Source organism: Sceloporus undulatus, chromosome 1 (genome assembly GCF_019175285.1).
Source record: "Sceloporus undulatus isolate JIND9_A2432 ecotype Alabama chromosome 1, SceUnd_v1.1, whole genome shotgun sequence".
In the NCBI taxonomy this organism is placed as follows: domain Eukaryota; kingdom Metazoa; phylum Chordata; class Lepidosauria; order Squamata; family Phrynosomatidae; genus Sceloporus; species Sceloporus undulatus.
The window spans coordinates 213,209,702-213,281,790 of NC_056522.1; positions in this window are offsets into that span (position 1 = coordinate 213,209,702).

The following is a 72,089-nucleotide window of genomic DNA, read 5'->3' on the forward strand; positions in this document are numbered from 1 at the left end:
GCCAGGATAAAAAGGTCTTTATAACAAGAAATTCCAATAAAAAGTACATTTAACTGCAAGTCATTTCCAGGGTTCCAGTTTGGATCTTCTCCTACACAGCTGTATCTGGAAGCGGAATAGTTTAGAAAGTGAACCATGAGACTAAAACCAACTGAGGCCCATGATATACAGATAAAGAAGTATATTGCCCGTATCTGTATGTCTAAGCCATTTCAGGGCATGTTAATTGGCACTCTGCTTAACAGATACTGAAAATATCTAACTGCCCTTTCTACTGTGCTTGTGATTTTAGATTCCCCATCTTAAGTTGAGCCATTGAGAAATAGTGATAACAGGAATTTTAGTACCAGTATAGAGCTAGCATAATGTAGTGTTTTGAATGTTGGACTTGGGCTCTGGAGATTGGGTTTCAAACCCCACCTCAGCCATAGAAACCCATTGGGTGACCTTGGGCAAGTCATATTCTCTCACCCCCAGAAAACCCCATGATAGAGATGCCTTAGGGTCTCCATAAATCAGGAATAACTTGAAGTCACACAACAACATCATCTTGGTACTCTCCTCTGTATTGAATAAATGAAGATTTTGGTCTCTTGTTTTGGCTGACTCCAGTACAGTATCGGTAATTCAAATGGAACATTTACTTATATTCATGCTGTGTATCATATCTTTCTTGCTTATCTATCATCTATCTATCTATCTATCTGCCTATCTTATCCCAGAAGCACTTAGAAGTACAACTTATTATTCTAGTTTTCCATATTTTTAAATTCCACATAAGGTAGGTTTTGACCGCTTATGCTATGTTTCTGTTTTCAGAGCTTCACCATACACATCTGATGCTTTCACCTCCCTTCCCCCTCCTCAAAACTTTGTCACTGTAACCTATTCATAGTAGGTTTGTACAAGAAAACCCTGGCTAACTTTTTAAGTGTCCAGTTCAGCTGAAGTTCATGCCCCTTTGTTCCTTCCACTTAGCACAAGCTCAGATAGCCTCCAGCACTGCTCCATTCCATTCCCCGCAGGGCTGTGTACACCTTAATAGAGTTTCCTGTTAATCACCATCCCCTTCCAACAAAACACAAAATTGTCCCTTATGATCCTGGTTGTTCCTCTCTCTTGCAGCTGCTCTGCAGACTTTCTTTTTTGAAGAAGGTTACTAAAACCATTGCTAAGGGGCTTAGGTATTTGTTGTTGTATCCAGGAGCAGATAATCACTGTGCTACTCTTCCTGTTTAATCAGTCACTAATGTCACTGTTTCAGAACTTGTTGTTTTTCTCCCCTGCTGGACAACATTTTGATACCTCCAAAAGTCTCCCTTATGATATTACAGATACCTGACCTTGCCTCTTGATCTTTGTCCTATCGTGGTTTGAATTGAGATCACATATTTTAATCTGATGTTGTGTCACAGTGTGCCACCTTACTACAGAACAATTTGCACAAACCAGCTTTCACCCAGGCAGCATGCATTCCTAATCTCTCAATGAGGTATCATCCCAAAAATGTTTTTCCTCATGCAGGTGTGGGATGATGATGATGATGATGATGATGATGATGATGATGATAATAATATGAAATTTGAGTTTAGAAACCTTGGGGAGAGTTGCATTTATTTCAGTGGGGTTAGAATTTCACCCTCAGGCTCTTGGTGGGCCCTAAATCAGAATGACTTGTAGCACTTTTCACCTTTCCGTTGACTTCCACAATTCCATTTCACATCAGCAGAAAATAATAAAAAAAGCATCCCCCATGCTGCTCATTCCTTCAATCAGGTCATTAGAACACACATTAAGAAAAAAGAAGAGAAAAGAAACTACTGTAGACTAACTCCTCATGCTTACGGCGTAATTCTACCTGCCTTTGCTTTCCATTTTGCACCACCACAAGTGACCTCTGTCTAAAGTATCCAAGCCAGTTCTCTAGCCACCTTAGTGGCATTGTTGCTGACCTTTTTAGGTTAGATCAGAGTGTTTGGAGCTCTGCTGGTCTGCGAGAGAAGTGGGAAAACACCCCTCCCGCTTGTAGCCCTGTATCAAAAGCTGTGCCAAAGTTGCAATGAATTTTTGTCTACAAATTCTCCCATGGAAACTTTTTATTACTTCAACAAAAGAAAGTACTGGAAGAACTTTTCCCCCAATAGCAACATTGTTCAGGCATCCATTTTGAAATACATTTCTTTCCTTGCCTGTAAAATGGATCACTAAGTGCTGCTTATGCACTCATTCATTGATATAAAGTTTTCAGTGAATTTTGTTTAATTTGTCAAATTTAATGGTCTGGGTTGGTTTTTTTTCCATATTCATCATTCCCTCTTTCTGGGCTGTTTTTGACAATGCTGTTTAGTCTACTTGGACTTCTTTTATTTTGACTTTATGGGCAGTATCCTGCTTTCTCCCTCTTTCCCCTTTCCTACAATTGTCACATCTGGTGGCTCTTTCTCAGCTCTTGTCCCCCATTTCTCATGAATCACAGTATTCAAACTCTGCAATACAAAAATGGATGATACTTTTATTAGGCCAACCAGAAAGTACAAAATAAATGAATGAATGAATACTGTACTAGCTTTCAATAGTCACTAATGTCTTCATCAGAGTGTAATCAGTGTGCATTTCAGGGAGACTAGCACTCTTCTTTTCCTCTGTTCACTAATCACTCTGGCTCAAATCTTGAAGGTAGCATGTTTGAATCTACCCATTCTCCCTCACCATTCCCTACTTCTGGAATCATTTCTCTATGTTTAAATTCAATTTGTTAGTTGTGGCCCAGTTCTCCAATCTGTTAACGTCATTTTGAATTCTGATCTTTTCCTCTAGAATATCAGCTACTCTTCCCAATTTGGTGTCATCTGCAAATTTGATAAGCATGCCCTCTATTCCCTCATCCAAGTCATTGATAGAGATGTTGAATAGCACTGGGCTCAGGAAAGAGCCCTGTCGCACCCCACTAGACACTTCTCTCCAGGATGAAGAGGAGCCATTACAAACCCATTTAACAGTTGCATTGTCTAGTCCACATGTTACTAGCTTGTTTGCAAGAATGTCATGGGGGATCTTTTTGAAATCAAGATACATTATATCAGAGGTTCCTAAACTTTGGTCCTCCAGATACTTTGGACTTCACCTCTCAGAATTCCTGACTGTTGGCCAAACTGACAGAGGCTCCTGTCAGCTAAAGTTCAAAACAACAGGAGGAGTGTTTTGGAATCACTGCATTATGTGTTCAGCATTCCCTTCATCTACCAAGCTTATATCCCAAAAAATAAAATAAAAATAAAAATAAAAATAAAAAGGAAAGGAAAGGGAAGGGAAGGGAAGGGAAGGAAACAAAGGGGGGGGGGAGTCAGATTAGTCTGGCATGACCTGTTTTTGAGAAACCCATGTTGACATTTAAAGTTCGTGTCATTCCTTTCTAAATGCTTATGGACTGTCTGTATCATGAACTGCTCTAGAATACTTTCCTGGTATTGATGTCAGGCTGACTGGGTGGTATTTCTTTGGTTCTTCGTTCCTCCACCACCTTTTGAAGATGGGACAAGGTTTTCCCTCCTCTCCTCTGTTGGGACTCCTCCTGTTCTCTGGGAATTCTCAAATATTGCCAGTGGTTCTGAGATTATTTCTGTGAGTTCTTTTAATACTCTTGGATGAAGTTCATCTGGACCTGGAGACTTGAATTTATTTTAAATAGCCAGGCATTCCTGCACTACCTCTTTACCTATTTTGTGCAGCATTTTCCCTACTACATCATCTTCTCCCTTTCCCTCAGGTTTTATTCTTTTCAGAGAAAATCAGGGAAAATTAGGTGTTGAGTAATTCTGCCTTTTCCCTGTCACATTCACATTTCTCCATCTTCTCCATGCAGCAACCTTACCATTTCCTTGTTCTTCCTTTTACTATGGACATAACCAAAAACCTCTTTTTATTGTTTTTGACCTCACTAGCAAGCCTGAATTCATTCAATATTTTAGCCTTTTTTACTTTCTCCCTACAAGTGCTGGTTATTTGTTTGAATTCCTCTTTGGTGATTTCCTCCCCTTTTCCATTTCTTGTAAATGCCCCTTTTAAATCTTAGCTCATTTGCCAAAAACACTGAAATCATATGCTTTACTTTGCAAATATATTTTCCTGTGGCTTATCATTCTCATAGGCAGTCTTCCTGTAAGAAGAAATTCAGCAGAGTGATTTCAATGGCAAAAAAAAAAAGAGATATGCGATGAACAAGTTTTCTTGGTTTTTTCTTTCCTTTAAAAATTATTATTTCAAGTTAGGTTTTCTAAATGATTGTTGAATGTAAAGACCCATCACTTAAAGTGACATGCAGTGAATATATCCTTTCAACATTTTCTTCAACATCAATTTTTTATAAGTAGGGTTCGGAGCATTAAAAGTTGGACACAGAAACTCCAGTCAAATGACTGCACTGAGATTTTATTAATTTTTTTTTTTTTGGTGGAGCAGTCTTTCCTCTAAAATAAGACATTGATATTCAAACTATTCTTTGTTCATTTGACTAATGAGCCTTTTGTTAGCTTCATGTGCAAAAGAGGGTGGCTCTTCAACTGCTTATTAAAAAGGTCTGTCAGGCTGACTGACTTAGGCATTAATGATTGAAAGTCTTCTTTAAAGAGACATGGCTGTGAAGAAGTGACTAGACATCAAATCCTTATTCTGTTGCTAAAGCATCATCATTTTTTGAGGAAAAAATGTATTCAGTGGTGTGGAGATCGCTATGGTCCTTTGGAAATAAAACAAAACCCTAAGATCTGCAAAGCTCAATTTCTTCCTTCCTAGCTGTCTTAAATTTTTGTTTTCTAAATATTTTTCAAAAGAAGGACACAGTATAGGCTAGTGTAGAAATGTATTGGTAGGCATTGCGTAGTAAAATATACAATCCAAGCTTTTGCTAACCTTTGAAAATGGTCACAAACATAGAACTTTCTCTCCTTCATACAGGAATGCAGAGAAAATAAAATCATGCACTTTTATCAGTGATCACTAAATTGCCACAAAATACTTCTAGATTATTTTATACATGTACTCACTATACACAAAAGAAGGGTTCCATAATTGCATGACACAGCAAATCAGTGTGTTTTATTGGCTATAACTTAATTTAGTTCTGCTTATTAGGCTCTGTAATTGCCAAGGCAAGCTTTATGTAGGAATGTCTGATAAAATGATAACATGCATCAAATTGTTAAATCATTTGAATACATTTTTAATGGCACAAACAGTGATTTAGTATTGGAATGATTAGGAATTTATTTACTTCAGTTTGTGAAATATCTCAAGTTGTATGAATTTTGCTGAGAAAAGCATGAGACAATTCAGAATTATCAGATCTGGAAAGTTATAACTAAGAATAAGCCAGAAGAAATCATGCTCACTGTATACTCAGCTTGCCTAGACTTCTGAAATACACTGTGCATTGGGCTACCTTGGTACAAAAGTTGGAAACTTCATTTAGTTCAAAACATGTCAGCCGGATTGGTTACTGGTACATCTAGGAATGACCATATAACATTCTTGCATTAAGTGTAGTAACAGTCACCACTTTTGTTTCCAGTGGGAATGTTTTTACAAAGAGCAAAGGAGGAGGGAGAAATGGGCAATACTGGATGGCTAGCCCACTGACATGGCAGGTCCACTGTATATACAACATACAATTGTTATGTAACATGGGGTTACGTAATATGGGGTGAGACCACTACAACCCAATGTCCTCATCCTCCAGGATTCACCTGCTGCTCCAAAGAAAGACCTGGTGGCAGAGCTGAGATAGATTAACATCCCACACCAACTCATCTAGCCAGGTCTCTGTAATACAGACCAGGTTGGGATGCTCATCCAGAATCAAATCCTGAAAGGCATTTGTTTTTCCATTCACCAACCTGGCATTCAACAGCAGTTTTTTCAGCCTGGTCCAGAAGGGTAAGGCAACTGTGCTGGATAGCGGGCAGTGCCCAGTGGTTAGGGCCTTGGATCTGTGAAGAGCAGAGTCCCACTGGTAAAGCAGAGGTTCAAGGCAGCAGCAACAAATGGCAACCTCTTCCTCCCTACAGTCTCCATATGCTCTCTTTGCTCCCCCTCTCTCTCTTCAGTCCTGTATATCTGAGGCCCTTGCAAGAGTGCTGCTTTCAGTGACCCAGACAGGCAAGGCAGTTGTGCTAGATTATGGGCAGGGCCTTGGCTTCTATTGTGAGATCCACAATTTTTTCTTGATAGAGATCTTAACATTATGGGGTTTTGATTTAGAGGGCATCACCACTCTTGTCTTCAGCACCGACCTTTGAATTCTATGCTTTCTCCATTTGTTCCCATCTGCATTTTCTCTATATATGGGGAATGACTGACCAGATCTCCTAACACAGAAATATCACAGACAGGCTTGTTCTGTGCAACTTAACTGACCATGTTAAGAATGCATTGATCTTTGTCCATTTCACATTTTCCCACAATGGCATGAAGGTTCATCAGTTGCACCATAGCCATAATGTTTTCTACCACAACCCAATAAAAATGGCATTTCAGTTATTCAGCCATTTATTTAATTTATTTATGACTATTTATAAATAAACAAAAAGGCTATTTATAGATGATTTATAAACTGCTTACAGCTGAAGATTTCAAAGGCCACCTAATCAAAAGCCATACAAATAAAACAATGCATAATATGAATCTACAATTTCTGCACTATCCACATAATGCACAGTAGGCTCTAGTTCACTAGGCAAGCTTGAAAAAATAAGTAAGTCTTCAACATGCATCCACTTGTCTGAGCATATTATGATCTATAAAGCCCTATATGGCTTAGGTCCAGACTATCTGAAAGTCCACATTTCCCCAATAGCCTGCCCAAGTTGCATGATTTTCACTGGAGGGCTTTCTCTACATCCCACAACCCTCCCAGGCTTGCCTGGTAAGGCATGGAAAACAGCTTTCTCAGTGGCTTCACCTGGGCTTTGGAATTCCCAAGGGAGGCTTGATCTCTCCCTTGTCTGCTGTCTTTTTGCCAGCAGGCAAAGACTTTCTTATATAAACAGGCCTTCAGCTTTGGCTGATCAGGATGGGAGTGAACTGTAAGGTGCTGTTTTAGGTATATAAAGAATATTTATAAAGTATTTTAATTGTTTTCATTTTTAATGTTTTAATAGGAGTGTTTTAACTAAATATCTGGTTTAATGGTTTAAAAAAACCTTTTTATTCTGTTTCAATTTATATTGTAAGGGGTTTATCACACGGGAGGGAAGCACCCAGATTCCGCGGATAAACAAGGTATAAAGCCAGGAATATCCCACGAGACCAGCATCATTTTCAGATGATGTTGTAAGACTTGGGTATTAATGCAACATTAACCCATGCAGAAAGCTGTAATATCACACTGCTTTTTGACTTCTGGAAAATCTCAAAGTTAAAAAGTGGCACAATTTTGTGGCTTTCTGCATGGGTTAATGTCAAAATCGCCCGACATGTCTGAAAACAATCCCACTCTTGTGGGGTATTCTTAGGATTTAAAGCCTGTTTATCCACAAGATTTGGGTGCTTTGCCTCCCGTGTGATAAACTCCTAATTAACGTTAAGTCCAAAAGTGGGATAAAAAGCAAATAAATTTTTTAAAATAAAATAAATCAGGTATCAGTTTCATTCCTCCACCCCTCTCTGCTTGCTGTTATTGAATACCTTAATCATCAATAAGAAAGTGCTTTCATCTCAGAGCATTTGGAGACATTATCTGAAATGGCTGTTGTGTGTTAGCTGTTACTTTAACATGTTTACAGTGTGTTAACATTAATAGTTGGGTAAATTTGGCTGTGTTGCCTATACAGCAAAATACACTAACATCCCAAATCCACAAAACATTATTAGACCAACCAAACAATACACAAAATACACTGCCCAAGAGCAATGCTATGGACTTTGGGTGTAGTAAGGCCTCTGGCTCTCAGGAACACAGCCTGAACAAAAGACTTGTCCACAAATTTCTTAAGTTTTCAAAGGTTTTACTGGTTACAAACACAAATAACATGAAACTGATCTCTTCTCTCTCAATAGTCTTTCTTAAATACCTTGTTCTCTCTTTTTTGTGGGTTGTACCTTTTTTCTTCTGTGGACTTTATCTTTGTCAAAGGAAAATACTCTCTCCAGGTCTGACTTGGCTGAAATCTCACTACACAGAACTGAAACTAGCTGGAGAGGTAGAATAAGACCCTAGGACAGGGTTAGGCAACCTTTCTGAGCCGGGGGCCGGGTTGCTGTCCCTCAGACAACTGGGGGGCCGAACTCAAAATGGTGCCCTGAGCAGCGCGGAAGTTGTGGCGGGGACAGCAATCGGCGGCAGGACCGGGCTGGGGCCGGTCCCAAGGCCTCGCTGGGTCGGATCCGGCCTGCAGGCTGTAGGTTGCCGACCCCTGCCCTAGGATTTCCCACAATCCTTGTCTTTCTTAAAGCTATAGATCTCTATTTCCCCTCCTAAACTAATACATAGAAAAGCCTATTATAATCTCAACTAAATATATGTCTCAAGAGCATCAAAGATGCTCTGGAGGCATGACATACACCATGCAAGCTTTTGATGCTACACTGGCTTCTTCATCAGGCAAAAGTTTTAAAAATCATATGAGAGAAGGAGAGAAAAGGTGATGATGTTAGAGTCACAAGCCTACATTTTGTCAAGATGTTGTCTTTGTTATTGTCAGTTAAGATGGTCTGCCTTTTGTTCACATCAAAATAGACAAAGAATGAGGAAGAATATTGTGAGAAATGCTCTCCACTGAAGTCTTCCAGTATACTCTCACACTAGTCAGATTTCAGAAGGAAAGGAAAGTGGCCTTAGTTCAACAAGCAGACCAGCTTAACTGACAACAACAAAAACAACAGATTGTAAAAATCCATGAAGTCAGTGCAAGGGAAATAACAAACAGAGCTATAACTGAAATAGAAGCACACATAAAAATCTTGGGGCCAACCATGTAGGTTGCTCATAAGTATCATTCTGCTTTTTCTGTGGAACCAATCTGCAGTGGAATATCCACAGCAGCACTCATGCAATTTATGAATAGTGAAGCTGTGTCAAACAGAATATTATATCAGGAGGTGCTACATGAATATATTCGATATTTGGATTGAATAGTAAAAACACCCATCTAGTGAAGGGCTGAGTGGTGCTCCCCTGGACAACTAAGTACCTGCATATACTTAGTAGGTGTTGGCTACAAGTCAGTATTTGATCCTCAGCAGTATAGCATTGGCGCGTTACAGACCGCCCCTTTGGGGCGGCCTGTAGGCGCACCTTTCCCTGCCGGATTGGGGCCTCAGTGGCCAGAGCGGCAGCCGCTGAAGCCCCGATCCGCCGCTTTCCGGGTTGCGGGGAAGCGCCAAAAGGCCCCTTCCCCGCAGCCTGGAAAGGGGTGTCCTTGGGGCTTCAAGCCCCAAGGACACCCCACGGCGGCGGGGAGAAGAAGAAAGGGGCCGTTTGGCCCCTTTCTCCTTTGGTCCGCTGGGCGCAGCCGTCTGAAGGCTGCGCCCAGCGGACCAAACCAGGAAGGAGCTCCGAAACGGAGCTCCTTCCGGAGTCGTGGAAAGGGCGCCCTAGGCGCCCTGCCGCGACCTCAATACGTCACAACTGCGCCGCCTCGTTTTGAGGCGGCGCGGTCGTCACGTATCAATGGCGGCAGCTGTGTGGAGCGGCCGCCATCATTTTGTGCGCGCAGAAGCACCGCCCCGTCTTAACCCTAGTACGCACTCCGCGCGTACTTTTTAGCCCATCTGTAACGGGCCCTAGTTTCTTTTAATTGACAGGATACAGTATCCTATCTTGGCAACAGAGGCTTTCTGTGTGGGTTTTTCCCCCACACTCCATACCCCTTATGATTTTCTGCTTTTGATTGTGCTGTGGAGAGTTTCTCTAAACTGTATATGCACAAGTCCTTCCAAGCTTTTGTGTGCTTTAGATTTGAGATGTCAGTGCCTTTTACCCATTAGGCAGCAAGAAAGGGTAAATCAAAGATTGTACAGCTAACTGCTCCTAAGATGGAGGCTAAAAAGGTGCTGAGGCTTCACGGAGTCTGTCACACTCTTGTTCTGCACTGTGGCAGTACATTCATTTTTTTAATGAAGAGGCTCTGTGTGTGTGTGTGTGTTTGTGTATAATCGAAGCCTTCAGCATGACAGAGACAGCAATGAGGGGAGCTTCAAAAGAGTTCTTTTAAGAGCCCCAAAGAGCAAGGATTGGTATATCTGTTTTATCTCTAAGCATCAGAAAGACTTTAATTAAGCTCTCTCTGGGTTCACGCAAGTGCAAAAGAGCTTACACACCAGGTGGATTTTCTAAGCTCTCAAAACTCATTTCATAATGATGCTATTCCTTGAGAGTTGTCTTGAGTGGGATCCACTGAAAATATAACACTGCATAACATGTATCATACATTGTTCAAATTTATGATAAATGGCTTGTTTTGAGATGAAAATTATAAAAAAGAGGCACAGCTGTACAAAAAGAAGCCTCTTATTTCCATTGTATGTTGATTTATTCTGAATTTCCCTAGAAGTCTGCAAGAAATGCTTTAATCTCTGAGATCCTATTTCCATGACCACTTCTAGAATGGTTGTATCCTAGATATATTGTTTATTTCTTTCCAAAGGTGCCACGTGCTGAGATGGCATCAGCCTCTCATGAATGAACAGCTTTTTAAGGACCCACCTGTGACTCAGAGGAGCACATAAAAATCTTTCACACAGTACCTGCAGCCTGAAGCCAACATATGCAATATATACCAAACCAGAAGAGACTGTTAGAATAAAATATTTTTGCATCTTACTTTCTCCATTTAGGCCGAGAGTAGCACACAGTCATCCTGTCACACAATTTCATTCTCACAATTGCGAGAATTCAAGGCCCACCCCTGAGCCTCCAGTTTTCATGGGTTGTCTCCAGACAGGAGACAAGATAGTAAATTCTCCAGTTTTGATGGCCTCATCTCTAGGTGATAGGAGAAGATTGTGTGTTGATCTCCAGATCAGCAAGTAGAGCAGCCACTTCCAACAATTTTCAAGGCTTGATTTGTTGCTGCAATACACTCTCCAGAAAGTCTATATATTTACTTAGGCCCCATACAGACAGGCCAAAATAAAGCTGCTTCATGTGCCTTTGGAGGTTTGCTGTTTATATGATGCATGCGTACTAAGAGTCTGGAAGCTGTGCCAAAGTTGCACTCCAGGACCCAAAGCAGCTTTATTTTGGTCTGTCTGTATGGGGGCCTTAGTTAGCTGCGTGGGGTATTTTGTATACCCCTGCATGGCTGGGGGTTGGACTGGATAGCCCTTGTGTTCTCTTCAAATACTATGATTTGATTATTCTGTTTCCTTTCCAGTTTTTGTGGTGGCAGGGCTCAACTTCCCTTCGGCTCTTAATCCATCTTCAGGTTAGACACAAGTAGGATAGATTATAAATATTCCTTCTCTCATCTCACTATGTAGATGAGACACAATAATGTATTTATTTCATCATAACCTTTCTGTTTTAATTTCTAAACAGGAACACATGGGCTCTCTTTTTCTCTCTGTTTGAATAACAAGCTGTGAGCAACAGTAGTTGGTACTTAATTCATCATGCATAATGACATTACCAGAGATCATACTTAGAAAAAAAAATGGCGGGACACTCTCATGAGTATCATAGCTTAAGTGGAGTTTGAACCCAGGTTTATATGAAAGCAGGAAGGTGCATCATACTAGGGCAAAGGACTTGTTGGTCAAGTCCAGTGTTCTCTACTCTGATTAGCAGATTGATTCGCTGGGACTTCTGGAAAAGAGAGAACTTCCAATCATGTGGGAAGTTCTGTGCTTTAGAAAACACCTCTCAAATATGGACTACAACCTAGAGTAGATTCACAGCACCGCTGACACAGAAATCACCAGCCACTACTCAGTTCAGGGCCCCCAAAGCCTTCAGTATGCAAGGCATGAGCTCTGCCATGGAGCTAAACCTCACTTCCCTGATCAATCACTGTAACTCAGGGGTGGGGAAACTTGGGCCCTGGGGCCAAATATGGCTTTCTTAGGATTCCAGCCTGTTCCTTTGGCTTTCTCCAATTTACATACCCTTTCCCTACATGATATCACCATGTGGTAGTTGCCCAGATCTTGTACAGTCCCCCTGCCATCCTAAAATACTAAAATGCCTTTATATTGTGTTGTTGCTGCTGCTAATTTCTGCTTTATGACGACCCTATGGTGAACCTATTTTAGGATTTTCTCAGCTGGGTGTTGGGCTTGGAGCGAGGAGGAGGATGGAGGGGGCGGTAGTAGTAGTCATCAAGGCACTGTTGAGTTGACAAGGAAGAACTAGTCTGGGGCTCTGCTGTTCTTTTTCTTCCTCCTCCTCCTGTTTCCCCTGAGCGCTCAGCAGCACCTGAAGGCAGCCATCTGAGGCAGCCAGGTTGGAAGGCAAGGCAGGGCTGGCCAGGTGGTGCAGAGCTGACCCTCCAGTGTGCCCATAGGATACCCAGGTACACCAGAAGCCGAAGCAGAAGCAAGGCTGCTTGATAAGACACTCTCCTGCCTTCATCATCACATGGCAGGGAGACGGGAAGGAGCAAAGGGGGGGAATGTCTACCTCCAGAGGCTACAAAGGCCTACCTCATCTTAGTGAGTACTGTGGCAGCAGCTCCTGTGTATCCTCTAGGGATGGCTGTGTCACCTCCTCTCGGGGTGTCATCCAGTGTGGTCTGCACCCCCCACACCCTACTAGGGACACTACTGATGACTATTGTCAGTTCCTAGATAGCCCTTGATAGGGACTACATAGGTAAGATGCAGGTTCCCCGATCTCTACTTACTGGACAGCAGCCTATGAAATTGACAAGGGTCTCTTCTACTGTCAATCAAGAAGGAACTGGTTGATGGCCCTCCTTGCACAAGCAATTTCTGGTGTGGAGAACAATTGAATCTTGCTTCTGTCTGTTGCACCAGAGGCTGCACACAGGAGGGAGTGGAAATAGCAGTCAGTTGCTTCAGAATCAACAGGAGAACAGATCCCTATTGACTGCCGTGGATGCTACCTGCTAAGTGAGGATTGGGAGGGAGGTTGAGCCAGGATTCAGTGCAAAGCCATGGAAGTATGGTGCTTACGTATACATTTCTCTCATGTAGAATTCTGGTCTGTATCTGTATCAGCTATGTCTATTAGCTATGAAATGACAGCACATAAATGTGTCAAAAATAAACAAATTAAAATTGGGGGGAAATGGCTAACACTAAAGCCTTGAAGTTCCTGAAATAAAAATATCAAAAAGCTTCTGGAAAATGCCCAGGCTCAGGTTTTGATGGGCCACCAAAGGAAAAAGACTGCTGAGCTAACAAGCACCCCGGGAAGAGCGGCTTGCTTCCTTATACATTACGTTCATAAGGCAGGAGCCGTTTTGATTAAAATGCCCTATTTAATTTGAAGACGAGTGACTTGCTGAATTATATTTAAATGAGGATCTTTGAAATGGCAACCATGTAGGTAAACAGAAATGCACTTACGTTGTCTTCTTTTTAAAAACATGCTCATGCTAACGTTTCTTGAAATGCAAGATTACTGTGCCAATGATTCACTTCCATGGATATTGTTAATGTTTTCTTCTTAATGCTATCTCATTATATTTTAATGACATGGACTGTAGTATCTCACTTGTATCTTGAAGCTGGTGATAGCCCAAAGGTTTTATACAAATATATACACCTCTTGCTGATATACTTTGCCACTAGATATTGTACTTGAGTAGCAGCTTTGCAAATCCCTCCTCACAAAAGATTAAAAACACCCTCCTATTACATCTGGAGATTTCTTTTTGTTAGTCAAAGGCATGAATATATTTAAGGGGAAAATGTATATCATTTTTTTTTTTGCATGCCTTAAACCAGAAAGCTACCTTGATTCCTATTAAAAATTGGAATAGTTAATGTTGTCGCTTCTTCAGTGGCACTTTTTTTTGATGCTGTGGAGAAGAACAAAAAAGGGTTTCAGAGAACATATAAAACAAAAAACTATGTTTGAAGTATTATAATAAAACAACCTTCTTCTTTTAAAGCTAAGTCCCTTTTTTAATGAAGATCCTCTGGCAGCTCTTGAATGTATAACTAGTTTATATCATGGGATGAAGCTGTCTGTTCTGATGATTGACATGAGCCCACATTACAATGTGATTCTGAAAATTAGTCCATAGAGGTCCTTTTCAGGTACTTCTCAGAGTGAGAGCTGCCCTCCAACTACAGTGAAGCCTTTTTAACCCCACTCATTGGTATTCTAATCTGGAAGTGCTGTCCTGCTTTTTAAATAAATCAGGCATTCAGGCTAGTACCCCCCTTGACACATTACTTAGCCAAAGGATTCAAATGAGATTCAGGAAACATGCGGTAGAGCACAAAGGGATTGGAATATGCACAATTAATAATCACACAGTTAATTCATTTTTAATGCAGGGAGGTTTACTGGAAAAAAAATTCCACATTCAGATTTGTAACGCAAAGTAGTTGCTATCTGTTCTTTTTTGTTCTGCCAAAAACAATGTGATCTATTTCCATAAATATCTGTATTACCTAGTGTATTATGTGAAATATCCATATATATATATATATATATATATATATATATATGGTGTGCGTGTTGTCAAAGGTAGTCCACATACAGTGAAATAACATTATGGGTGTAACTTGTTATCTAACCATATAAAGGCAACTTATGTGAAACAAAGAAAAAGAAGAAAATAAACCATGTGTTCCAAATGTACATCCTATGTGGCCATCCACAGACTATATCTTTCCAATATGTGTATCATTATGAGAAAAAAAATCCTATTGTCTAAGTTCAGCCTTCAGGTTTTGTTGGCACTGAGAAGCTCTGACCACTATCTTGAGTATAGCATGACTAATTTCCTGTTGTCATTCACAGAATTGTTGAAAGCTACTTCTACCAGTTCATCTCCTTGTACTATCTTGTGTGCTAACTCTGTCAGCAGTGGTACTAGTGGACATGGGCTGAGGAAAATTAATGGAGGAGATTATAACATGCAGAAGCTCCAAGAAAGGGCCTTCTCAGTGACTGCCCCTAGACTTTGGAACTCCCACCCCAGGGAGACCAGAATGGAAAATGGAAGGGCAACTGTAGTTCTTGGGTATTTGAAATTCCCCAAGATTCAAGGTTAAAATACAAGTGACTGTGAATGGACAGAATGCAGCAACATTTTATACCACCGAGCTTCTATTTTAATTTTGCAAAATTCCACAGGCTAGTGTAAACAGTTTGGGCTAGTTTAAAACTTGGCCATTCATATCTATAACTTTGCTTTACTGGGGACAATATCATGATACTGCGGGCCCATTACTGTGTTGTGCTTTTATGGCAGTTGTGCCCTGTTTAAAATTCTTTTGACCTGAACTGGTCTGTCTCCTGGCTCTTCTTTTAATGGTTATGTGTGCCTTGAGCACCCTAGATGCCAGGCTTGAGTTCTGTGATTTTGACTTCTTTATTTTTGATAAGCAATAATTGTGTATTGGGTGACCACATGTGCAAGATTCCACATATATAGACTCTGCATCACAATATGGTTTTGAACTTGGATATAAAGATTATACTATTACAGACACTGGGCTGGGATAGGACAAATAGGGCCAAAAGGGGACAGGTAATGACTGAACTGTCCTGCGAATACGAAGGTGAAAGCCATGATAAGAGAAGATCAAAAGATATGAGATTCAGATAATTTCCTATATAATATGTTAATTTAGCTATTTTTTTAAAAAAACAAATCAACATTAACATACACTATGCATGTTCTGAACCTGAGGTATGTATGTGTATGCTTTCTTCTCCTTTCTTTCACACACCCCCTCCCGTTTTGTGCTGCCATATTATTTTATTAATTGGTTTACTCAAATTCCAGGTCCATTTACCCAGCTTGCCTCCATGCCTATTTCCACCATTAGATGACCTAGAAGCAATACTGGCCTGTCTTCCAACCCTTCCCTGCCAATTCACCACAAGAATCCACCCCACATGACAACACAATGACCAATATCTTTGACATTACAAAAAACAAAACAAAAGACCCTCCTCCAGTCCCAGATCTTGGGCTTGAAATCTGAGGGAATAGGATGCCCCTAATCTGGCAATCTAAATGGTGCCAGCCAATTGCTGTCAAAGCCTGTGGGTTATTTGAGTGCTGGCATGAAGATGTTTCAGTGGTGTCATCAAAGTCAAGTGCTTTCCAGACACTGCAGTTTCTTTAGAGGACTATGCCAGTGATTCTTGTCCTCTTTTCCCCCTCTCTGAACATGACCTAATTCAGTCTCGAACCAGTTCAACTCCATTCCCCACTCCTGCCAACAAGCACTCCTGATCCTGAGGCCAACAATCCCAACCTGCTTTTCATGGGCAAGGCCTAGGCGCAGCTTGATTCAACTGAACTCGATTTGACTCAACTTGACTACCTTTGGCCCTTTCCAGTAATTCTTGGACTCATCTTTCCTTTCCCTGTTCACCCCATCCATTTCTTAATATTCCTCCCGCCCTTCTGCCTCTTTCCTTCATTTCTTTACATCAGGAATTTGTGACAATCCTCATTCCCTCCTCCCTAGGAAGATCTCTTTGCCAGAAGATGTGTCACATCCTTTTGTTGTTCCATCTCAGCTCTTCAGTTTCACACTGTGCCATTTCCTATGCTGTAGGGGGAAAAAGAAGGGAGGAGAGAAATAAATAATAATTTAATTTCTTACACCCCCCCCCAAAAAAAAAACTATTATTCCCACCCTCCTCAGGAGGGTTGCACACCACAGTTTGAGAACCATTGTGTACAGGTCTCCTTCCTGGTACATATAGGTTTTGCATACGAGTTTAGGCAGCACTCATGTAGAAACAACTATTTTTCCACATATTTTTTTAGATGACAAAACCTACGAATGCAACCTTAACTGGTAATAAGGTTCAAGATAAAATGCAGATCTGGTAATAAGGTTCAAGATGAAATCCTATAATTTATAGTTTGGTTAGAGGTCCCAGAGCATTTCTCTGGCTGAGAATTCTAAATGTCCCTTCTTAAACTGCAAATCCCATGATTCCATAGGACAGAACCATGACAAATAAAGTGGAATCATGGCACCATAACTGTATAGTGTGGAAAGGGTCCTCAGACATAGGGATGCCATAAGTCAGGACCTCCAAACCGGGACAAATGTAGGACAAAAGTAGGGCAACATTTTCAAATGTAGGACACATTTTTTAAAAATGGAGGACACGCAAAAAATTTGAGTTTTTTAAAAAAATGTTAATATAAATGCCTGTTTTTTAGGCATGATCAAAATGGAGGACATTTTGGCATCATTCCTAGACAGATGGCAGAAATGTACTTTCCCTCGGGTTCAACTGTACTTCTCAGAAGTGTGTACTTGGTCAAGGGACTGTGGTTTTTCTTCACTGTGCATGAGTTTGTAAAAATCACAGCAAGTTACATTGGCTGTGCCTCAGAGGCTTGTTGATATCAATATCACCATCATCATCATCATCATCATCATCATCATCATCATCATCATCATCATCATCATCATCACTATAATTGTCCAAGAAAGGCAGACTTGTTAGCATTCAAAGCGCCATAAATACACAGAAAATGCACTTGCATATATTTAATAATAAAAAATAATGGGAAAAAAAACAAAGCAGAGATGTATATATGTAATAATAAAAATCAATGTAATAAAATAAAAAACAAGCAATAATAAAAATTAATGAAATTAAATAAAAACAAGCAATAATAAAAATAAATGAAATAAAATAAAAACAAGCAATAATAAAAATAGATGAAATAAAATAAAATAAAAACAAGCAATAAAAATAAATGAAATAAAATAAAAACAAGCAATAATAAAAATTAATAAAATAAAAAAAACAAAAATTAGTTTTTTTTATTTTTTAAAATTTATTAAAAAAAAACAAACCAAGGCAGACCTGAAATGGCCACTGACTCACCTTTCCACCTCCTCCTCCTCTTCATCCTGCTTCTCCCCCCTCCCCGGCGCAAGGGCTCCTTGGGAAGCCCCACGCGAGGGCGCGCAGGTGGAGGATGTGCGCGCGCTGCCGCTGGCCCATGCTGTGGCCGGGGCGGTGCGCACAAGGGAAGAGGAGCCCGTCCCCTTTGGCCAGCTGGCCAATGGCCGGCTGGCCCAAGAGGACGAACTCCTCCGTCATAGCCCCATGCGCGGGCGGGAAAGCCCCACTGTGGGTGGCGCGGCGGCGGCAGTGCTGTCGAGGAGGAGGAAGGCGGCGCTGCCCAGGAGCAGGAGGGCGGCGCTGCCCAAGAAGAGGAGGAGGAGGTGGGTTGGCGGCCAGCCGCATTAGCAGCCGCGGCAATGGCTGCATGAGCAAGGCCAGCCCGGAGGCGAGACAAAGGCCGGGGTTGGGGGGGAACCGGACCGGGGCAGGCAGGGGGGCCCCAAAAGTGGAATTGTCCTGGGGGCCGCCGGGATATGGCATCCCTACTCAGACAGTTGTGCATTTCTGCTGTGAGAACAATGTCCTTGCACCTGTAACTTCAGATGTTTCAGTGTGTAGCTTTAAATGATAGTTTTCATATAAATATCTATTTCTTCCTGCACGCGCGCACACAAACACACTTTTGCTAATGTGGAAAGGTAACAGGTTTTGCTTATAATGAGCAGTGCAGACAGAAAGAATCAAGCATATTTCATAGATTATAGTCCTGAAACTTTGTACTGACAACATTCAGTAATAGCAGAAGTGCTTTTCACAAACTGACCCTACCATTAGGGGTGGTGAGGCAGCCACCTCAGGCAGCAGATTTGGGGGTATCATGAAAAGAGAGCAAATTGCTAGTTATTAATTTTGTTATTACTGTATTTTTCCTGCTAGGGGTGGGGAGAGGTATATGTGAGATTTTCTGAAAATAGCATGGCTGGTTTTATCTATGATGCACCTTGACTTTTGGCATATATATGTTTATCATTTGCTGATTTGCAACAGGCAGCAGTCTTGGACCAGTTCTGACAGGTACTGTGTAAGGGAATATCAGGCATTGGCATAGTATTATCTCCTGTGCTCCTATTATGTAATTTCATCATACACTGGGACTAGAGCTTGGTCCTTTCTTTTATCAAGACATGTTTGAAGCCATCCATAACTGAGAGTAGTAGGATGATGCTCTGATTCCAATAGCATCACTGTACCACTGCTCAGCCATGGATGGTTTCAAACATGTGATTCATTATATTCACTCTTAGAGATTACAATCAGCCCTATGTATGATTTTTCATCCACCAATTCAAGAATCTATGGTCTGAAAATATATTTTTAAAATATAAATTCCAAAAAGCAAACCTTGATTTTGACATTTTATATAAGGAACACCATTTTACTTTGCCATTGTATTTAATGGGACTTGAACATCCATGGACAGGGTGTCCTGGAACCAAACTCCACTGGATACCAGGGGCCAAAATACTACACACAACTTTTAAACTGCATTTAAAGTGAGAAAATAGAGCCTTTGGCGATACATAGCACATAATGTCACCTCTGACCCATAGCTGCTGTGTCTCTGAAGTGTGGTTAGGGTGTCCCTTTTCATTGACGGGGAAACTTGACAATAAGCTCCTGATTGTACTGCAGTCCCAGTAGTCCCCAGGTGTGAAATGTTGCTGTTCCAAAATGGCAGTCCATGGGGGTTTGTGTCTCCTCCTTTCCCCCATCCTCCCTCCCCCTTGCTATTCCTAAGCAGCATAATTATCTTATTTTTTCTATTTCTTTTCTTTTTTAAACAAACAAATTGCATTAGCATAACTCTGAAATTGTGTTAAAAAGTAAAAATAAAATAAAACCCAAAACACACATTGAGTAGGTTGTAGGGAGGCAGTTTTAAATGGGAGTGTAGAAGACAGTGTGGTGGTAGAAACAGCCCTGGTCATGCTGTTATGGAGATGTGTTATAATGGCTGCTCTGAATCCAGTGTGTTTCCATTTTCATTCACTAATGAGATTGCATCAAGAACAGAGCTTGTGTGGTAGTGTCCTTAGTCATTTCTCAAGCTCTACCTTGTCTGTTTCCTCAGGACCTCAAAGCTGAGTCTGACATAAATACTTCCCATAGTAATGCTTGTGCAACAACTTTGTCAGCCTATTTCCAGGCTTTGTATGTTGACCTTTGCTAGACTAATGCTGCTTTCCTGAACCCTCTAGATGTCATTTTTCATTGGATGGCGAGCAACTTACCACCTCGGACCTGTTTTGGCAGGAAAAGCTCTTGATCTGTTTTGCCTGACAAGCATATGTGCGATCAAAAAGGTCCTTCTCCTCCCCTGTACTCATTTGCATCCATCCTATAAATCTGTGGGCAGGCCGGGGAGCTGATCTCATCAAGAGTAAATCCAGACCATCACTTTTCAGACAGTTATATGGAGAGCATAACCCTGGGTGTGTATTAGCCTCTCTTCTTTTGTGAGGCAAGGTTTAAATGCTACATCAACAGATTTAAGTAGACAGTTATAGAAATCAGCAAGGATAGTCTTAGGCAGGGCTACCCATAAATCTCCCTGTTTAAAAGTCTGAAGCTGTATGCCTGCTTTCTGTAGGAATAATCTATAAATGTGAGGAATGTTATTTTTAGTTTATTTATTTATTTTTAAAATAAATTTTATTAACTTTCTTTACAATACAATACACCCAATTCAATATAAATCAACTTGCATAACAAGTCATACACTCCCTACCCAGTCCCTTCTTTGCCCCTTTCTTCATTCTTTTCCACTGTTTCCCTTTCCCCTCACAATTATTTCTACCACTTATTTTGCCTCTTCTCTATCCTCTTCCATTGATTTCTCATTCTTTATTTTCTCTTCCTTGATATCATAGAATCATAGAATCATAGAGTTGGAAGAGACTGCATGGGCCATCCAGTCCAACCCCCTGCCATGCAGGAAATCCAGATCAAAGCATCCCCAGCACATGACAATCTAGCCTCTGCTTAAAGACCTCCAAGGAAGGAGACTCCACTACACTCTGAGGGAGTGTGTTCCACTGTCGAACAGCCCTTACTGTCAGGAAGTTCTTCCTAATGTTGAGGTGGAATCTCTTTTTCTGTAGCTTGCATCCATTGTTCCGGGTCCTCTTCTCTGGAGCAGCAGGAAACAAGCTTGCTCCCTCCTCAATATGACATCCTTTCAAATATTTAAACAGGGCTATCATATCACCTCTTAACCTTCTCTTCTCCAGGCTAAACATCCCCAGCTCCCTGAGTCGTTCCTCATAGGGCAAGGTTTCCAGACCTTTCACCATTTTAGTTGCCCTCCTCTGGACACGCTCCAGTTTCTCAATGTCCTTTTTGAATTGTGGTGCCCAGAACTGGACACAATATTCCAGGTGGGGCCTGACCAGAGCAGAATACAGTGGCACTATTACTTCTCTTGATCTAGACACTATACTTTTATTGATGCAGCCTAAAATTGCATTGGCCTTTTTAGCTGCTGCATCGCACTGTTGCCTCATGTTCAACTTGGACTCCCAGATCCCTTTCACATGTAGTTTCATATATATAGGAAAGTTATTTTTAATAACCTCTGGTTTCCCCATATGCCCCAATCCCAGATGCTACAAACTGCAAAGGTATCAATGGGACTAACAAGTGCAATTGGAGAAAATGCTCCAGAACCCTTAAGGGTTAGGGGCCTCATGTTGTTTCCAGCACCTAACACTTCCATATATACATAAACTTCTGCTGTGATGTGGTCTAGCAAGAAATGCTCCTTGGAAGAGCATGGTGTAGATCTCTCCTTCCTGACCTTCCCCAAAGATTTGTACCACTTACCCTGGCATCATTTTCCAGTTGCAGAGTGAGTAAAGAGATGGAATACAGGAAGAAAAATTAACTATACTAATTGGAAATCAATACTGGATTAAAATAAAAGGGATAATAAAATTATTAGATGAAATATAATTGAATATTTTAGATCAAAATGAATTGCTAGAAGAAATAATTTTAAAAAAATAGAAGGTGGAAAAGGATTAATAGGGAAAATTTATAAGATTATGTCAACAAGCCAATTTAGAATGGTAGAGGGATTGACAATGAACTGGGGAAAAGATTTATTGGTTGATACAGACAAAATTAAAATTTGGCTATAAGAAATTGTTATTATTAAAAATACAAATGTAAAAGAACAACAAATGAAAAGGATTGGAAAATGGTACAGGACACCACATCAATTAGCATTTATAAATGATATAGTTCAATCAAAATGTTTTCATGGATGTGGAGCTAAGGGAATTTACATACATATGTGATGGGAATGCCCATTTGTTCAAGAATTTTGGGCAAAGGTTAAGAAACAGATAAATATAATAATAGGGATAGAGATACAATTAAGCAAAGAAAATTGTTTAACTCTCAATTTAGGGGAATTAAGATTGAATAGTAATCAAAGATATGCAATAAAACAATTTCTAAAAGCTGCCCATGCAGTGATTGCTTTTGGATGGAAAAAGAAATCAAACTGGAATAAGTCTTATTTGTCTAAATATATAAATATAAATATAAATAAATATATGAACTCGAACTCCTAGTACAACAAAGCAAATATGATATAATAGGCATCACTGAAACCTGGTGGGATGAGTCTCATGATTGGAATGTGGAAATAGAGGGGTATAACCTTATTAAGAGAAATAGGCTAAACAGGAAAGGAGGAGGAATAGCACTATATGTCAGAGATATTTACACCAGTGAAGAGATCCTGGACATCAATAATGGAAGCCAGGTGGAGAGCATCTGGATAAGAATCAAAGGGGAGGGAAACAACAAGGATGTTATGGTGGGAGTCTACTACAGACTCCCAAGTCAGACTGAGGAATTGGATGATATCTTTCTAGAACAGATGACCACACAGTCAGAAAAGAGAGATGTAGTAATGATGGGGGACTTCAACTATCCTGATATTTGTTGGAAGTCAAACTCAGCAAAATCCTCAAGGCCTAGCAAATTCCTCACTTGCCTGGAAGACAATTTCATGGTCCAAAAGGTGGAAGAGGCAACAAGGGGGTCAGCTATTTTAGATCTGATCCTAACCAACAAGGATGACTTGGTTAATGGGGTGCAAGTGGTGGGATCATTAGGTGGAAGTGACCATGTTCTCCTGGAGTTTGTAATACAGTGGAAAGGAGAAGCCAGGCATAGTCAGACACACATTCTAGACTTTAGGAGAGCGAATTTCAGTAAACTTAGAGAAGTATTGAGGGCGATTCCATGGTCAGAAATACTAAAAGATAAAGGAGTTCAGGACGGATGGGAGTTTCTCAAAAGAGAGATACTGAAGGCACAATTTCAAACAGTTCCAGTGAGAAAGAAAAACGGGAGGTGTCTCAAGAAACCAGGATGGATGACTAAGGAACTTTCAACCAAGCTAAATTTGAAACGGAACATGTATAAGAAATGGAAAAAGGGGGAAATCACAAAAAAGGAATTCAAAGAAATAGCAGGCATGTGTAGGGGTAAAGTCAGAAAAGCTAAAGCACAGAATGAACTCAGGCTTGCTAGAGAGGTTAAGAACAATAAAAAGGGCTTTTTTGGATATGTCCGCAGCAAAAGGAAGAAGAAGGAAACGGTAGGGCCACTGCGTGGAGAAGATGGCAGAATGCTAACAAGACAGAGAAAAGGCAGAATTACTCAACACCTTCTTTGCCTCAGTCTTCTCAGAAAAGGCAAAGGGTGCTCAACCTGAGAATAATGTAGCAGAGGACAGAATAGGGGAATTTCAGCACAGAATAAGTAAAGAGATAGTAGAGGAACACCTTATTAATCTAAATGAATTTAAGTCTCCGGGACCAGATGAACTCCATCCAAGGGTATTAAAAGAACTAGCAAATGTAATATCGGAGCCATTGGCAATAATCTTTGAAAACTCCTGGAGAACAGGAGAGATCCCAGCAGACTGGCGGAGGGCAAACGTTGTCCCCATCTTCAAAAAGGGGAAAAAAGAGGATCCCAACAATTATTGTCCAGTTAGTCTGACATCAGTACTAGGAAAGATTCTGGAGCAGATCATTAAACAGAGAGTCTGTGAACATCTAGAAGGCAATGCCATAATCACAAAAAGTCAACATGGGTTTCAGAGAAACAAGTCATGCCAGACAAACCTAATCTCTTTCTTTGATAAAATTACCAGCTTGGTAGATGAAGGGAATGCTGTGGATATAGTATATCTTGATTTCAGTAAGGCCTTTGACAAGGTTTCCCATGACATTCTTGCAAACAAGCTGGTAAAATGTGGGCTAGACAAAGAAACTGTTAAATGGATCTGTAATTGGTTGACCGGCCGAACCCAAAGGGTGCTCAACAATGGCTCCTTTTCATCCTGGAGAGAAGTGACCACTGGGGTCCCACAGGGCTCTGTCCTGGGCCCAGTGCTATTCAACATCTTTATCAATGACCTGGATGACAGAATTGGGAGCATACTTATCAAATTTGCAGATGACACCAAATTAGGGGGAATAGCTAATACCCCAGAGGACAGGATCAAGATTCAAAATGACCTGAATAGACTAGAAAGCTGGGCCAAAGCTAACAAAATGAAATTCAACAGAGAAATGTAAGGTATTGCACTTAGGGCGGAAAAATAAAATGCACAGATATAGGATGGGTGACACCTGGCTGAATGAAACTACATGTGAAAGGGATCTGGGAGTCCAAGTAGACCACAAGTTGAACATGAGTCAACAGTGTGATGCGGCAGCTAAAAAGGCCAATGCTATTTTAGGCTGCATCAATAGAAGTATAGTGTCTAGATCAAGAGAAGTAATAGTGCCACTGTATTCTGCTCTGGTCAGGCCCCACCTAGAATATTGTGTCCAGTTCTGGGCACCACAATTCAGAAAGGACATTGAGAAACGAGCGTGTCCAAAGGAGGGCGACAAAAATGGTGAAGGGTCTGGAAACCATGCCCTATGAGGAACGACTTCGGGAGTTGGGGATGTTTAGCCTGGAGAAAAGAAGGTTAAGAGGTGATATGATAGCCCTGTTTAAATATTTGAAAGGATGTCATATTGAAGAGGGAGCAAACTTGTTTTCTGCTGCTCCAGAGAACAGGACCCGGAACAATGGATGCAAGCTACAGGAAAAGAGATTCCACCTGAACATTAGGAGGAACTTCCTGACAGTAAGGGCTGTTCGACAGTGGAATGCACTCCCTCGGAGGGTGATAGAGTCTCCTTCCTTGGAGGTCTTTAAACAGAGGCTGGATGGCCATCTGTCAGGGATGCTTTGAATTGGATTTCCTGCATGGCAGGGGGTTGGACTGGATGGCCCTAGTGGTCTCTTCCAACTCTACAATTCTATGATTCTATGATTCTATAAAAGAATACATATTATTTGTTTTCCTTAGGGAAAGAAGACTTAAATATATTGGGGAAAACAATAAAGAATCATGGAAAGATAAATGGGAAATTGTGATTAAGAAAGTGGAAGGTAAAATGGGGTATGAAATGTGGATTGTACAATTTGCATTATGTATTGTGTAATAAAAATAATAAAAAATAATAGTTCAAGTGTACTTTGGGGCCACTGCCTCTGACATTCTGGCCACAGTAACACTGCCTTGGACAGATGAAGGGATTTTCTCTAGGCTCTGGCTTCAAGGAGAGCCCTAAGGGTGTCCTGGTTTTGGAAATGCTCCAAACCCTAACCACCTAAATCCGGCCCTGTTGGCTAGCCAGTATGTAGCTGGTGGGTTTTCTTTCTTTACTCTCTGCAAGATGAGTTGATGTTGCATGTTCTGTCCTCCAAAGAAATCTAGGTGGTCTCTCTTGTGGTCTCATGCTTTGTTAGCATGCTCTTATAATTGAACAGTTCCTAGATCCTGGGAGAAGAATTCTCTCCAGTTGCATATGCATCTCCATATTTTCTTGATTATGAAGTTGTTAGGGCTTTAATCCCTAAGTATTCACATCCCTTTTGCACTCTTGTGCCTTTGGTTAAGTAGAGACAGTAACTATCGGTCCCTTGATGACTAAAATGCCAAACCACACATGACACCCTCTCTGCACTCCCTATTAAAATTTTACAGGTCAAAAATCCAAATTACCCACTTAATAAAAATTGTTCTTCATCCTAACTGACAAGAGAGAACAGGTCAATCTTTGGAATAATGGCGCAGTAATTAGAACCTTTGTAGTTGATAATGTGTGACTGTTAATCAATGTTTGGCTAATTAATCAATATTTTAATCATTAGACCTTTTAAATTTGTTTTAATGAGCATTTCCTCTAATTCCCTTGATTCTGTTGCTTCCAGGGCTTTTGTTATTGCTATTAAATTGCAAAGGAAGCATGTGTATGTGCAAATCATATAGTAGCTCTAAAGATTTGTAGTATATTTATAAGATGCATGAACATAAATCAATGCAGAAGGAGATTCCTGTTCTCCAATTGTAATACTGTTCTTGTATCGTACTTTCCTTTAATTGCTGGAGTGACAGGTGATTTTGTGTATGTCGGGGATGGAGGCTGTCGAACTTTTAAAGCTCCCTCTTGACCTCTAGAGAGTTTGCAGTGTTCTGTCCTCCATGCCAAGAGAAAAATAAGAAGCAGAAGCACATCCAGGATTCTGTCCAAGGTCTAAAGTCTTGGAAAGGTTTTTGCAATGGATACTTGACTTCACCAGTCATATCTGAAAAATCAGTACTGGTGAAAGGTACACTGGAGTTCATCTAATACAACCCCTGCTTCATGGTAGACCACTTATTTATAAATAATAAAAGAGGATGGTGTATGTCTGCCTTTCAGTGTGTAATGTAGGAAAGGATTGTGCACCTTGCGGTTATTTTGATTTTAAAATAGATTAATTAAAATCATTTAATTAAAATCTATCTGTAGACTGCAATAATATCTTCAGTTACTAGGTGCCAGACTTTTCTAATCTTCCTTAGCTATACAGGGCTTCTGAATTGTTCAAATAATTAAAAGAGAATGAGAGTGTGTGAGAGCAAAACTGAAAGAGCAAAGGAAGAAGAAAAGCACAGGTGAGTAAAGTGAATTAGGTTGTTTCTTTCTCATCTTTGTGAAATGGAGTTCTTCTAAACACATTAATGTAAAATGAAATGATTCTATTACAGCCTGCACAAACCTGGAACCCTTTAGATGTGTCAGCCTGCAAATCAGTTGTTCAACTAATTTGGACTACATAATTAGTCCAGATTCTGGCTGGAGGCGATGGGAATCATAGTCTCCATTCCTAGAGTTTTTTTCTGGCAGTATTGTGTAAACTGATATTCTTAAAGAGACAAATAATGCACTTACTTGATAATAACCACATGACTAGATTCACTTTCATTATGGACAATATGCACAATTAATTTAAAGATATTTGCTTGCTTGCACATTGTGATAATAGAAATTAGTATCTCCGAGCCCCACAGTCTGTAGACATGTCTATCATTGTACAACTGTTTTAAGTTAGTTTCAGAAAATATTGCCTGCAGTTCTAACAAGGAGTTATGCTTTCTTTGGTTTATGGACACTTCTACCTGCAATTTTCTGTTCACGTTTTCCCACTGCCCTACCAAAGACATGGGTTTTATCTGAATTTCCAGGTTGGCTAGCCTATGGCAGCTATGAAGATTTCTCTCTAGTCTCCTAAACTCTGGCTTTTATTTCTGCTGTTGTTTGTCAATCTTCTCCACATCCATAGCATCAAGTCAGTAAGAGATCGGAAAATAACTTGTTCCAGACATTTAGAAATCCATGTTTACAGGACTCAGGCTGATCCGCTGCTTTAGCTTAATCCAAGAGACTCTTTAAATCATGCCTTTCAAGGAGAACCAATTCATTTGCTCCACACGAAATCTGAGTCTCCAAATAATGCTAAATGCTGTGGGATTGTAGTGTCCCAGTTTTCTTTTGACCTACAGATATTTTCAGTCATGCTATCTCTTTGCTATCACACTCCTTTAGTTGGCTGACAATCAGAGGTTTTGAATATATACTGGTTAAAGCTTTTAAATAAAACACTAAAATATGACTAAATATCCCAAATTGGCAGTTCTGGCATGCACAGAGCTCTCTGTTAGTAGGAGTTCGCTGTTCAATGTCAAGCTGTAGATTCATAGAGTTGGAAGAGACTACAAGGGCCATCCAGTCCAACACCCTGCCATGCAGGAACTCTCAATCAAAGCATTCCTGACAGATGACCATCCAGCCTCTGCTTAAAGACCTCCAAAGAAGGAGACTCCACCACACTCCGAGGGAGTGTGTCAAACAGCTCTTACTGTCAGGAAGTTCCTCCTAATATTGAGGTGGAATCTCTTTTCCTGTAGCTTGCATCCATTGTTCCGTGTTCTGATTTCTGGAGCAGCAGAAAATAAGCTTGTTCCATCTTCAATGTGACACCCCCTTCAAATATTTAAAGAGGGCTATCATATCACCTCTTAACCATATATTTTCCAGGCTAAACATACCCAGCTCCCTAGGTCTTTCCTCATAAGGCATAGTTTCCAGGCCCTTCACCATTCTGGTGGCCCTCTTTTCAACATGCTCCAATTTTCCAACCTCCTTTTTGAATTGTGGTACCCAGAACTGGACACAGTATTCCAGGTGAGGCCTGACCAAAGCCGAATAGAGTGGCACAATTACTTCCCTTGATCTAGACACTATACTTTTATTGATGCAGCCTAAAATAGCATTGGCCTTTTTTTAGCTGCCGCATAATACTGTTGACTCATGTTCAACTTGTGGTCTACTTGGACTCCTAGATCCCTTTCACATGTAGTTTCATTAAGCCAGGTGTCCCCTATCCTATATATATGCATTTCATTTTTTGCTACCTAAATGCAGTATCTTACATTTCTCCCTGTTGACATCCATTTTGTTAGTTTTGGCCCAGCTTTCTAATCTATTCAGGTCATTTTGATTTTTGATCCTGTCCTCTGGGGTATTAGCTATTCATCTTAATTTGGTGTCATCTGCAAATTTGATAAGCATGCCCTCTATTCCTTCATCCAAGTCATTAATAAAGATGTTGAATAGTACTGGGTCCAGGACAGAACCCTGTGGCACCCCACTAGTCACCTCTCTCCATGATGAAGAGGAGCCATTGTTGAGCCTCTTTTGGGTTCGGCCGGTCAACCAATTAAAAATCCACATAACAGTTATATCATCTACCACACATTTTATTAGCTTGTTTGCAGAATATTATGGGGGACCTTGTCAAAGGCCTTACTGAAATCAAGATATGCTATATCTACAGCATTCCCTTTGTATACCAAGCTGATAATTTTAGTATGTCCATGCAGCATATTATAAGCAGATTTTATCTCACTTTCACCCTACTGAACACATATTTTGTCTTTTAAAAAAAACTTGGTAAAACATAAGTAGAATTGCTTACTAGTCTAATGCAATCTCATTAATTCACCCCATCTGAATTGCTTGATTTTTTTAACCCATGGATCTAGAATGTGCAGTGGTTAAATGCCTTTACTGCAGCCACTCACTCACAAACCACAAGGTTGTGAGTTCAATACCAGCCAGGGACTCAGGGTCGACTCAGCCTGGCATTCTTCTGAGGTTGCTAAAATTAGTACCCATTTTGTTGGGGGCAATTAGTTTACACATTGTAAATGGCTTAAGGAGTGCTTAAGTGCACTGATAAATGGTATAGAAATATAGTTGCTATTGCTATTGCTATTTAGAAAGCCCCATCTGAACAATACAGGCTGCTGCCCTGTGGTACAAAACATGTTTCCTTCCCATTCAACCTTCCTTCTCAACACTCAGAGCACAGCACAAGGCACCACCATGAATCACCCCATCGGCGCACACTTAAACACTTGTTCCTCCTGCACAATGTACTGAGATGACATCCCATTACAATAAAAGTAAGTCACATAGTGTGACTCATACTACAAAAGGGGTGGAGTAGTTATAGTCATGGCCTAAATACCCTAAAGGCATCAGATCCTGTCTGATCTTGGAAGCTAAGCAGGATCAGCACTGATTAGTACTGCTAGATGGGATACCGCCAATGAATACCAGATGCTATAGGCTATATTTCAGAGGAAGGAACTGCCAAAACCATGTCTGAGTATCCTTGCATAAGAAAAACCTGTGAAATTAATGGGGTCTCCTTAAGTTGACAGGTGACTTGAAGACACATATGCACATAAGAGAGAGACATATAGTCATAGTACAATTAGCTTGTTGCTTCTGAGAGTGCAGACCACAAGGGACAACATGGAAACATGCTGAAAAACTGGGACATTTCAAAGAAGGCCATTCTGCAAACAACTTTTTAGTGCTTAGGAGTAGTAGCCAGATATGACAGCTGATAAGAGAAGCAGAATGAGTACACATTCAGTTTACACATTAGAAAACTAAATGATCTTCCATTAGGAACACATCTGCTTGATTAACTGTCTGGATTATTTATTTAATTTATTTTAACATTTTAGGATGAAATCTTATGATTTGTCAGAGAGCATCCCAGGGGGCCAAAGGATTTTTTACATGTCTTTCTTTGCAGAAGGACTTCTCAAGCCTTCTCCCAGGGAAAAAAGGAGGCTGCCCAGAGAAGTCATAGGTGTGAAGTTTGCCAGAGTCCTCCTATTTTATTGGGAATGGGGAAAGACCTGTTTGAGCCTTAGGTACCATATGCTGTTTGGTAGACAGCGCAGAGGCATCACTAGGGGGGTGCAAGGAGTACAGACCACTTGGTGACATCCTAAGTGAAGTAACATCACTGCTCTCCAAATGTGCTCAGCATGTGAGAGATGCTCTTCTGCTTGCTCACTGCAAGTGAGGATAGCATCCTTTTGTTCCCTGAGCTTGGCTAGAAGGTGTGATGGGGTTGGATGTGACTCAGGAGGTAGAGAGACATCCTCTTGTTTGCTGATGGTGACCGTAAATGAGGCAGCATCTCCCTACCCACTGAGCCTCGCTGGAAGGCTTGAGATGTGGCTCAAGGGATGGACAGATGCCATGAGTGAATAGGCCAAGAAAACCTCTCTCTATCCCCTGAGCTGCATTCCCCCACCTCCATGCCTTCCAGAGAGAGACTTTCCCACATAGCTGGCTGCTCATGGGGCAGAGAAACACCCTCCTCACTCACAGTCACTGCATTGGGTGACAGCAAGCATAGCGATCCCAGAGTTAGAGAAACAAAAATGTGGGAGAAATGGGTAGAATCTGTTCTATATGATGTCCTCACAACATAGTGAGTAATCAAAGATATTGTCAAACTTTGGCCTAGTGACTACATATCTGCTTGTTATTTTCATTTTAAAGCAAATCTGTGTAATACATGGGTTTTGATCAAAGATCATAGAGTAACTCTGCCCAAAACATTAGAGTTGCAATGAATTTGGCAAAGAACCTAATCTGAAATCAGTCAGGCTGCACCCACACTGCAGTAATAAGCCAGGCTGACACCACTTTAACCGCCATGGCTCACTTTAACTGCCATGGCTTAACCTTCTCTGTCAGAGAGCTCTGGGGCCACAAGAAATTACAAATCCCAGAATACCATAGCATTGAACCATGGAAGTTAAAGTAGTGTCAAATTACATGATTTCTGCAGTGTGGATGCAGCCTCAGTCAGAAGTGAGCTGGACAGAACAGGGCAATGGAAACCTTTTGGTGGTGGTGCCCTGGCTCTGGGATGCCCTTTCTGGGAAGGATCATCTGGAGCCAAGTCTGTTAATTTTCTCCACCAGATGGTTTTTAAGAAAGTTTTTAGGTCTTTGGGGAGGGTTGGATTTGTAACTGGTAGTTTCATTGCTATGATGGGTGAGTTTCATTAGATGTCTGAAGTTTTTTTTTTATTTGTTTGTTTGTTTTTCTTTCTGTATTAAATCATAGCAGTTCTGAGGACTGACCTATTACTTTTTGTACCTATTACCTTTTATAACAAAGAAGGCAAGCCATCCAGCAAACAAAGCTAAGGAAGAGTTAAAACTGGAATATTAGTGAAGTTTCAATAATAAATTGAGGCCTAAATCCCATTACTAGCCCCATAGTACAATAGGCCCACTGATTCAATGGGGTTTACATGAGTGTTTTCTTACCATTCAGTAGCTGAACCAATTGGCCTACTCAAACTGGGGGCTAGCAACTGGAATAAAGCCATAAACTGTGAACACCACAGCCCCATTTTTTGTCTTTCTTCCAACTGACATAATTAGTCAGTTTTGACACGATAGCATATTTCTTGCATTTTGTCCTTTCACTTTACTATAGGATGACGAACAGATTCAAATTGTTGTTTTATGAGACCATTTCACTCAGTAAATTTCTTAATTCATTACATTTCATTAGTTCAGTAGTAATGAACCAAAACAATATCATTTATTTTATTACTTCTAGGGGCTAAATCACAGTGATTTATTCTGCCAGACTGAAGCAATGACTTTGTAACTATTCTTATTGCCAATGATATATTTTTTCTTAAATAAGACACTTTAGTCACATGAGAAGAATCTGAGGTTCTAAGCTTAAAATGCTGCCTGACAGTAGTGATGATCTTTATTTCAAATGACTCATGCAGGTGTTTATTTGATAGTCAATGGATTTCTGCTTTAGGGCATAATCCAGCCATAGTTGTTAAACACATCTACAAATCAATTCTATGGATAGGAGGTGGGAAATCTTTTGTGGAACTATCGGTATCCTGCTGTTTCTTTATGGCCAGTGTAGGAGGAGATGGCGGCTCCTCTCTGCTTTTGCAACCCCATGAAAATATTTGTGTGGAGGGATTGAGAATATAAGAATGTAAAGAGACATATTCGGTCAGGCCAAAGGCTTCTCTAAATCTGACAATCTGTTTCCACAGTAGCCAATCACTTGCCCAAGGAAAGCCCACCAGAGGAACGTGAGGTCAACTGCACTCTCCATCTTGTGCTCCCCACCAACTGAGATACAGAGGTTCATACTGCAGTTGATACTGCAGCTGATGTGTAGCCATCCTGAGTAGGAGCCATTGAAGGCCCCTTCACTCATTAATGTATCCAATCTGCTTTTTAAGCCATCCAAGTTGGATTGTATCTGTCCCTTCAAGGGAGGGAACTAACTGTGCCAGCTTCTAGCCTGCCATAACTCTTGGTCCTTTGAGAAGGGTAGATTGGTAGAGCAAGGAGAGGTTTCAGTTTTCCCTTTATCCCTTACTGATCACAGAACACAGTAATTGGTACACCAAGGCTCACATAACTTCTTGTGTGTAGATCAGAAGCTCCTGTAAGGGTCTGGGTGCTGCTCCCCCTGGTAGAACAGCACTTAATGCAGAGGCTTCTGGGAGTCCTTGTGAACTTTCTGCGGATGATGTTCTTGCAGCACATCCAGCTGCAGAAAAAGAGCTGAATGTATCCCCACTCATCCACCTGCCCTCTGACACATAGAAATGATCAGGTAGGGTAGAGTTGTGTAGCATCCAAAGTAGCTTCTGTAGGGGATTTTAGTTGTCACTGGTCCCGTTCCCACTTACCGGAAAATCTGTTCCCTGAACCGATTCCTGAAACCAGTTCTGAAAAAAGTAGTTCCCACTATGTTTGTGCTGGTTTCAGGAATTGGTACAGGAATCTGCAAGTGGCAGGGGGCAGCTTGATTATCCAGCCCGTCACTGGCCTCTCCTTGACCCCAAATCCCCGGCCCAGCCTCCTTACCAGCTCCTTGGGCTGCTGACCGGGTTCTCTGCGGCCTTTTTAAAAATTTCCTATGTCCAGGGAGGCTGGAAGAAGGTTGCAGAGAAGCCGGGAGAAAGCTGGGAAGAAGGTTGCAAGACTTCTGGCTTCTCTGCAACCTCCTTCCAGCTTCTCCGGAAGGCCACGGGAAATTTTTAAAAAGGCGCAGGAAAGCCGGCCAGTGTCCAAAGGAGCTGATAAAGAGGCTGGGCTGGGGATTTTGGGGCCAGGAGAGGCCGGGCCATGCTAGCTGCCCCCCCCCCCCCCAAACATACTTGGGCTGAATTGATTTATTTCTAAATAGGTCAATTCAGCCCCGCAAACACCCCATTTTCCCAGCATCTTTTTGAAGTGGGTTAAATGGGCAAAAATGGTCAAAAAGCATGCCCCTCTCCCTTTCTGAATCGATTTCTAAAATTGGATTCAGTGGGAACTATGCCCGTTTAATCCAGATCCTGATCCCAATTTAAACATAGTGGGAACAAGGCCACTGAAACAAGTTTGACCTTTGCAACCATAAAAAAGTAGGTTGCAATGGAGTAAGTTGGATGTACGTTGTATGCTTTCAGGCCATTTCTAACTTATGGCAACCCTAAGACATCCCTATCAGGGGGTTTTCTTGGCAAGATTTGTTCAGTGCAAGTTTGCCATTGCCTTCCCCTGAGGCTCAGAGCATGTGACTTGTCCAAGATCACCCAGTAGGTTTCTTGTTTGAGCTAGGATTCAACCCCGGTCTCCAGAGTCACAGTGCAACACTCAAACATCATTATAATTCACAAACAGGGTACTGTGTGTGCGTGTGTGCGCGCGCGCAACCGCACACACACACATATATACATACAGTATATAGTTTGGAGGGATGGTCTAGACCTGGCTGTGATAAAGGGTGAAATAAATGTAGCTTTTGGAATTACATGTGCCCTACCCATTGCTAACACTTGAACTGCATTGCTTACATAAGCTAATGAAGTGGTCTGGGGCTGTTTGTATAGACAGAAGCATGGAAGGGTTGCACCTCAAAAAATTGAATCTGGAAGGCCTGGATGAATAACACACCTTTAATATCTTATGTTCAAAAAGTGCAAGGCATGCCCTCAGTTTTTATGGTAAACGAAGAGGTCTCAAGAGGCACTCAGCATCGTGAATGACTGAGGATACTTCTTTGTATGATTTGAGATCTTGTTGTTTTTAAAGCTCTTCAGAGGCTTTGAGAGTGCATGTGACTGCCAGTAAGTAGCACAACTCATGCCAGACTGAAATGCAAAAAACTTTAAGAATTGCTCTGCATAATATTTTCTGACATGTAAAACAAACAAACAAACAAACAAAAAAACCCAAGCAGTAATATCTGTACAAACATCATTTCCTTTATGTAGTAAAGCTGAAGTGGAATGCTCTTCTTTGTAAAAAAAGGAACAAAAATTCAATGGCAAAGATACTTTGGAAAGCCATAAAATTCAGTATAAATATGTCCTTAAAGAGTGTACTCGGTGACAAAGATGTTTTGCAAAGCCATTCCATTTCAGTGTGTATGTGCATGTATTCTTTATAAAAAGAAAGATATAAAGGCCACTTAAGAGTAAATTCTGAGTTCTGGAATGCAACATTGACGTGTTGTAGTCTTCAGTGTTTCTTCAGATGCCACTTTCTACACATTGTAACTCCCAAATGCACTAACCAGCAGGTCTTCTGACTTAGTTCGAGCCTGATTCAACAATTCAGATATGAGCTCAAATCAAACCAGATCAATCCCGACCTAACCACTTCCAGTCTAGACCTTGAATCCAAATTAAGGTTCAGTAATTCAGTTTGCCAGGACTGGGAAACCAAGATGGCAAGAACTTAAAAATAAGTATATAAATAAATTCACATATACACAGGCAAGTTAGAAACTTGATAGACATTAAAAAGGAATTTAGTCTAATCCAATGTGAGGTAGGTATTGGGGGTATTTGTGCCACCTGCAAAATTGTTTTTCAAAAGAGAGAAAGAGTTTTTAAAAACTGTGCAGGACTGCTCATTCATGGTAATTTATTTCATGCTGCTTTTAAATAAAATATAATAATAATAATAATAATAATAATAATAATAATAATACTTTTATTTATATCCCACTCTTCTGTAGCAAGACAATCAGAGTGGCTCTCACTAAAACGTCCACATACAATATAATACATAAAACTACAATATCCCTCCCTTAAAAAAGAATTAAATATATTACAATTAAAAGAGTTTTAAAATCAATTTATAATACAGATAAGATAGGCAGGGTGGTAGTAAATACATGGTGTGAGAGGGTAACCAATCTGTCCCTGTCCCCCAGAGCATTAGCCTGTTAACTTTCACTTGATGATGATGATGACACAATATGTGAAGATTGTTTTTTATTCTAGCACACAGCCAGTTGATGAGATTCAGTGAAACAATGTAAGGATGTAGGAGGCTGAAGACAACATGTTTTAGTTATTATCAACAATCCAAGTGGTGTAATTCCTCTGTTCTCCCCTTTAAGACATTTGGTGATCTGAGATAGTACTGGAATCAGCTCCCTGTAATGCCCCCCCCCCCCCCTTTTTCCCCCCCCCCCCCCCTTGGGGGGGGGGGGGGGGGGAGGAGAGGAGATAAATGTGTGGAAATCTCTCCCACATCATGTAAATGTCATTTTGAAGGAAAAAATAATTCCTAAAAATTCCTCCTGGGGTTCTTGTAGGAAGCCAGTGTGATGTAGTGGTTTGACTAGGACACTGGGAGACCAGAGTTCAAAACCTGGCTCAGTCATGGAAACGCACTGGGTGACCTTGGGCAAGTCACATTCTCTCAGTCTCAGAGGATGGCAATGGCAACCCGCCCCTGAAGAAACACCATGATAGGTTTACCTTAAAGGGTAAAGGTTTTCCCTTGACATGTGTGTTACCTTCCCACCAAAATGGTACCTATTTATTTACCTGCATATGCATGCCTTCAAACTGCTAGGCTGGCAGAAGCAGGGACTAGTGGTGGTAGCTCACCCCATCACACGGCACCTGGGCCTCAAACTACCAACTTCTGATCTTTCGATCATCAGAACTGGCATCTTAACCCCTAAGCCACCGCATCCCCAGAGGTTTACGTTAGGGTCACCATTAGTCGGAAAAAATTTGAAGGCACACAACAACAGCAAATGGTCTCCATGGGCACAAAAATGAGCCTGGGAGTCACATGCATCCCACAGGCTGCACTTTACTAACCCCTGTTTTACAGGTACTTTGATAGGAAGGTTCCTCATACTTCTCTTTCTCTCTCTCTCTTTTTTAAAGTCTTCTCCTGGGCATACATTATCTTGTGAGTGATATATATCGTGGAAGTGTCCACCTCCACCCCATAGCTGGAGGGTATTTTGGAATAAAAAAGTGACTTCTAGGGGGCCCTGTGGACACAAAAAGTACTCTGGGGACCACATGCATCCCATGGGCTGCCCTTTGTCCACCCCCTTTTTAGAGGCACTTTTACAGGTTCCAGACTCCTCCCCCTCAAAAAGTAACAGGAAGTGTAATTGATAATTTGAAATATTATAAAGTCTTCTGTATTACTTAAATGGTTTTAAACAAGTGTTCTTACTTCATAATTATCTGCTTTGTGGATATTCCTTCGTTACAAGTCCTTCAATCTGTAACATTGTTTCATATATCTATATCTATATCTATATCTATATCTATATAGATATATATATATAGATATCCCTTTCTCTCCTTTGTCTTTCTGCTTCCCACATGAAGAGTAGCTCCCATAGTTTTTTTGTAGGTTTTTCGGGCTCTGTGGCCATGTTCTAGAAGAGTTTATTCCTGATGTTTCACCGGCATCTGTGGCTGACATCTTCAGAGTATGCTGGCATGGAAGTTAGTGGGGTATATATATATTGTATGACTCTAGGTTGGAAGGAGTGATTTCCATGTTAATTTCTGTATTGTTCTGTTATTGAATGGCAAGGTCTCAGAGTGGGAGGACATGCAAAGAAGATTTGTGTGTTTAAGTAGTGGTCCATTATCTGCTAGGAAAAACCCTGATCCTGGGTGGTTTTCATTTGCATTTTTCTGGGTCTTAATTATGGTGTTTTTCAGGACTGATAGCCAAACTTTGGCGTGTTACCAATGGTCCCTATTGGGTGCCATCGTTACGCGCGAGGGGCGGTGCTTCCTGATGCACCTTGCCCCTCGCACATAACGAGGGTGTCAAAATGGCGGCGCCCTATACAGATGGACACCGCCATTTTGACATGATGGACACCTAGCGTCCGCACATCTTGGCGCCCTTGTGACGCCACAAGGGCGCCATTGGCACCTTAAGACGTCACAGTGGCGCTGCAAGAAGAAGCTGCTTTTTGTGGCTTCTTTTTGCTGCGCCGGGGAACCGCACGGTTTGTCTGCTGCTGTTCCCTCGCGCAGCAAAGAAGGGCGCCAGCAGACCGCCCTTTTGGGTGGTCTGTAAAGCGCCTTTGTTTACTTTAAGCGTTTCTTCTTTCCTGTTGATGCTGTCCAAGTGTTTGTGGATTTCAATGGCTTCCCTGTGCATTCTGACTTGATAGTTTTTGTCATGGTCCAAAATTTCAGTGTTTTCAAACAGCATTTTATGCCCAGGATGGTTTATAACATGTTCTGCTACTGCTGATTTTTCTGGCTGCCTCAGTCTGCAGTGTCTCTCATGTTCCTTGACTCATGTTTGGACACTGCATTTCGTGGTCTCTATGTAGACTTGTCTGCAGCTGCATGGTATGCGGTAAACTCCTGCGGCCGCAAGAGGGTCCCTCCAGTCCTTTGCTGAGCAAAGCATTTGCTGGATTTTCTTGGACAGTTTCTAGATCATCTGGAGGTTGTGTTTCCTCACCAGTTTCCCTATTCTGTCTGTGACTCCTTTGATGTATGGTAAAAATACCTTCCCTTTGGGTGGTTGTTTTCTTCACTCTGGGTTATTCTGGGTCTCAGACATCAATGGGGCTGCCTTTTTCTGTGTTGAAATGAATTACAAGTGTATGATACCAGCATACTAGTATGCAATAGCAGTGCACTGAACATTAGAAAAGAATTCTCTTTTAAAAAAAGAACACTGCTTCAGTCTCTGGGCAGGAGGTTCCCTGCTTTGCCTAAGTGAGAGAACACTCAAAAGCAATGGAAAGGGATATGTGTGCCCGTGGCAAAACTAAACATTAATTTCACCTGTGTTCTGATCTCAAGAAATGATTCTTATGGTACATCTCACCAGAAGTGACCCTCCAAATGCTATTGCTGATTCTATTTTATGATTCTGCTTTGCATCAGTGTTACCATGTGACTATTTCAACACTCCTGCCTCTTTTCCTTGTTGCTCCAACTAATATCTAGAAATGACAACAGATGGGACTCACTATGAACACTTTGTCCCAGAATTTGATTATTGCCTTTGCCTTGGCATCTTGCTGACTTGATTCAAAGTCCTTAGTATAGAAAATCAGCCCTAGTGTAAGATTTCAAAGCTCTCCCATTTGCCTCTTGTTTTAAGCTAGTAGTATAAGTCCCCCCCCCCCCCCTTGCAAGATCTGCTAAGTTAGTTTTGACAGAAGCCTGGCAGAAAAACACAAAAACTTAATATCCAGCTTCATCTTCCAAAAATGGCTGGTGGTGAGTTTTTTCAGGTCACAGTAGAAGGACTGAATCATAGAATCATAGAATTATGGAGTTGTAGGAGACCATGAGAGCCATGCAATCAATGACATGCAGGAACACACAATGAAAGCAGTCTCAACATGGCCATCCAGCCTTTGTTGTTAAAAAAAGGAAAAAAGGAGGCGATTTCACCACTCTCCAAGGAAATGTATTCCACTGTCAAACAGCTCTTACTATCAGGATGTTCTTAGGGTTTGATCTCTTTTCCTGTAATTTGAATCCATTGCTCCATCTTCTCACCTAGGAGATTATTAATTGCAACTTTTAAGATGCAATTACATCTGGCAAAACATTGCTTAGGTGGTGATACTTACAGCAGAACAAAACCTTCAAATCTGTAGCTGCTGAATTCCTTCAACCATGTTCAGGACATCACTTTTCATTCATGGGAGAAACCCATCAATGAGTTGTCAACAGCACAAGTGCCCAGGTGTGAAATGATGATGATGATGATGATGTCACTGCTGGGACAGTTGTAAGATTGCCAGCCATGTAGTGTCACTGTCCCCTCCTGTCCCCCATCCCTTCTCCCCCTTGCTATTCCTAAGCAGCCTGATTATCTTTCCCCCTCCCTTGCATTTTTTTTCTTTTTAAAAAACTTTTTGTTTACTAATATTGCTGTAGCAGAGATCTGGTATTGCATGAGTTAAAAGAAAAATAAATTAAAATAAAAACATCAAGATGCATGCTGGGTATGGCATTAGGGAAGGAAGCAGGGTTAAAGGTGACGCAGGAAGAAAATGCAATGGCAGCCACAGCCCCAATCATGTGAATGTAAAGACATGTGATAAGACGTACTCATGGAATCGATATGTTTGTGTTTTCATTGCTTTGTGTGATTGCATCGGGAATGGGATAAACTCTAAGGAAGAGAATGCATTGGCAGCAGCACACCAGCAGCAATTTTGAAGGTTTGCAATATTTGGGATCTGAACATGGTATGTCTCCATTCCCTCCCAGTGTGATTGCTGCAAGAATGGGGCTCACGATAAAGCACCTAGTTTCTGGAGTAGCAGAAAATAAGCTTTCTCCATCTTCAATATGGCATCTTTTCAGATATTTAAACATGGCTATGATTTCACCCCTTAACCTTCTCTTGTCCAAGCTAAACATACCTAACTTCCTAAGGCTATAACCAGCTCTTTCAATTGTTCCAAGACACGGAGAAATGTAAGGTATTGCACTTAGGGCGGAAAAATAAAATGCACAGATATAGGATGGGTGACACCTGGCTGAATGAAACTACGTGTGAAAGGGATCTAGGAGTCCAAGTAGACCACAAGTTGAACATGAGTGAACAGTGTGATGCGGCAGTTAAAAAGGCCAATGCTATTTTAGGCTGCATCAATAGAAGTATAGTGTCTAGATCAAGAGAAGTAATAGTGCCACTGTATTCTGCTCTGGTCAGGCCCCACCTAGAATATTGTGTCCAGTTCTGGGCGCCACAATTCAGAAAGGACATTGAGAAACTGGAGCGTGTCCAAAGGAGGGCGACAAAAATGGTGAAAGGTCTGGAAACCATGCCCTATGAGGAACGACTTAGGGAGCTGGGGATGTTTAGCCTGGAGAAAAGAAGGTTAAGAGGTGATATGATAGCCCTGTTTAAATATTTGAAGGGATGTTATGTTGAGGAGGGAGCAAGCTTGTTTTCTGCTGTTCCAGAGAACAGAACCCGGAACAATGGATGCAAGCTACAGGAAAAGAGATTCCACCTGAACATTAGGAGGAACTTCCTGACAGTAAGGGCTGTTCGACAGTGGAATGCACTCCCTCGGAGGGTGATAGAGTCTCCTTCCTTGGAGGTCTTTAAACAGAGGCTGGATGGCCATCTGTCAGGGATGCTTTGATTTGGATTTCCTGCATGGCAGGGGGTTGGACTGGATGGCCCTAGTGGTCTCTTCCAACTCTATGATTCTATGATTCTATGGCCAAGACCCAGCGGGGCTGTTGTAACAAGGAAGCTATATATTCTCTATACTTCTTTGGTCAACATTCTGGCTGCAGGCCTGCTATTTTATTTATTCAGTATCCCACCTTTCTCCTAAATGGGACCAAAGGTGGCTCATCATATGATTTTCATGTCTGATTTAAGCAAACCAAGCCAATGGATTTGCAGATTATTTTTCATACATAATTCCATACCAAAGGGAACCATTTTAACTCTTAACCTCTGTGTTGTCTCAGAGCTACACACTACCATTCTCAAGATCTCAGGAAATGCTCTTGGTGAGAAAGCCCCAGACAATCATGTTCTCCGCACAAAATGAAACCTAATCTAATGAATCCTACAGCTACTATGTAGGATCCTGCCGTGAATATAATGGAAAACACCCCGTGATATTTCATTACTTTGTTCTAGATGTTACTTTATTTCATTTTTAAATTAGAAACCTGTGTAGACTTTATGGATCCAAGTTCTGCTTCTATCTTTAACTTATGAAGATATATTACAGCTATATTGTATAGATGTGATAGTACCTTACATTATGGGAAGCAATAAATATCTTTCTAATCATTGGTCAATCTTTTTACAATACAGGATCATCACACCATTATGACAAATGGTCTAAAGCAACTTCAGGCTTATAATTATGGGGAAGGTTACATTGTTCTACAATTATCCTTTTAATCAATCTCACACGATAATCATTTTTGCCTAAAAATCTGTTTCTCAATACCAGTTTCATTACCTAGGTGATTTTTATCACTAATCATTAGACTATGATTCACTATACCCTTAACACCTCTTGTTTTAACTATAAATGGGTGATTAGTCTCGATATACAGGACATTATCTACATGATGGACTTTATAATATATTCTCTTCCCAACTGTCAGCCTTTCCCCTTTAAAAAATAAAATAAAAACCCTTTTCTTATTAGCATCTCCTTCATACTAAATCATAGCTTCAAATACATCAGTGATAGAATAGAGACTAATAGAGACTAATTCTTCCACTCCAGGAATTCATCCGGTATAGCCATCCCTGCTTGTACTAAGTAGTGCTAAGTAGTACTTGTATTTAGTGGGCTTTCTGTGGAGATAAAGTCTATGGTAATGAAACCTTTACCATAAACAAAAGCTGCCATCCTAGGTAGATTAGACCACTGCATTCTGTCATGGACACCAGTCACTATGGCCCTGTCTGCACTGGTCAGGATATCCCTGGTTCCACAACTTCCCCAATTTCTCCCTCTTACCTCAGCTTCAACTTCCATGCTGTGGCAGCTGTCTGCATGGGCATTTTGCTGGGTTGCCTGGTATGTCCACCATCACTGTGGTTCATTCACTTCTGAGGCCAAAACAAGATCAGCTGTGTTCTGACTTAAGAATAAATGATACGATGTGGCAACAGACCTACCAGGCAGCCCAGAAGGACGCCTATGCAGCCAACCCCTGTGACCTTGAAACACGGGGCTCTGGATCTTCCCATTTATTCCCAGAAGATCCAGAGCAATAGCTAAGTTATAATTCCTTTAAACTTTATTATGCCCTAGTTTTGGTGTGGAAGGTGCTGGGCATCCTCCAAACTGCCCACACCAGAACCTGGGATTCGGCCATACATTGTCCAAATAGGATGACACCGAAATGAGGGGGCACGAGTCTATGTCATGGTAAGCAATGATCTACTTCATAATAAGCACCACCAGATATTGGCTTGAAGCAGCTGCCTCTTTTGTAGGCATTAGTTCTTTTTATTTTGCTTGAACTGCAGTGAAGATATTGGCTATTTCCATACTAACGTAGTCTCACTGATTTCACTTAGTCTGCTCTATGTATGATTATGTCTGGATTCCAACCACTGTATGATACAGACCTTTTCCAGAGACTAAACAATTATTATTATTATGATTTGTTGTGTGCCTTCAAGTAATTTCTGGCTAATGGAGACCCTAAGGTGAACCTATCATGGGGTTTTCTTTGCAATATTTTGTCAGAGATTTGCCATTGCCTACATCATTTAACAGCAAACAGTGCAAAAATGAGGTCAGACCTAGGGGTCATGCAGACAGGCAGAAAAGAGTGGCCTGAAGCTGCTTCTTCCAAGAGCAGGCCAAGACCCTGATGACCACACTGCCCACTCCCAAGGCAGCTTGCATCCACATGCCACAACCGCATCAAGCTGCGTTGCGCTGCTGGATTTTTTAAAAAAAACCCCATCCTTGTGCACCATCGCCAAAACACACCGCTGGTGACTGCCTGCTGCCTAGATGCCATCCCATTGGATGGCCACCCCCTTTGATCATGCACACAGTTGCACCTGTAACCCTCCTCCAGGACAGAGCATCAGAGCAGAGGGGTACCCAGTAAAACACTGGTAATGCACAATCATGCCCCACTACATGCCCCCTTCACCCCATGCCCCTCTTTGGACTGTCTGGTTTGTGTATGTTGTACTTACAGCCATTGGAGGTGTCACTCTTTCCACCCCGACTGCTGGCTCCACAAATCCACGGGTGCATTTATATGCCAGTTAAGGGTTAGGGTCAAGAGGGCATGCTCTTTTGGGATCTGCCTCATGTCGGGCTGTTTATATGTATGGTCGAAGGCACACACAAGCCTAGCCAGAGCAGTTTATTTTTGGTTCTTTTTAGTCTGACTTTTCCTCCCTTGGAGCTGCTGCAGCACATTTTCCAGCCACTTCTGGGGCATGCATCATCTAAACGCCATGCCCCCCAAATGGCCTGAAACTGCTTCTTTTGGCACATCTCTCTGAGGCCTAAGCCACAGTTTTGCAAAGGAAGATGAGGGCCAGAGCCATGGTCACTATGAAGGCAGTAGCAATTTTACTTATCATGACTCATTGTAAAAGATGCTAATACTTGTTAAAGTGGAAGAAAGTAGAAAAAAAAGAGACCACACTGCAGGCAGATTGATTCAGTCAGTGAAGGCACAGCCCTGAGGTCTCTCATTCATAGGGTTGCCGTAAGTTTAAATCATCTTGAGAGAAAACAGCAACAAAGTAATTTTACTCTGTTTCTGTTTTAGAAGTCCTTTTATATTATGATATGTCTGACCTTGGGCAAGTCACACTCTTTCAGCCTTAGAAGGCAATGGCAAACCCACTCTAAAGAAACATGCCACCGAAACCCTATGAAAGGGCCTTAGGATCACAATTGGAAATGACTTGAAGGCACACAACAACAAATGGTAGACATGTGTTATTAATAAACCAGAAGGGAGGATTTTCCATGTGGCAAGAGCACAGGTTCCTTTGGTAATGCCTAACCTTCAAATGGCAACTGTAGTGTAGCAGATACCTCTGTCTAAAGATCGAAGTTTAGTATGCTTAATATAAAGTACACATAGTGAATAAGAGAGGTGCTTTAAGATCCTTGGGCCTTCAGGGGGCCCCTCCCAAATTTGTTTATCTCAGCCAATTTCACTCATGAAGGAAGGGATGGATTTAAGGTCACACCTTCACCACATGTTTGAATACCAATCATTCTGCTTTCTGGGAGGAAGGAACATCATCTATTGCAGATCTCTTGACAGCAGTTTGTCTTTTCAAAGCTGATTTTAGGTACCTCCTATCTCTCTGGGCCCTTGATAAAGCCAGGCAAGCTAGACACATCAAGCAACTTTGGCAGTTCAGTGCTAGTACTGTCAATGTGGAAGATCAGACACTGAGCAGATCACAGAAACCACTCATGAGTACAAATAGATACAAACATATCTAGAAACATGTGAGAAGATCTTGAATGCTTTGGAGCTTAATAGATTTCAGTACAATAATCCAGCTGAGCAAGATCCATATAATACATTTTTGGACTTCCAGGTGAGTCTCTTTAGTTCTTTCCCCTTTCTCTTTGTCTGTCTGAGACAAATACTGTATCTAAGACCGAGGGGCAGCAGGCTATTAGCAAATTTTAACATGTGGATTTGGAGGAAACCCTACTCATCTCACATTTTGGGGAAATGTGCAATGTATTTGCCCCATGAATTGTTGACTCTGTATCTTCTGAGGTTTTTTTAGGTTTGAAATGATATGAAAGTCAAGGATAACCACTAGGACCCCCAGCTATTTGCACCTGGATGGATTTTGCTCAGGAGAAAATTGTATGCCACCTAGTGACACAGTCACTAATTGTTTTGGTAATGCAGCTGTTCCTAACTGAAGTCATTGACCAGCATAGATTTCTTTTCTCTGAAGAATGCTTTTCAGTAGTTGTGTGGAGTTTTAATCTTATTAGGTTCCTTACTGTGAAGATTCCACTTTTCTGCAGACCATGGATTAGCAATACTCCCCCACCCATTGTAAGATTCAATTAGATGATTTATTCAACATAAAGTGTTAACTTTATGTGAAACTATGACCTGGCTGTAGTCTGTTGGGAAAACATTGCTCCCCCAACTCCTCACCCCCAACATCCCTCTGTTTCTGGAGATGGCCTCTTCACACATTGTTGGCCTATTTGGGAGTGCAGATTCATGAACTATTGCTTTCATTGAGCACCTCAGTTCAACGGTTTACATGAAACTAGATGCATAATATCCCTTTACCCTTAAAAACAAAACATTGCAATACTTTGGGGCCTTGTTTTCCAAGAAAAGGAGCACAAAAGAAGAGAATGAACAAACAAAAGGATTGTAACGCGTTGTTTCTCTATACACAGAAATATTATCCAAGTAAAATATGAAGATATAGAATCCACAAATATGATGCTTGGGGCACTCTTGCACGATCATGTTCTGTTTTTCAACCTTTTGAAAGGCTTGTGTGAATTTGTTGGAGACATTTTTGCCAGTGCTACCCTTTTTTTTTACATTGTACCAGTGATTGTGTAGTTCCGTAGCATGAAGGGGTGGGGAAGAAAGGAAATACACCACGAGGGAAAGCATCTCACCAATAAATCACAGAAATATGATCTACAGCATTTCTGATACCTCGGTGCTCATGAGATTAAACATACAGCATATTGTTTCATTTAAAATAAGACTCTGCCCCAGTTGCTGCTAACAAATACAGTGGTTTTGCAGGGGTGGAAAAACATGCATGTGCACAAACACACACACACCACCTTCTGTCACAATGACTTATACAAGCTCAAGCAGCAGACTTCCTAAACCAAGACTTATCACTTCGAGGTTATTTCCATGTGACCTGTGGGGGATGTCCATGAATAGCAGTGGAAGGTATGCCATTTTCTTTGCTGTAGGGCTGAGCTGCTCAGTGCAAGACTCCACAGCAGTTCTGAGTGTTGTGGAGTAATCATTAAGTTACACGCTTGTCATTTCTTGTACATTCACTCAGAACTAATGCACATCACTTTTTCCAATTATAATCATTCCACCATTTAACAAGCACAAAAGGCCTTAGATTCCAATTTGCCACTGATGCTTCACTCTCTCTCTTGCTTATTTCTTGGCATTTAGGGCTGGCTAGGTTGTGCACAGTTCCAATAATGGGAATATATTCACTCAGCTTCCAAGCAGACTTACACATGATGAAGGCAACAGCAGCTTGCCTCACAGTATAAGAACAAAACATTTCTACTGGTATGATAATCCCTCCCTCCCTTGTTCCTGGTACCCTTTTTTCCCTTTTCTGTTGTTGTACATGCCTCAGTTTTCTTATTGTCCATACAAAACTAGAAAGCAAATAGTCACATAGCGGATATAATTTTTTTCGCTAGCTGAATTTTAGTCCTCCCCCCCCCCCGTTTTTTTCGTTAGCTATTTTTGAACTTTTATCCTTCCACAGTAAAAAATAAAACCAGACATTGCACAGGTCTTTAATCTTGCTTCACTCCTTATTAATGATGAGAAATGAGAATGTGAAATGAAACAGCCTTTTCCGATAGAATACCCAAGAAGTTGAAAACTGAAGGCTCACTTTCAGAGTTAAAGGGCTCATATTCATTGAGAATTGGAATTCAGTGCCTTTTGCTATTGTTCCTGAATTACTTTGCCTAACTTTAGGCTTGGTCACTGTCAGTAAGAACTCTGTGGAGGAATAATTCAATTATTTTAATTATTAAAACTTTTTATGTCTTTGTATATTCCACATTTCAGTCCTTAGATTATAGAACCTTTTAGATTTTAGAAGGAAGTCAACTTCAGGAGGGTTTTAGTGGCCTCCTTCCCCCTCCCAAACTTTGCTGCTGTTATGTGCACATTCACACAGCAGCTGTAGACTTTGGAAGGAAGCAGGGGGACAAATGATCTGGGTTTCCAACACCTTCCTGAAGCTGCTGTTGTGAGCACATTCACACAGCCACTGTCTTTGGGAGGTGGTTGGCTGCCATGACTGCTTCTCCTCCCCTTCCTCCTGGAAGATAGCATTTTGCAGTGCAGAAAATAGGTCATGCGGCCGTGGATTGTCAAAACACTATCATGGGGGAAAATGTGATAAGAAATGATGCCAAATTAATATGCTTCCATTCTTAGACTGATGGAGCTGTGGTGGGACAGCAGGCTGGTGTGATAATGTCCTAGGGCTTATGTACAAGTGCAAGTCCCAGGTAGAGTAGGCACACTGAATCAACAGAATGTACATAAGTGTTACTCCACAAGTGTATTCCACAGTAATGGGAAGTAGCAAGTGGATGGAGGCTATTATATAAATAACCACTTTAGTGAAGACTTTTGAAGTGAAGGCTCTCCTCTGGGAAATCAGAGGTTAGCACTGTGCTGAAAGTGCCCACAAACAGGAGGGAATCCTGATTTCACAGCTTTGCCCTGAAGACAAGATGGGTGCTAAGAATGGGTGGTGGTGGAGAAAAATAATTCATTATCTCTTCCCTCCTTATCTCCTATAAGGATGATTGTACTGTAGTGCATCTAATACATGCTTATAAAAGTATGATACCACTTTAACTAGAGACAGGAACTAAATAGTTAGGGGCTGGACAGACTGCACCTAAGGGGTGGCCTGAAGCAGCCCCTTTCAGTGCTGGATCAGGGCCATGGCAACTACACAGCAGTGCAAAAAGGAGCCTTTTTTGTGCCGTGGAAAGGGTGCCATATCCATCGCTGCCATGGCTTTTTGGAGCTCCTTTGATGCTGCATCATTTGGATGCAGTGCCAGAGGAGTGCCGTGACATGTCCCTCCATGTGGTGGGGTATGCATTGTCATGCCGGCATGGAGTTGGAGTTGAGTTGTGCATTGTGCAGATGCCATTCTCCGACTCCGTCCCCATGCCGGCCTTTGATGTCAGTCTGTACAGGCCCCTAAATTAAAGTTATCAGTTAGACTGGATATTTTCTAACAAAAAGAGGCAAATTAATTAAATTTATTTTAAAACAAAGATTAAGACTAAATTGGGACTTCAGCATAAATTTAATTTTAGGTTTAAGTTATTAAGTTATTAATTAAGAATTGAGAGATAGTGCTAAATTACCAATAGGTTTTATGCCTCTGAACTCATTCCTTACCCAAAGTCTCATTCTCTGGGATTTTTGCACAATGGTTCAAGTCTATGCTCTCATCTGCACTGCTGAATTAATACAATTTGACATTGCTTTGTCATGACTCAATCCTGTGGAATCCCAGGATCTGTAGTTTGTTGTGGCACCAGAGCTCTGAAAGAGAAGGCTAAATATGAGCCAAAGGAGTGTTGAAAAGCCACTGCTGCAGTGGCTAAAGTGCCCTTTCCACGGCACGAAAAGGAGCCACTTTCTGAGGCTTCTTTTTGTGCTGTGGAGAAGCTAAATGAGGGCTGCAGCATGCAGTTGCCGTGGCCCTGTTGAGCCCCTGAGTTTTCCAAAATTCATGCAGCTGTATCCTTGCCTCCCATAGTCAAAAACAGAGGCAGTGAATAGGGAGGATAAAATAATTTATGACATTTTCCATATTTGTTCTGTTAAGGATTTTAGTGCATTCTTTTAGATGCCAATTTAATATAAATGTGGTAGATACATTTCCCCTTCTAGTACAGTGGGTCCACATTTGTGGCTTTGAGGTTTGTGGATTTGATTTTTTCTGGTTTTGATTAATATATGCTCTCTAGATATCCCTAGGTCCTCTAGTGCAACTCTGCCAGAGGTTGATCATAGTGTTGTGTTGGGGAACCTAGAAATTCCTAAAGAAAACATTTCTATAGGCATTTGTAAGTCCTTCATTATGATTCTACAATCAACTTCTGGCAGATCATGACTATAGAGTTGCATTGGAGGACCTTAGGTAAAAATAATAGTGTTTTGTTGTTGTTATTTTTCCACATTCATGGGGGTCTTTCACCCGTAACCCCAATAGATGTGGAGGAACCACTGTACAATTGAATTAGATTTTGTTAGCTGGAATTCTGTATCAGCTACTTAGTTACAGTCAGCCATCAGTATCTGTGGGGGCTCTGTTCCAGACTCCCCTATGGATACCAAAATCCGTGGATGCTCAAGTTCCGTTGCCCCCAATGGCAGTGCATGCATGTCACTGTGGCCCCATTAAGGACAGCAGGACTTCAATGGTGGTGAGTGCATGTGGCCATGCTGCCATTAGGGACAGCCTGTTGTCCCCAGTGGCAGTGCATGCATGCAGCCAAGCCACCATTAGGGACAACCTGAAGTCCGGATGTCCTTAATGATGGCACAGCTACATACATGTGCCATCACTGGGAACAATGGGGGCTGTCCCTAATGATGGTGCAGCTGCATGCATGTATCATCACTGGGAACAATGAGGACTGCCCCTAATGGCAGTGTTTCCACGTGCATTACTGCCATTGGGGACAACGCAGGCTTGCTTTCCATGGATGCTCAAATCCATAGATGGAAAAACTGAGGGTTGCCACTGGGGACAATTCAAATCCGTAGATGGAAAGCCCATGGATACTGAGGGCTGGCTGTACATTTAATTAAGGGTGTATCCACACTGCAGAAATAAAGTCTGATATAAAGTCTGATACGACATTAACTGTTATGGCTTTATCCTATGTAATCCTGGGATTTGCAGTTTGGTGCGGTATTCAGCCTGGTCTATCAGGGATTTCTGATGCCTTAGTAAACTACAAATCCCAGGATTCTGTAGAATAGAGTCATGGCAGTTAAAATGGTGTGAACCTGCTTTATTTTTGCAGTGTGGATATACCCTAAGTAATTTCTCTAGGCCCAGACTCCCCCCCCCCCAAAAAAAAAACTTATAGAAATGTAATTCAGCTGTGCCTTGATCACTGGCAGAGACCTCCTTTTCCCTGTGAAGTTGATGCCCAGTAAAGTATATGTGTAGGGAGGGAAGTTATGATTGTGGCAACAGTATCACAAACTCATAGGTAACAGTTTCATATTCACAATTGCTACTTAGTCATGATTTTGACACTATTGCCATGATTGTAACTCCTCCTACTTACTTTACTGGGCATCAGCTGCATGGGAAGAAGGACGGTCCATTCTGTTGGTGATTGGAGCACAGTTGAATGTCAATTCCATCAGCACTTTGGGGGGGGGGCAGGCCAGGAGAAGTTACTTAACTAAGTAGCTGATTGAGAACACTTATCTTTGTTGTTACCCGCCTCAATCCTCAAAATGGAAGAGGTAGGATATAAATAAATATTTTATTATTTTTATTATTACTTTTTTATCTAAGTAGCTCATACAGATGTCTGTCCTTAGACAATTAACAGTTAGTAGACATTAACTCTTTTCTCCTAACTTTCTTATCTCTGACATTAATGGTCATGGCTCCTGGAATCCAGATATCCTGGCTCCAGGAATGCTCAGAGTTCTAATGAAGTTAAATATTTAAAATTGTCTGCAAGAGACATTGGGAGCTTTATCACATAAGAAAAGAAAGCTGAAACAGAGTGGGAGAGTAGTGATTCTCCTCATGGTGTCATAGCACTTCCATTCTCTTCTCAAGAAAGATGGTCATAAAAGCGTGCCTTTTGTTTTTCTGGAAAAATCTGTTCATTTTCTCATGTGATAAGGCTGGAGGTCTTCTTTTCTGGCTATAAGGTGTAAGATTCCTCAAATATTCAAGAAAATATAGTGACTAAGCAGAGTATGATTTTAGTTCACAGTTAGGGGAAGGATTTCTCTGTTGTGGTTCCCCATTTGTAGAACACCCACAACTGGTATGGAGGTTACAATTGTTATGTTACCAGATTGAATTTTTTTCTGCTGGTCATTTTCAGTTGGTCAGTCTGGTTTTGTGATATCCTATCACTTTCAATTGTTTCAGGACTCTATATTTAATTTAAGTAATATAATATAATATAATATATATTTACTTACTTACCATTACCTACTTATAGTTCTGAAAGTCAGTTTATAAATAAAGAACATATTTAAAATAAGAAGTGTTTAGAATTATTCTTAACGTAATAGTTCATGACTGTCTGACCAAGTCTCCCTTATCTAAAGACAGAAGGCATGGAATCATAAATAACTGATACTGCTTCAAATTTTGGCATGGTAGAAATTCTACACAACTATGGAGTGGAGCTCCAAACAGTATATAAAGGTGTCCTGAACAAAAAAGGAAATTGATCTATGAAAGGAACATTGCAGGGCCTATAAGTGAGAATCAATAATATTGAGCTTTTAAAATGTTCAAATGATTCCATAATCAGTTAAAGCATCCTAGGTAAATGACTTGCAAAACAAAATCAAAAACCCTACCCCCTTTATAGTCACTTGACAAACCTATTTTTACATGTGCATATTGTAACATTCTTCGCCAGCAGGCCTGACAAGCTGCTTGGAGTCAACTCTTTTCTGGCAAATGGTTAACATTTATAGCTATTAAAACTGGGGGGTCTTGCTGGTCAAATGGCTGGCTGTTATTTAGTGACAGAAAGTTGTGCACTAAAGCTTTGCTTAGGCTCACAAATACAAGATTATGAAGATAGGCTTTTTTGTTTCTTACTGGTTTGATTGACAAGTAAATGTACACTTCTAACTGCCTGAAGTTGTATTTCAACAAGATAGGCAAACAGAGGGTATACAATTGGCCTTCCTCACCCACAGATTTTTTTTATTCATGGATTCAAGCATACACAGCTTGAAAATATTTTTAAATATATATATTTTAAAAAATATAAATCCCAAAAGCAAACCTTGAACTTGCCATTTTATATGCCATTGTATTTAATGGGATTTTAGCATCCACAGATTTTGTTATCCTGGAACCAAACACCATCAGATAACAGAGGCCTACTGTACAGTCGGCCCTTCTTATACGCAATTTTTTTTACATGGATTCAAGCATCCATGGTTTGAAAATGTTTTAAAAAAAGTATAAATTTCAAATATCGAACCTTGATTTTCCATTTTTTATAAGGATCACCATTTTCTTGTGTCATTATATTTAATGGGACTTGAGCATCCACGGATTTTGTTATCCACGGGGGATCTTGGAAGCAAACCCCAGAGTATAACAAGGGTCCACTATACAGTGGTGCCTCGGGTTACGAAATTAATTCGTTCCGCGGCCGCTTTCGTAACCCGAAAAGCCTTCGTAAGCCGAATTGCCATAGGCGCTAATGGGGAAAAGCCGCGTTTCGTGCGAAAAAGCCGAAAAAAGCACCAAAAATTTTCTTCGTATCCCGAAAAAACATTCGTAACCCGGAACAATGATTTCCTATGGGATTTTTTCGTATCCCGAAAATTTCGTAACCTGGGTATTTCGTATCCCGAGGTACCACTGTATTGCAAAGCTCTACTGGGCTGCATCTACATGAAGGTTGTATCCTAGCTCCACTGCAGTACCACTGCCCTGGTTTGACCCCTTTACTGCCACACACACCTGTTTTAACCCAAGCTGAAACCAGTTTGGAAAGGCACATTATGTAACCACATTGGTGCAAGAAAGTATTTCTACTGTGTGCACTTGTTTGCCATATTGGTTTATGTCTGCTCACATGACCAGCGCAGCTGCGGTTGTTAGTTTACATTCCCAAAATACAAGGGAATATTTGCGTATTTGCTTAATCAGATAGCCTTCCTTTCCCTTTGTTTTCTTTGCCCACCTGTGCATCTATTATGTGAAGTCAGTAGAGAAGGGGGAGGTGAAATGCCGACCTTTAAATGTATGCACACAACACCACCCTCAACCTCAGAACATGACCTTTTCTGGATGCCAGTATGAACAAGGAGCTATCCTTCCCTGGTGATGAGTATGATCAGGGAACCTAAACGATCACCGGATCTAGGTGGCTATCCAGTAACCTGCCCTCCTTACTCTAATGATTTCAATCCAAATTTGGGGCTCTTATCACATTAAAAAAAAAAACCTCAGCTCTTCCCAAGAACAGTGGAGTAAATTGGAGGGTGTTTTTAAAATTGCCTAAAAACTCTCAGGCATTGAAACCAAATGTTTTCACATCACAAGTGGAGGAACATCATCCACGGATGACATAATTTCTTTTGTTTAACTCTATCTATATAGTTGTGTGTTTTGTGGTGTAACTATATCTATGGAGTTGTGTTTATAGTTCTGAGAGTGGTTTCATTAAATAGTGGAGGAGTATTACAAGATTCAAGCTTCTTTGTTGTTAACTGCCATCAAATTGACTTTGACCTATGGCAACACCGTGAATGAAAGGCCTCTATCAGGGAAGCCACAGCCTTGAGTCTACAAGACATGAGCAGGATGTCTTGTAGACTCAAGGCTGTGGCTTCCCTGATAGTTTCCCTCTTTTTCTACTGCCTTCTACTTGACCAAGCATTGTTGTCTTTTCTAAGGAGTGATGTCTTCTCATAAAGACAACAGTCTGTTTAGTCATCTTGGTTTCTAGAGAGAATTCAGGCTTGGTTTGCTTTAGGGCCCATTTATTGGTCGTTTTAGGTGTTCCTAGATGCCTTTAATATGTGTTGTATTCTTCATTTTCAAAAATTGACTGGTGGTTCTCTTTCGAAAGGAAAGTCAAAGCTCTTAACAGAATATATATTTGGAAACAGTATGAAAGCATGAAGAAATAATAATAATAATAATAATAATAATAATAATAATAATTTTATTTATATGCCGCCCTTCCTCCGATCAGGGCGGCTCACAACATAATTAAAATACAAACAATTCCAATAAAAACATATTTAAAAACAAACCAACAGTAAAGCCCCAAAGCCCAACCTCTTGGCCACGAAAGAGAGGAGGGAGGCCCACAGGATATTTACTCGGGGAATGCCTGTTGGAATAGGAAGGTTTTGAGGTCCTTCCTAAATTGGGCCAGGGTGGTGGACGAGCGGAGCTCTGTGGGCAGCGCATTCCAAAGGGCTGGGGCAGCTATGGAGAACGACCTCCGAGTGGTGGAGGCCAACCTAGCCCCAGGCACCTTCAGTAGCTGCTGCCCAGACGTTCTGAGAGTGCGAGGCGGAATGTACGGGGAGAGGCGGTCCTTCAGGTATCCTGGGCCCAAGCCATTTAGGGCTTTATAGGTAATTACCAACACCTTATATTGAGCTCGGAAGCGAATGGGCAGCCAATGAAGATCTTTTAAAACTGGTGTTATATGGCTGGTCCTGGACGCACCAGTGACCAGCCGGGCTGCCATATTTTGCACCATTTGCAGCTTCCGAGTTTGGTATAAGGGTTGCCCCATGTAGAGTACGTTGCAGAAATCCAGTCTCGAAGTTACCAGAGCGTGTACAACAGTTTCTAGGTCCCCCTGGGCCAGGTATGGGCGCAGCTGGCGAATCAGCCGAAGCTGATAACAAGTGCTCTTGACCGTCGCATTCACCTGAGCAGTCAGGTGAAGCGACGAGTCAAGAAGCACCCCCAGACTGCGCACGGAGTCCTTCACAAGGAGCGTGATCCCGTTCAGGACAGGTGGAACCACCGCCATTCCTGGACCAGGGGAACCTGTCACTAGTACCTCCGTTTTCTCTGGATTCAATTTGAGTCGGTTTTCCCTCATCCAGCCCATTACTGACTCCAGACAGGCCACGAGAGGAGAGACGCCATCCCCAGTCACTGCATCAGTCGGAGACATAGAGAAAATAATTTGGGTGTCATCAGCGTACTGATAACCCCGCGCCCCATGTCTCCGGATGATCTCTCCCAGCGGTTTCATGTAAATGTTAAATAGCATGGGAGACAGAATGGCCCCTTGAGGGACCCCAGTTTTAAGGGGCCTCTCATCGGAGCACACGTCTCCCAGCTGCACCATCTGGGACCTCCCCGAGAGGTAGGAACGGAACCACTGGAGCGCAGTGCCCCCGATTCCCACCTCTGCGAGGCGCCCCAGAAGGATACCATGGTCTATGGTATCGAAAGCCGCTGAGATGTCCAAGAGCACCAACAGGGACACGCTTCCCCTGTCGATGCTCAGACGGAGATCATCGACCAAGGCGACCATGGCCGTCTCAACCCCGTAACCCGCCCGGAAGCCAGTTTGAAATGGGTCCAGATAATCCGTTTCATCCAAGACCGCCTGAAGCTGGATCGCAACCGCCCTCTCGATCACCTTTCCCAAAAATGGTAGCAGCGAAACAGGCCGATAATTATTATGTACCAGGGGGTCAAGGGAGGACTTTTTTAGGATCGGTCTTACTATGGCCAATTTAAGATCCGATGGAAATAGCCCATCCCTTAAAGATGTATTAATTATCCGGCGTAACAAAGATGTTACTGCCGGCCCCCCCTGGGGCGCTAACCACGAGGGACAGGGATCAAGAGAGCAGGTCGTTTTTCGAACACTTCCGAGGATCTTGTCCACATCCTCGGTACTCACCAACTCAAACTGATCCAGTTTAACATAGTCCACGGAGGCTCTGGACACTTCTACCCTAGGTTCTGCTAAAGTGTCGGCGTTCAGACCTTCGCTTATACGAGAGGTTTTATCCGCAAAAAAGTCGTTAAACAAGTCACAGCAGGCCTTAGAAGGTTCAAGGATCTGGTTCAGGGCGGGAGGGAGCTGAGTTAGCTCCCTGACCACCCTGAACAACTCTGCCGGACGCGACTCAGCGGACGCAATACAAGCACCATAGAACGAATTCTTTGTTGCTCGTATTGCCTCTCCGTAGTCCTCTAACAGTTGGTCTAGGAGAGCCTTGTCGTCTAAGCAAAGGTGTTTCCGCCAACGGTACTCTAGCCGTCGCAGAACCCGCTTCCTCGCCCGGAGATCTTCCGTATACCAGGGCTTACGTTTGGAAGCAGGCCTGAGAGGGCGCTTGAGAGCGATCCTGTGTATAGCCCTGGAAAGGCCGGTATTCCAGATACCGGTGAGGGCATCAACAGAGTCGCCGTCATTTCCAACCGTGAGCCCCTCTAAGGCTTCTCGGAACCTCTCAGGTTCCATCAGCCTTCGAGGGTGGACCATCCTAACTGGTCCACCACCCCCGGGGGGGATCTGGGTAGAGGCCTTGATTTTCACCTCTACCAGGAAATGATCCGTCCATGACAGGGGGGAAACATTAACTATTTCCACCCACGGATTCTCCGCATCCGAACAGAAGACCAAATCGAGAGTATTACCCGCACAATGCGTGGGACCCTGTATCAGCTGGGACAGGCCCATGGCCGCCATGGTCTCCATGAATTCCCGAGCCGCACCGGATGGAACATGGCTGGCCGTGAGGGAGATGTTGAAGTCACCCAGGACAAGAAGCCTGGGCGTCTCCAACATCAGCTCAGCGACCAGCTGTGTCAGCTCGTTAAGGGAGTCCGCTAATGCACGGGGTGGCCGATACACTAACAGAATCCCTAGACTGTCCCTAGCCTTTAGGGTCAGGTAAATACACTCGATATAGGAGGTCTGTCGGATGTGGTTCCTGGTGAGGGACACGGTGTTCCTATGTACCAAGGCCACCACCCCCCCCCGCCCACTTAACCTGCGCTGGTCCTTCACCGAGAACCCAGCAGGCAGGGCCTGAGCCCACACAGCATCCCCTTCAGGCCCCAGCCAGGTCTCGGTAATGCAAGCCAGGTCGCACTTCGAGTCCTCCAGTAGATCCTGGAGGATATGGGTCTTATTGTTAACCGACCTGGCATTGCACAGGAGCAGCGACAGGGTTTGTGGCACGGTTGGAGTGACCCTCAGGTCCTTCAGGCTGGGAGGGGGACAGGAAGGCGACATAGATATGATGCATCGATCACGCCTTCCCCTGGAACGCAAGTCCCTTCTCCCACCGCCATATCTCCCCCTGCCCCACACAACCTCGATCGGAGCTCCGCCCGCCGAGGTGTTATCCCCAGCCCAGGCTTTTAATGAAAAAAGCACTGGCTGCCACCAGCAATGGAAGTTTCCTCAACCTTTGGCCATCCAGATTGTTAGGACTTGCACTCTCAGAAGTCACTGAGCATTGGCCATGCTGGCTGGAGTTTCTGAGAAGTGAAAGCTGGAACATTTGGAGGCCCAAAGTTTGAAAACCACTACATATATATCTGCAAAGTTATGGTTTATGACTTTAGTGTAGTCTAGTGCTGGTATAGTAACCTCACCATTTATCTACTAGTGCAGAAGTCCTCTTAGTTGGATCATTATTTCACTCTATACCCCTTTTCACAAAATAATAATAATAATAATAATAATAATAAAAGTTTAAAAGCCCATTTTAAAGTACATTTTAAAAAACCCTTGAAACCTCCTTGAAGCATTGTTATAGAAATATATATTATGCCGAATCTAGAAAGAGAATCTGTCTTTGTAAGTCTGTGAACTGTGTCATGTATTTGTCCTTATAAGCAAGCTTTAATTCCATCATTTTGCTTCAGTATCTGCTAAATCTGCACCAGGCACCTGATTCCATAATTCATTTGCAAGGAACATGAACAGCTACATTTGTTTTTCTATTGATCTATTTTTCTTATTTAGAAGATGTTCATATGTTAAAAGTATAATATGAACATAAGAAAACAATCACCATGGAGATAACCTTTGTGTGTATTTCCTTTCCCCTCCAGCATTAATGCAGTTCTGAGGTTAAAATACCAAGCGATTAGAAAAGACTTGAAAACTTAGAATTAAATATGCTCATACTATTGTTTTGGGGGCAAACTAGATGTTACATGTGACTACATGTAACAAAATTCAGATTTGTTTGTTTTCTAAATGAAAAGGACTCTTAGTAGGCTGCCATTTTGAGCAGCGAAGCATTGGTGGAAGGGGTGCTTAACCAATCCTCTGCTGCTCATAATTTTAAATTTGTTCTAAAATAATGGGTAAAAATTGTAGGGCTTCCTCTGGGTATTCACTTTGTAGGGAAGCACTTTGGGGGCAGCAGCTGCAGCAGATTCAGAAATTTGTGCTCTTCCCTTACACTGAATTCTTCTCTTGCATCCTTGTGAAGATGGATCAGTACTCTGTACTATAAAGCCCTTTGGGCACTGCAAAGTACTAGGAAGAGAAAGAATATTAAAAATTATTTGAATAAAGGTAAAAAAAAAACCCAACCCCAAAACCATGTTTTTCAAGTGTCAAGAAACCCTGTTGAGAAGAATCTTGGGCTCTATCCACACTGCAGAAATAAATGTAATTTGACCCCACTTTAACTGCTATGGCTCAATACTACTTGATCCAGCAATCTGAAGTTTTGTGAGATACTTAGCCTTCTCTGGTGGAGAACTGGCTCCACAACAGATTACAAAACCCAGGATCCCATAGCATGGAGCCATGGCAGTTAAAGCAGTGTCAACTTGCATTATTTCTGCACTGAAGATGCAACTTTGGTCTGACAAATTCTGTGCAATTTTTTTGGGGGGGGGGCATGGAAAACGCTAGTGACTGAACCCAAACGGCTGTTTTCTGTGCAAAACAACCATGTGCAAATCTTGTGCAAAATCAGTTCCAAATTGTGAATCGGCTTCAAAAATGGTGTAGTGCAAAGAAAATGGCTAAAATGACTCATTTCTTTCCTTTGAGAAGAAATGTCTCAAGAAAAGTAAACAATTGCACACCTATTAAGTGTATGTTGTGTGCCTTCAAGTTATTTTGAACTTATGAGAATCCTAAGGTGACTTTATCGTGGGGTTTTCCTGGCAAGATTTGTTCAGATTTGTTGCCTTTGCCTTCCTCTGAAATTGAGAACATATGACTTGCCCAAGGTCACCCAGTGGGTTTCATGGCTGAGCTGGGAATCAAACCCTGGTCTCTAGAGTCGTACTCCAATCTTCAAACCACTATGCCACATATTTGATGCCCACTGGGCATCAGGAATGTAGAGGACACTAACAGATTTTCTTATGTTCAAAAACAAAGGCTATCTTGACAAATGTTTGCACAAATGGCTTTTTCACAGAAGACAGTGAAAAATATGTTTTTGTGTAAAACCCTCAGGATTTTTTTATCTCAAAAAACAAGGATATATATATTTTTGTACAATTTTTCTCCAAAAGACCCTTGAAGTGCATAAAATAGCTGAAAATGCACATACATAGAATCATGGGATCATAGAATAATAGAATTGGAAGAGACTGCAAGGGCCATCCAGTCCAACCCCCTGCCATGCAGGAAATCCAAATCAAAGCATCCCTGACAGATGGCCATCCAGCCTCTGTTTAAAGACTTCCAAGGAGGGAGATCCCACTACACTCCGAGGGAGTGTGTTCTACTGTCAGACAGCCCTTACTGTCAGGAAGTTCTTCATAATGTTGAGGTGGAATCTCTTTTGCTGTAGTTTGCATTCATTGTTCCGGGTTGTAGTCTCTGGAGCAGCAGAAAACAAGCTTGCTCCCTCCTCACTGGGAAGAAAACTTTTGTAATGTTTTATTTTTGTATGCTGGAGTGAAATAAGCATGTATATCCCTCAGGGGAAGTACATCCCTGAACTCAGGAGAACCTATACTTGAGTAGATAGATGTTCATAGCATCACATCACAGTGGGCTGTATCCTAAAGTTGTCATTGTGTGACTTCATGTCATTTCCAACTTAATGGTCACCATAAAGCCAACATATCATGGGGTTTTCTTGGCAAGATTTGTTCAGAGGGGGATTGTCATTGCATTCATCTGAGGCTGAGAGAGTATGACCTCTTCAAGGTCACCCAGTAGGTTTCTGTGGCCAAGCGTGGATTCAAAGCCTGGTCTTCCAGTGTTGTAGTCCAATACTCAAACCACTACACTACATTAAAGTATGATATGTACATTTCAAAGTAAGCACTAGATTCACCCAACAGCATTTGGAGTTCATTGACATTCAGAGGTTTTCCTTTCTTAATCAATGTAAAGGTGGGGGAAACAGTTCTCTAAACTTTTTGCAATCTAATACTGAAGCCACACCAGCACTTCAAAACAGATAATTTGCAGTGAAGCCATATAGAATTAGATAACCCTGCTTGTAGAAATGAGCCAAGAAAGCATGGTTAGCTTCCTTTTCTTGGGAACGTTGCCATAGGATATTTAATTACCATACGGGGTCACAACCTTCGTTTTTATATCCAATCTAGCAATTAACACCTTTAAGCAATGCTGGGCATTGGTTCAATTTTGACTCAGAAAAGCAGGGGGGGGGGATCATTTACTGAATGACTAATTTCAATTCCATACTGCAAATTAAGGTTTAAAACAAAATAACAAAAAATTAAAAGGACCATTTCCAAGGAAGGAACCAAGCAAAAGTAAGCCTACCTTACCTTCAGTCAACAGAGCTGCCTCACTAAAGATGACTTGCAATCATCTTTTGGAGAACTGGTTAAAGTAACATATTTGTCCATTATTTGCCTCCCCAAAATGCAGAATAAGATTATAAACATCACTGAAACTGCCTGGCAGGAGGACACAATTGTTTTTTTTAAAAAAAGGCTAGAGGAAGAACTTGTAAAAATTCCCCTTTTAGAGTAGAATTCCCAGAATTGCTAGCCAGAAAGTTTGTTGGCTGTGCAGTCTGGTGGATGCTTGGAGTTGCAGTGGAAAAGAGGAAATTTTCCAGGCCCTTGAGGCTACATGGGATTGCAAGTTGTACAAAGTTGTACAAAGTTGGGAATCAGAGTAGAGGTGGAGAACTTGTGACCCCACCGCAATGCTGATGAATTATTTCACTTATCTTCCCTCACTATTCATCATCAGCTGGCTTGTCCTTATAGGAACTGAAATCCAACATCTGGAGCAGTGACGTGTTCAGTGACAGCCCTGGGTTAACATAATATTATCTTATTTTATTTTTATGTATTTGATTTATATCCCACCTTTCTCTCAGCATGCATGCCAAAGTGACATACAAAGTACAGCAAAAATCTTATTATACAAAAGCTAAAAAATTAAAATAAATGAAAAATTAAAAATTAAATAATTCCATTAAAAGTACATAGTTAAAACAACTGAAAACACATTCAAAACATATTCAAAGATAAAAGCACACCACACCACATTAAAACACCCTTCTACCACATAAATTAAGAGGCAAAGGGCTTCCTGAATAAAAAGTTCTTTGCCTGCCGGCTGAAAAAGAGAAAAAAGGATGCAGTTTAGCCTCCTGTGGGATGGAATTTCACAGCCTGTGAGTAGCCACCAACAAGGCCCTCTCCTGCCTTCTCACCAATGATGGTGGTGGGTCCAATAGAAAAGCCTCCTTCACAGATCTTAGAACTCAGGCAGACTCACACAGGAATATATGGCCTTTCAGATAGTCTAGACCCAAGCTAGACAGTGCTTTCATGGTCATAACTAGCATTTAAAATTCTTCCCAGAATAAGATCCATAGCTGGTGAAGCTTATTCAACATGGGAGTTATATGTTCCCTGTAACCAGCCCTGGTCAACAGCCTACTTGCAGGATTTTTTATCCACTGAAGTTTCCAAACCTTTCTCAAAGGCAGCCCAAAAGTGAAACCAGAGCTAGGAATGATGGATTGTTGGATATGTATGTGGTCATACTTAAAGATAAATAACAATAGAAGAACATAGGAAGTTGGTTTACACCAAGTTGGCTATGTTGTTGTTGTGTGCCTTCAAGTTGCTTCTGACTTATGGCCAACCCTAAGGCAAATCTATCATGGGGTTCAAGCTGGCTATAACTACATCTAATGTATTGTCTGCATTGACTACAGATTCATCAGGAATCCATTACCTGAGAAGGAGATGCTGAGGACTGAACATAGAATCTTTGGCATGGAAGACAGAAGCCATCCCACTGAGCTATGGCCCTGTTGCACATAGATGTGATCCAGGATTACATGATGTTCCTTCCCTGAAATTGTAATGCCAAGGAACACATTTCATGGGTACTCACTGTAACAATAGCGGCACCCACCTGTTTCTCAAACTGTCTTAGTTGGTTGCAGCAAAACCAATTTTATGGCACATTTAAAGACTAAAAAAAAGTATCATATGAACTTTTATGGTTCTACCTTTTTCCTCAGAGGCTTAGGCCTGTTACAGACTGCCAAAATAAAGCTGCTTCGGGTCTCTTTGGAAGTATGCTATTTAAATGATGCATGGGTCCTAAGAGTCTGGAGGGTGCGCCAAAGCCACAATCCAATCCTAAGCACTGGAGTGCAGCTTTGGTGCAGCTTACAGATTCTTAGGATGCATGCATCATTTAAACAGCATACCTCCAAAGAGACTCGAAGCAGCTTTATTTTGGCAGTCTGTAACAGGCCATAGTTTCTCATATTTGAGCCACCGTGGTGTAGTGACTTGAGTGTTGGGCTACAACTCTGGAGACCAGGGTTCGATTTCCTGCTCAGCCATGAAACCCACTGGGTGACTTTGGGCAAGTTACATGTTCTCAGCCTCAGGCACTGAATGGCAAACCTCCTCTGAACAAATCTTGCCAAGAAAACCCAATAATCGGTTCACTTTAGGGTCTCCATAAGTTGGAAACAACTTCAAGGCACACAGCAGCAACAACAAAGTGCAGTTAGGCATCCAGGTCCTTGTGGGTACAGTAATGGCAATGAGGACAATCCACCCAAGACTTGGATAGAAACCACACTGATGATTAATAAACAATCCAAACTCCATACCAGATTTTTACAACACCTTTATGAGTGGGTACCCACAATGTTCCAAAAGGAAAAACACAATTGCAAGTTCTTACATATCTCCCCTGATGTGTAAGATGGGGCAAGGAAATGGGCCAACATATGGCAGGGAAAGGAAGCCAGCAGGAAGTTAAAGCCACAAAGTGTAAGATGCAATACTAGAGGAGTCAGACAGAATGAAATTCATATTTTAAAATGCTAATAGTAGCAGTTTGCAGCCATGCTGTTAGGGCAGAGACATGACTATGGTGAGGGTGTTTTTCTCCTTTGGACCAACATAGTCATGTCTGATTTTTCTTTTCCAAAATAATCCTCTCCAACTGAGGAAAACAACAACAGCAACAACGACACTGACTGTGTGTGTGTGTGTGTGTGGGTGGGTAAGATGGCAGTTACTCTTCAACCTTCAAGGTACTTCAGAACCAGGAAGAGAGGACAGATGAGACAGAATGTAGACTCAAGACTGAACAAGCTATTCATATTTTGCACTAGGACAAATTAGGGGACATTCAGCTGGTGCAGATGTGGGGTCTATTTACATTGTAGAAATAATGCAGTTTCACACCAGCATTCACACTAATGCTGTAGTGCCATCCTATGAAATGCAGGGATTTCTAGTTTTACAAGGCCTTCAGCCTTCTCTACCAAATAGTGCTGGTGCCTCACAAAACAACAAATCCCAGGGTTCTGTGGGATGGAGCCATGGCAGTTAAAGTGATGTCTGCATTATTTCTACAGTGTATATGCAGCCATTGCTGTCTACATAGGTTTTTGGCCCAAGACCGGCCCTAGGCATTTCGTTGCTTCAGTTGGAGAGAATAAAGTGGCAGTTGGAGAGAATCAGGTTCCTTATACAGAAGTGAACTGGACTGGCATTTATCTATATATCAACTCTGGCAGTGGGGCAGTGTCCTCCAACACTGTGTAGCAGCCTCATTTCAGGGTTGCAGAACAACTTGCATGCCAGAGAATAAGGATTAGGAGACTTTGGAGATATAGTTTGGAGACTGCCATGGCTATGGTATCATCAATCTGACTAATGGTAGGGACAATTCCAGCCTGTTGACTGAATCTCACATGTCCTTGTGTCAATATAGAAAAAGGCAAATTAAAAAAAAAAAGGTTCAGGTATCCAAATCTCAAAAGGAAAAGTACCAAATAAGAAGGGCTACTGTCATCCCAACATCATGGTCCTACATCAGAGGAGACCCGGATGAAATGCAGGAGTTTCCTCTTTTTTAAAAAGGCTGTTTCAGGGAAGATGTTAAGGAAAAATACCTTTCCCCATAGCTTTGGGGTCATTCAGTCTATCCCCCAAAGTGGTTGTGGGCTAAGGCTCACCCTTGCCACAATATTGACAGGATGCTTGGTGTATTTCCAAAGAATCTACTCACCCATGCATAATTTTATAGTCATTTCAATTGCTAACTTAAGGATCTGTCTTGGAAACATGGGCTCTGTCACTCACAGAGATGCCATGTTCTTGGCCGACTGCCTTGCAGCCATATGGTACTAAACAACAGACTTGGGTGGTTGTTTTGTTTTTTTTTAAAAAAATATGGACTTCTGTCTAAATTGTTACTAGTGTATTAATCACATAATTTTTAAAATAAAATCAATGCCTTTAACATATAATCAATACACTGCAACAAGAGTTGCAGATTCGAAAGCAATGGGGAGGAGGGTGATTTCTCAAAAGGTTTGAATAAAGGGGTTTTATCGGATGCAATACATGATCATTATTAGCCTTGTGGGGCCCACACGCTTCCCCCACCTTATTCTGAACATCATTTTTAAATGAAAATATCTCTGCGTATTTCGCTGAGACATGTTTGGCTTCTGTTCTGCAGTTTAACTGGGAGAAATTATAAGAGAAAGATACAGAGAGGGTTCAAATGAGTTTTTAATGAGGCTTCCAAATAAAACACTTGTTAAGTTTTTCAACCCTAGAATTTCAGATTTTTCCTCTACGGATGATAGTTTTCTTTTAAACAAGGGGAAAAATATAGCCCTATTAATGTGCCCTTTGTGAACTGCACATGCTTGTCTAAGGGTCAAATTTGCCTTTATTTCCTTGCTGATTTTTTAAAAAACAGTTCCACCCATTGATGACTTTAAAAAAACTCAAGGCGAATAGCCAAGGTCAAACAAATGGCTCCATGCTTCCTGTATAATATGATGCTATCACACTCCTGAATTTGCTGGAAATAATTTCAGTTATTAGTAGGACTAGGCAGAAGCTAAACTTGAAAACAAAAGCCATGAAGTGAAAACAAATCTATTATTGTATGGATACATTTGCCTGAAAGTGAAATCAAATCAAACCAAAGTATCTCCAAATATTCTTTTCTGACCAGAAAAGTCTACTCTTACTGTAGGCCTGTGTACCAATCTACAACAAGCCAGGTAAACAGCAGTTGCCTCCAAAATCTCTTATTGAGCAAGTCCAAACAGCAAAACAGAGAGAAAAGGAGAGCACAGCTAAACCTATCTCACCACATATCCCCAGCATGTTTTTAAAAAACCACAGATTTAAAAATTCTGCTACCAAACTGGAAATCATAAGAAAAGGGGAGGCTGGTGAAAGAAAAATTAATCCCTGGATGCATTTTGGAAGAAGCTGTCAAATGATCTGTAGAAGGTTGGAAAATATTTTTCATTACACTTGTAAGGCTTACCTGACTTGGTTGTTTCATTTCACATATGAATGTTGTTAGTCTGGAATAAAAAGTTTGCTGAGACACGTGGAACTTTATGTGTCTGTATGTGTGTGTGGTATAGGAACCCATCTCTGTTCTTTCCCAGTTATTTTTGCCTCTAGTATTCACTTTTCTATTAAAGACATAGTGTTCAGAAACACATCTGCTTTGTTAAGTGAGGTATACCTGTATTCAGTTGTTGAATCCAATGGGAAATACATTTGAGCTTTGCATTGCTAATGTTTTACACTGGGGAATAATAGGACCACAACACATTCATTCTTCTTAAGAACACTGTTAATTTTTTCATCATCTAGAGAGTAATATTTTCTTAGTACTTTGCCAGGGGCTAAAATTGCTTTCTTGGGGCATTTTGATGGGATTTAATTCCTTTTTTAAAATAAAGGAACTAAAAATTAATTGAAAAGTAATGAGTCACAAAGTGAATAAGTGACTTTTCTTTTTGGCAACAGTTATTTTGTAAGGGTACATAATGAATTACTTTTTTAAAGTAACTGTCCAGGCTCTGTTTCTGAGTAGACATAGCTAGGCCTGTTTTGTAAGGCTACAGTTCTATGCATGCTTACTCCATGGCTGCAGTCTTTTCTAATGAGTCAACTTGATGGGTACAATGAGGATGCGTCTACAAAGGCCAAATAAATTGGTCTCACCTATTTTTACAGTAAGCTGTCCAAATGATGTACAGGAAGATTGGTAGAATGAATCTAGGCCTTTTCATCATCTCAATGCTTTAATCTGGAGGAAAAACAGGATTGAACAGAAAATCCGGATATTTGCAAATGTGTGCGGGCTGCACTCCATAACAACACTGATTGATGTGAGGCAGGATATAGCAGTTCTGAAATACATACATTTGCATGCATGGTGGAGGTGAGCATGTGAAGAATCCCCCCTCTCTGGCCATGGCTATGATTTATCAGACTGGGGTGTATTTAAAAGGGAGAACTGTGTGAAAAGTTTTCTTGAACTTGACTCAGTATGTATGGACAATCTGTGGATCAGGGAAACCTAAAGATAAGCTGGATTTTCCTGTTAGCACAAACACACCCTGGGCTTTAGCAACACTCAACACACTTTTTATTAAGGACTGGCATTTCTAAATTTCTCAATATATCTTCTAAGTAAGCAGAAACATGCTCCATTTGATAATGTGCCATCCAGTTGTTGGGATGGTGCTAAGAATTAAATGAGTTTAACACACGTATTTAATTTTTAAAACCAAGGTTACGTAGTTGGTTTTTTTTTAACCAACAGAGCCTGTATCCGCACTGCAGAAGTCATCTGGTTTGACACTACTTTAACTGCCATGTCTCAGTGCTATGGAATTCTGGGATCTGTAGTTTGTTCTCTGTTCTGGTGCCACAACAAACTACAATTCCTAGAAATCCATAGCACTGAGCCATGGCCGTTAAAGTGGTGTCAAACTGGATTATTTCTGCAGAGCAGATGCAGCCAGAGTGAACATTCAGGTATTTAGTTCTGAGATTGTTGTTTTTTGCTCTGACACAGAATTGGGCAACATCCACAGGTTGTGTGCCATGGACATCCTCACCCATTTACAGTCACCATATCCCCTCAAGTTGACCCACAATTGTCATTCCCACAGAATCTTTTATGTGACCTATTAGAGGCCATTTCTTGTCCTAGCTAGGCCTATTTTAGGTCAAGGAAAGCCACTTTTCAAAATCAAAAGTGATTTTAGGGATGTCTGGATTTAAAAAGTTTTCCCCGGGCCCCTGTGCCCTGAAACACTGGACATACTTCTTGTTTCATTTCTACTATAATGTATCAGGAATATAGAAGCAATTGCAATGGATGGAATGGCACTGATGGAGGAGGAAGAGAAATGTTGGGTTAATGCTTCACAACTTGTTATACAAAAGGCTGTGTAAAAGCCCACATTTCCTACACAAGACCATTATGTTGGGAGTCTAAAATTACCCAGCTGCACCACTGAGTAAGAAACGTAAGTGTTCTTACTGCATGAATATCATCATTTCCCAATAAATTATTAAGAGGATGGATACTTCCAGGTTTTCCTTAGGAGTTTATATAAATACTTGTAGCATGAATATGTCAGAAATGTAAGGGTTTATGCTCCAAAAACTTGTTTTGTTTTTTGCAAAATGATGTTGACTTATAAGGGATATCTGATATTACTTAAAATGAAATGTACCAGAAGTAATGTGTGTAAATCCTCTCTCAGTGAAGTGGGTCCTCTAGGACATTTTCTCAATGCTTCCCCTGTTGTGCATGATTTATTCATTTTTGTGTGTTCTCTATACACTTTCTCTGACTTTTCTTTTTCCTTCCTTCCTTCCTTCCTTCCTTCCTTCCTTCCTTCATTTTGCAAAAGGAGACCTCTTTTTCACTATTTTAACCTATGAGATTATAAAACAACAACAACAGAATTATCATTGCCTCATTGCAGAAATATTTATCTTTGTGTGAAATGTTCAGGGCTGAACGGTGATATACATTTTCAGTTGTACGCTGCCATATATAACACACTCATCCAACCAAAGAAATTAGTTTGCAACTGATCATCTGTTATAACTAACATGATTCATTAGAGTATATTATTTCCTTTTCGGGCTGTGTTTTTTCATTTTTTTAAAATAGTGTTCTAATGGAACTTGTAATTAATTTGAATCTTAAATTAATTTGTTAATGTTATGTCATGAGAAGATATGGATGTGTATGAGGGAGGGAGGAGGAAGTTGGAGTTTGTATTTGAAGCAGAAAGAATATTTTGAAAACATACAGAACTATGGATGGGATGAAAATGCTGGTAGGGTTTTGGGAAACAATAAAATAAGATGGACAGTTATGGACTTCTCTAACAAGTAATGCAGCCATAAGAATGCCCAGAAGTTGGAGGATAGTGTGGCAGAGGAATTACAAAACTGGGCTGGGGCAGTCCAGAAGTGGGTGTGAGACCAAAAGGGTTTCAAAAGATCCTATACAGAATGCAGAATTAAGAAAGTTAAGACTATGCTGATTTCTTGGTGAGTAAGTACATTTCACAGGAGAAATGATGTATGAGGACAAAGTATTTTTGGATGTCCCTTTAAGTAAAGTCATTGTGTCTACATTATATAGTTATAACAGTTTACTAGTTTAAGTACCATAGTTCCATCCTACATGATCTTGGGATTTTAGTACTCAGAATTCTCTGTGAGGCGGCTCTATTTCATTTCTGGTAGGGGCAGCCGGACCCTTCTTTGTTACTGGTGTCAGAAATCTCTAATGGATTTTATTCTCGACATTAAAGTAGCCATCCAGGTGCAGAATCTACTCTGGGAATACAGTCAGTACCTTGGATACTCCTTTAAAATTTGAAATAAAACCCAGGTAAGATTCAATGCACAACAGCTCTAGACTACTCCAATGGAGAATGTGAATTACTGCACCAAATTACAAATCCCAGGATTCGATAGGAAAATGAATGGAAGCTCACATGGTATCAAATTAGAATAACTATATAGAGCAGATAAACTCAAAAAGACAAGCTATTCTAGTGGATTAAGAACCCCTCTAAGGCTGCATCCACACTGCAGAAATAATCCAGGTGGACACCACTTAACTGCCATGGCTCAGAGCTATGGTGTTCTGGGATTTATAGTTTGTTGTGGCACCAGAACTCTCTAACAGAGAAGGCTAAATATGTCACAAAATGACAGTACCCAGAATTCCACAGCAATAAACTATTGAGTTAAAGTGGTGTCCACCTGAATTATTTCTGCAGTGTGGATGCAGCCATAGAGGGGAACTGAAGCCACTAGAATAGTTTAACTATGGCCCTGGACAAATGGGCCCTGTAGCATGTCCTGGTGACATGCTTAGGGTTGCCTCAGGGCACTGTTTCTAGATGCCCCACAACTGTACCCCGCCCATGTTTCATCAAAAAATGAGCATTTTTTCCCATCTTGCTATCTTGAACTCTATAGCCACCTTCCTACTGACAAGTACATTTCATGCTATACAGAGCAACACCATGATTCTTAGACATTTAGGCTGAGATGCAAATTATTATGTGGAAAGTTTCTGTGGACCCACAGTGGGTCCACTTTTATAAGACACACCTTCCTATTGCAGATCTCCTTGCCCTATGAAGAATTGCTCCCAAACATCAGAAGCACTCCCACAAGGCTTGCAGATTCTTCACTCAGTAGTATAATCCTAAAAGAATTATACCATGTTTGTTAAACATGTTGCTCAGCCTTTATGTTACATGAAGCATTATTTTTCTTTGATAAATGTTCATATCACAAGTTAGAAACTGAGAAGGAAAATGTTCAGCACATGTATCTTTCAATGTTGCTGTTGTTGTTGTCCCTTCTTTCTCCCCAAATTGGGAGAAAGACAAAGGGTCTACACATATTCATACATATCCATCTGGCCTGTGAATGTTATGCAGAAACTGTAGACACACACACACACACACACACACACACACAGAGACTATTATATATTATATACCATTTGTAGACCATCATAATGCACACGTTGGTAATTCTTCCCTCCTTTTTTAACATATATAGAAAGAAAAGTACCATTGGAAGTAATCCCATTTTCAAGATGCCAGTTTGCATTTTCCTTCTGAAGTGTGTAATTATCTGTAGGTGACTCATAGCAAAATCTTTGAACACCAGTCCCTGATCTTGTGTTTCCTAACAATTTTTTTGCTTCTGTGTTGTGCTGTGCTTTAACACTTTTAAATAAGATCCTGACATCTGTGCTGTTCCCATCCACACTGCCACCCTTAATGCAAACACACTTCTTCTTTTTCTTTTTCTAATCCCCCCACCTCCCACGACAAGCATATCTTTTGGGCTCTCCATTTTAACCAAGGCACTAAAGGCTATTTCAATTTGACTACAGCAGTTTTCTGCCAAATGGCTACTCTAAGTTATATTGTGTGCATTACCCACCAGAAAGCACAGAGATGATGAGAGTGCACTGTCAACTACCTTGCACATCGATATGGAGGTTATTTGATTTGAAATTGGATTCTAGCCTTCCTTGATCTGTTGTATAAATGGAGAAGCATGTTTGGAGGAAATGCTCCTAAAAGTTTATGAAGAATCTGATGGACTCAAACCCGCCTCCTACCAGTAACCCTAGAGTTTGTGTCCTGCTTTGTTAAGACTCTCCCAGTTCCAGTTCTAAATCTCTGTAATAAATATTCAAAGGGGAAGAAAAGTATATGATTTTAAAATGGAAAGGAGAAAAAAAAGTTACTCAAATTATTCCCTGCATGATTTTCTTTTCTGATATTAGTCAGGTGTGGGTTGCCCCTTTTTGTAGCAGGGTGCCTTTTTGACCTTTCTTTAAACATTTAAGACTTAGATCAGGAGTTCATGATGAGATATGTTTCTTAAGCACAAAGCTGTTTGAGAAAAAAACTCAAAAAGAAGGGGAAAGGAAAAGAAAAGAAGAAGAACCTTTCTAAACTTCTAAATATATAGTATTCTCAGAGAGGCACATCAGTCATTGTCAAGATGAAAGCTGTTTAAATGATAAATTCCCACTAAAGTCTGTCCCCATCTTGAGACCTTTTTCAGGCTTCCGGTATGCATAGAGCAAGTGGAAGGTGGTGCGCGCGTGCACACACACACTCACAATATCATTGTGGGATAGATTGAATTGTAGACATTGTGATTCAGAGAGGAAGGAAAACTGGCTGTGCAAGTTGCATGCGTATCGCCAGCATGTGAATGGCCCTAAGGGCAGCACACAGCACTTCACAGACAACATATTAAATGGGCATGGGGGGAAAACATCCTTTTGACCCACATAAAAGGACCCTTTGTGCAGATCTCATGAGCGTAAGGACTTATTTTGGAACAGATCAAGATGGAGAGTTTTCTTTAGAATCAAAGGTAGACTGGCAAACTTCTTCTCTCCGGCTTCATCCCTGGTGGTAAATGGCAAATTCATTAGCAATTTCCATGGTGTTTGTTATCAGAGATTTCTCATCTGTGAAAAATTGATATGCATGTATTTATTTATTAAATGAAAGGTGAGAAATATCTTACCAGGCCCCATTTTTTTAAAAAAATATATCATTAATTGAGGTTTGCCTTTTGTAACAAAATATTTCTGCTAGGTTAAAAGGAACAGAAAGACGCAGGAAAACACAGTGCGATAGCACAGTCCCTTGCGGGTCGGCCATGTGAAGGATTCAAAAGGAGCTC